General features: G+C 38.8%; 5 protein-coding genes and 1 long non-coding RNA gene across 6 annotated transcripts; 1 reads left to right on the forward strand and 5 right to left on the reverse strand.

Moving 5' to 3' along the window:
- Window positions 1–1,891: 1,891 nt before the first annotated feature.
- On the reverse strand, window positions 1,892–4,972 carry LOC136709845 (extracellular calcium-sensing receptor-like). Its single transcript, XM_066685377.1, has 6 exons — window positions 4,869–4,972; window positions 4,400–4,682; window positions 3,480–4,295; window positions 3,159–3,386; window positions 2,889–3,012; window positions 1,892–2,799 (listed from the first exon to the last, which is right to left on the reverse strand). The coding sequence occupies exons 1-6, from the start codon at window positions 4,955–4,957 to the stop codon at window positions 1,892–1,894; spliced, it is 2,448 nt and encodes an 815-aa protein (XP_066541474.1). The 5' UTR covers window positions 4,958–4,972.
- Window positions 4,973–7,626: 2,654 nt separating this feature from the next.
- On the reverse strand, window positions 7,627–10,607 carry LOC136709331 (extracellular calcium-sensing receptor-like). The gene is made up of 6 exons (XM_066684474.1): window positions 10,556–10,607; window positions 10,141–10,439; window positions 9,177–9,983; window positions 8,845–9,072; window positions 8,630–8,753; window positions 7,627–8,528 (listed from the first exon to the last, which is right to left on the reverse strand). Exons 1-6 carry the CDS (start codon window positions 10,605–10,607, stop codon window positions 7,627–7,629), a joined length of 2,412 nt encoding a protein of 803 aa, XP_066540571.1.
- A 4,719-nt stretch (window positions 10,608–15,326) lies between these two features.
- On the forward strand, window positions 15,327–45,666 carry LOC136709228 (uncharacterized). The gene is made up of 3 exons (XR_010804465.1): window positions 15,327–15,412; window positions 18,569–18,653; window positions 45,582–45,666. It is a non-coding gene; the product is annotated as an uncharacterized lncRNA (long non-coding RNA).
- On the reverse strand, window positions 18,008–21,337 carry LOC136709226 (extracellular calcium-sensing receptor-like). The gene is made up of 6 exons (XM_066684311.1): window positions 21,123–21,337; window positions 20,684–20,975; window positions 19,719–20,510; window positions 19,409–19,636; window positions 19,142–19,265; window positions 18,008–18,921 (listed from the first exon to the last, which is right to left on the reverse strand). The coding sequence occupies exons 1-6, from the start codon at window positions 21,335–21,337 to the stop codon at window positions 18,008–18,010; spliced, it is 2,565 nt and encodes an 854-aa protein (XP_066540408.1).
- Window positions 45,027–48,330, reverse strand: LOC136709227 (extracellular calcium-sensing receptor-like). Its single transcript, XM_066684312.1, has 6 exons — window positions 48,119–48,330; window positions 47,689–47,980; window positions 46,747–47,538; window positions 46,352–46,579; window positions 46,141–46,264; window positions 45,027–45,934 (listed from the first exon to the last, which is right to left on the reverse strand). Exons 1-6 carry the CDS (start codon window positions 48,328–48,330, stop codon window positions 45,027–45,029), a joined length of 2,556 nt encoding a protein of 851 aa, XP_066540409.1.
- A 2,249-nt stretch (window positions 48,331–50,579) lies between these two features.
- Window positions 50,580–53,834, reverse strand: LOC136709378 (extracellular calcium-sensing receptor-like). The gene is made up of 6 exons (XM_066684546.1): window positions 53,623–53,834; window positions 53,225–53,516; window positions 52,217–53,008; window positions 51,852–52,079; window positions 51,645–51,768; window positions 50,580–51,484 (listed from the first exon to the last, which is right to left on the reverse strand). Exons 1-6 carry the CDS (start codon window positions 53,832–53,834, stop codon window positions 50,580–50,582), a joined length of 2,553 nt encoding a protein of 850 aa, XP_066540643.1.
- Window positions 53,835–72,089: the final 18,255 nt, after the last annotated feature.

Genomic DNA, 72,089 nt, shown 5'->3' on the forward strand with positions numbered 1-72,089 from the left:
ATTGTAGATTATAATGTTGTGTTGATTACATACACCCCATTTAATCTCTAGGACATATGTCCTTTTATTTGAAACAGTACTATAATGAAAGCTTAAAAATATTCAAGTCTTCATCTGGAAAAGTGAGGGTAATGTACCTTTAGAAAATACAAATTGACCCTAAAACTGCTGTTATACCTTTAAAGGTATATTTATTCATTCATTCATTGTCTGTAACCACTAGTCCAATTCAGGGTGGGTACAGAGCCTACACTGAATCACTGGGCACAAGGCAGGAACACACCCTGGATGGGGCAGGTACATTTATATTGTTTATAAATTTAGTGAACAATAATATACATGTACAGTGAGAGGGTATAATAATTTTATTTTGAACATTAACAAGAAAAAAATAAGCCAATTGCTTTTTCATATGCATTCCTTCCTCATCCATTTTTGGCAGTGGAATTTAATATTTTCCAGGTGAGCCCATATGCTTAAATATAAGCATATATATTTAAACAGTTTAGTCCCAACTTTATCTTAATTAAATAGAGGACAATAAACAATGTTATTGTATGTTTAAATTATTTTTACAAATAAATGGGAGTTTAGTATGGCTACAACTAAACTAAAGCATTTAACACTGTGAGCCTACAGATAAAACTCAGGGATCTTCCTTGCATTCTGAACATTCTTTAATATTTTTCAGCTACAAACAAAAGCAACAGGTTAACAGATGTGAGTTTTAAGTTACATTCAAACAGCATGAATATGTGGCCCATATCAGAATTTTTGGAGTCATATATATACATATACAAGCCCTTTTGAAACCTAAGACTTATTCAGATCAGATTCGGTACAATTTCATATGTGGTACTATTTTAATACCATCTTAAATCAGGTTCCTGTCGTTCATGAGAAAGTAAACCTTATGGATATTGGTATTTAAATTTTAGAATAAATAAATAAATAAAATAATAAAAACTTGAGGAGTGTACGCCTTCATTTTTTTTCATGTCTGTATGCTGTCAGAAAAATAAGTACATTACATGTAATTTATTGTTCACTACAGTTACAAATAATATAAATGTACCTTTAAAGGTACAACAGTGGTTTTAGAGTGCAGTTGTGTTCATTTACATTCCCTTCTCCAGAAGAATAGGTGGAAAATGTGTAATCTTTCATCATAGAACTGTGTAAAATGAAAGAACCCTGAAAATCCTGGAGATTAATATAGGCAAATGAAATCTACAATTATAGTAGAATAAGGTACAATTATTTTCCCTAACTAAATGTACTAAATCCCCCTGAGGGGAAAACAACATAGAGACAAATTTTCTGACAATTCATGAATAAAACTGAATGTGCATCACAAAAATATTAAACTCGTTGTGCTGGCCTTCTTGTCCTCCTCTTTGGGGACCTAATGTTTGCAAGAGAGCCCCTACAAGTTCAGGCTTAAAATGAAAGAAATATTCATAGACCCAGGCTTTAGCCAGTCATTAACTTTTCCTGTAGTCTGTTCATTTTTTAATTATCTGTTTAGTTCTTCATTGTATACTTGTTATGAACCATTTGGAAACAGAAAATTGTCATTGTGGGATGCAGTGCTGGAGTAAAACATGGAATGTATGGACCTGTCCCTCTGGTCAGAGGCTGAAGGACTGCCCTTTTGCTCATGCGGGTTAGCTTAGGAGCATCTGTACAGACTGATGTCAGACACGAGTCACATTAAACATATAGCTTGAATAGCCTAACAAAAGTTCAGATTTTGTCACAAAATCATGCAGAAAGCTTGCCTTTAATGTTCAAGTGACTGCATATTCCTGTAAAGTTATACATTTTACCATTTATTTGCTTTAATCAGGCTATATATAGTACACTTGTAGTAAATGTGTTAACATCTAATTTACTTATTGGTTTCTTTATGCATTATTTGCTTTTTAGTGTTCTTCTCTGGTCTTAGTATGATTATGTAACACTTTGGGAGAAATATGCAGAATAGCAAACCAAAGCTTGAAGCTAAAATTGCGAATATTTCCACAGCTACAGTGAACTTTCCAGGAGAGCTGACATAACCTGGGATAAATGTGATCCAAACGGCACAGAATATGAGCATACTGAATGTGATGAACTTGGCTTCATTAAAGTTATCTGGTAACTTCCGACCCAGAAAAGCCAAAACAAAACATAGAATTGCCAGAAATCCTACATAACCCAGCACAGCCCAGAAACCTACTGCTGAACCAAAATTACACTCTAAAATGATTTTTTCTTTATAGTAGTTCATGTTTTTGTCAGGAAATGGGGGAGATAATATTAACCAAAGTGCACAAATAATGACCTGTATGAGAGTGAAGAAAAGGACACTGAGTCTCTGCTGTGGAGGCCCAAACCACTTCATGACATTACTGCCTGGAAGTGTAGCCCTGAAGGCCATTAACACCACTATAGTTTTCCCCAGAACACAGGAGATGCAGAGGACGAAGGTGATGCCGAAAGCTGTGTGGCGAAGCATGCAGGACCACTCAGAGGGTCTCCCAATGAAAGTAAGTGAACAGAAGAAACACAGAGTTAATGAGAATAGCAGCAGGAAGCTGAGCTCTGAGTTATTTGCTCTAACAATAGGTGTGTCCTTGTGTGTATAAAAAACTACTGCAATGCCTGTGGTAATACATACTCCTAACAAAGAAAATAGCACTAGAATGAGTCCCAATATTTCCTCAAATGCTAGAAATTCAATTAGTTTTAAGATGCACTTATCTTTCTCGTCATTAGACCAAAGCTCAGCTGGACACTTGGTGCAAGTTACCGAATCTGAAAAAGCGAAAGTTTGAACCATTGTATTTTAATATACATATGACTATATAAATAGTTCTAGTTTATTGTCGTACTCCTCTTTATACCTGTCATGTTACTGATCTCGCCTTCGCCGCAAGGTATACAGTCATAGCAGCAAATAGGCTTTCCCTTTTGTACAGTCTTCCTGGTGCCTGTGGGACAGCTCTCACTACATATAGAAACAGGCACCTAGAGAACACAGATAACTGAGCTATGACTTTATTTTAATATGTCATAGTAATTGTTCATTTGTTCTTATATTGCACTAGAATGCCTTGCACACACATATAGAGTAGTAAAAAAGTAATAAACAGCCTGTGATTTATATGGATTACCTGATGTGTGTTGTTGGCCCAGGTTATACTCATGTTGTTAAAAGAAAGCTGAAGATGTGCTTGCAAAGAGGCATCATAGAAACCCACTTTAACAAACACTATTTTACCAGTCGTGCCCTGCTGCCAGTTCAAGAGGTCATACCTCGCAGTGGGGTCTCCATTTTCATCAAAGTATACTTCCTCACTGGTTGTAGTAGAGAAATGAATTTTCTTTAATTCACTGAGTACCTAAATTAATCATTGGGAAATATCAAAATATAATTGTCAAAACATAAACCATTACTTGATTTTTCCCCTACTATTCTACATCATCAGACTCACCTGCCAATGTTGAGGGTTGTTTGTTGTGTTTGTACAAACAGCAAACCCTTCTTGTTCACTCCCACTTATTGAACAGTTATAACTTTTATCCAGGGAATGAGCAATAGCATACACAGCCTTATAAACATTATTTGCAATTTGTAACTCTGAAATGTCTGTATACTGGTTCTGCACTTTACTAAGGCTTTCATTGCCTTTACACATATCTTTCAACTTAGCATTTTCTGTTGTGGAAAGTTTACATTCAAATATCGCCTCCCACAACTCTTTATAAAGGTCAGTATCATAGGATGGGTATAGCTTGGTCAGAAATTCCCCTAAGCCATTGATTTTTGCCTTTGGAATAGCAAAACCCATCGACCCTCTTAGAATATGCTGCCATTCAACAGTTGCAATGTTCATATCAGAGATCCAGGATTCACTTCCAATCCACTGTAGGCCAGTGACGTTCTGCAGGGCCATTTCTGTTAGAAGAACTTCCATGTCAGAATATGAGACAAAGGCTATGATCACTTTGGAGGTTGAACTCTTGATAATCCCAATTATTCGTAATATGTTTTGTTTAGGGCCATTCCTTAAAAATGCTTCAGAATACTCAACACAAACTCCCTCTTCTTTGGCCGCACTGATAAATGTATTCATTCCATTATTTCCATAGTCATTGTCACTACACAGAGCCCCTACCCATGTCCAGCCAAAATGACTGACCAGTTTGGCCAAAGCTCGGCTCTGGTAGTAATCACTAGGAATTGTTCTAAAGAAAGATGGGTGCTTTTTTCTGTCACTTAGACATGCACAGGTTGCAAAGTGACTGATCTTTAAAACATTGAATATGTACATTTTTAGCAAGAGGATATATTTTTCTACATAATAAATAATAAATTCCAATTTTGCTAAGTAGAAAAATGTAAAGGGTTTACCATAGGTATGTGCAAAGGTCCCACTGTTGAACTGATAGCAATAGTCGGGGTCGATGATGTTTCTGCAATAATTGCTTGTACTGTTTCAGGTCTAGAGCAGGATAATTTTTCTGTGTAGCCATTAACTAAAGACAAGGAAGCTCTTATGGCCATTTCTACTGATCCACAAGAGTCATAGATTTTATAACCCAAATTGACTTTAGGAAGGATATCAGTTCTGTTATTTATTTCATCAATGGCAAATACCATTGTTTGTGCATTCTGAAATTCTCTGAGGCTCAAACTAGAAGATAGAAGAGAAAAACACTTTCATTAGACACAGTAAATTTCAATACCAAACACACATTTCTGGCTGATATTTTTGATTTTCTTCAGTTAATGCGGGAAGCAACAAATATGTTAGTGTTGTTCCTTTCCACCCAACAATTAATAATTGATTTAATTAATGAAGTCTTTAATATCCCCTCACCTTTTGCATTTTGGTTTCTGTGGTCCTGATGTGAATTGTGGTGTTGTCTGCTCCAAGCTGTTGTGAAAGGAAAAGATTCCACCTATCATCACATCCCCATCTTTACTAAGCTGAGGGGGATTCGGCAGCCCTCTTAAGCTGCAGGGAGGGTCAGGAGCTTTCACAAGTGTGAAGAGAAGCCATATGTGTAGGAAAGTCATTCTCACCATTAAAACATCTTTTGCTCTTTTTAGGCTATTATATAAGCTGCCTGGGTTCTCACATTGACAGCACTGTGGGGTGTGGACTTCAACTGCGCAGTCGCTTGACTGTATTTACTCAGAAGGCACACATTTGTATTGGGCTGCACTTTTGTGCAGATTTATGTGCAGCTTGAAAGCATTAGGACTCTGATGCATTTTATTGATTGTCTTTGATGTCTGTTCTACTGAATTCAAATTGATACAAAGACTATGAATTGATAGAGATCTGAGACAAACTATAGATTGATGGCATTAAGAACAATATACGTAATAATACTTCTAATTAAGATTTACTAAAAGGAAAGAGCTGAGTTAATAAAGTATTCATAATATCATTTGGTATTTTGTTATGTTTCTTTACTTGTTTTCATTATTTAAGTGTCTATCCAGTAGGTGCCTCGAGACTCAGTGGATGTCAGTTCAGGCTCAATACAAATTACTCAGTACATATCACACATGCAAGCAAAGTGTTGTTCAGTGCAAAAGTGTTGAATGATATTTCTCTGTAGACTTACAGATTTACATATACCTTTAAATATGCGATAGGCAGTTTCACAAGAGTACATGTATCTATGTTAGTATAGTTCACCTATCTAACATCCATAGGTAGTGCATTCTGAATTCTGAACAATGCATTAGTTCTTTGTTCAAGGTAACATCCAGAAGCCAAGCAGACTGCCCCAGAGTGTAGTGACCCAAAACAGTCTCAGGCACTTTATGGTTTATTTGTACTGGTTAGAAACCGAAATACTTTTGCAAAGAACATTTTTTTCGCTTTTTATTGTACCCATCCATCCATTATCTGTAACCGCTTATCCAATTTAGGGTCGCGGGGGGTCCAGAGCCTACCTGGAATCATCGGGCGCAAGGCGGGAATACACCCTGGAGGGGACGCCAGTCCTTCACAGGGCAACACAGACACACACACACATTCACTCACACATTCACACCTACGGACACTTTCGAGTCGCCAATCCACCTGCAACGTGTGTTTTTGGACTGTGGGAGGAAACCGGAGCACCCGGAGGAAACCCATGCGGACACGGGGAGAACACACCAACTCCTCACAGACAGTCACCCGGAGCGGGAATCGAACCCACAACCTCCAGGCCCCTGGAGCTGTGTGACTGCGACACTACCTGCTGCGCCACCGTGCCGCCCTTTATTGTACCCATTGTTCCTTTATATTCTTCTTCTTTATATAGTTCTTTTATACTTATTACGCCATATTCTATTCATGTTCAGTTTATATTAGTGTATTTTGTATACAAATTGCAAGTGGCATTCACAGTGCACTGATAAATTAGGCAAAAGCAGCATTCCAATCTCCATTAACCACCTGTATGTGCCTACGTCGTTCCATCCAAACAACATGGAAGAAACAGTAATGGTTGTGTCTGTGTTCCCCATTCTGTATGACTCAAAATGACAATAATAGAGAGATATAAATAAAAGAAAAGAGGCATGGAGGAAGGTTTCCATGGTATGGACTGAGCCTAGAAAGCCTAGGAATATTTCCAACACATATAGAGCACAGTAGCATGGTGTAGCTCATTTCACTGAGTTAATTTCCATGTTTAGAGATAAGAAAAGTAAAAAAAAAATTAATCTGCACATTTGAGTGGGGAAAAGAATGAATAAATATTGTATACGTAAACTATAGTTTTGTCCTGTAAACAAAATGAGTTTTGCATAATATCAACAGTAATGGGAACTAACAATATATAACTCATTTTTCATTTTTGTGTAATGTATGGAAACATGTATTGGCTTCATATTTTGGATTTCTTTGTAACATGCTCATTAATTATCATATTTAAATTATCATTTATTTCAAAAGTACAGGTTCATTACCTAAAATGGTAATGATGCCTCTAAAAAGTAATTTAACTATACAACATTACACTTATTGTGGAAGGTATCAGTAGTGTAATGTTCTGCATCACCATATGTAATGTATAGTTCTGAGCATAATTTTAGTTGTATGTTGACTTATTATTATTATTATATTTAATCATTGATCAACGTAATACAATGAAATGTATCTTCTGCATTTAACCGATCCGTGGCAGTGAATATACACAGACACAGACACACACATACACACGCACTAGAGCCAGTGAACACACTCAGAGCAACAGCTTGCCATTACTGGCTTCTAGGGAGCTGTTGGAGGTTATGTGCCTTGCCCAGGTTCACCTCCACTGTGGATTGAGTGAGGAGTATGGGGCTGCTCCCTCACTCGTACTGCGCTCAATTTTCCTGTCAGTCTTAAAAATAAAACCTGTGCCATTTCAGTCCCAAACTCGCTTCTCTGATCATTAGGCCGCATTTAATGTTATTTTTAAATCTGGACAGCACTACATAGTCTGGATTTCAAATGTATTGTGTTATAAACATCTTGTGTTATTCAAAATGTTTTGAAATCCCATCTGCACCCACTTATCAAAGAAAGACATGAGCATTTGTAGCTGTGTGAAAAATATTTATTTGGATACATAGGACCTACAATCAAATCATTTGGTTTTTCCCATTATTTGCTTTTTAGTGTTCATTTCAGGTTTCAGCAAAATCACATAGCATTTGGGCATAAAAATGCAAAATAACAAACCATAACTTGAAGCTAAAATAGCAAATATTTCCACAGCTACAGTGAACTTTCCAGGAGAGCTGACATAAGCTGGGATAAAAGTGATCCAAACGGCACAGAATATGAGCATACTGAATGTGATAAATTTGGCTTCATTAAAGTTATCAGGCAGCTTTCGAGCCAGAAAAGCCAGAACAAAACACAGACTAGCCAGCAGTCCTATATAACCCAGCACAGCCCAGAATCCTACTGCTGAACCTAAATTACATTCTAGAATGATCCTTTCTTTGTAGTAGTTCATGTTACTGTAGGAGAAAGGAGGGGATATTGTTAACCAAAGCACACAAATAATGACCTGTATAAGAGTGAAGACAAGGACACTGAGTCTCTGTTGTGGAGGCCCAAACCACTTCATGACATTGCTGCCTGGAAGTGTAGCCCTGAAGGCCATTAACACTACTATAGTTTTCCCCAAAACACAGGAGATGCAGAGGACAAAGGTGATGCCAAACGTTGTGTGGCGAAGCATGCAGGACCACTCAGAGGGCTGACCAATGAATGTAAGTGAACAGAGGAAACAGAGGGTCAGTGAGAAAAGCAACAGGAAGCTTAGCTCAGAGTTATTAGCCTTAACAATTGGAGTATTCCTATTGCAATAAAAAATTAAAGTGATCAGAATAGTGAAAAAGACTCCAACCAAAGAAAATATTGCAAGCATTATCCCCATAATTTCACTGTATGATAGGAATTCAACTACTTTTGCGATACAGCCATCTCCTCTTGTGTTTGACCAGTATTGTACTGGACATTTCAAACAGTTTAGGGAATCTGAAATAGAAGAAAAACTGTGACATTCATTAATTCATTAATTACAGATTCAATGTTTTTTTTTTTTAATTATTCCATGTATCTTGTTTTCATTAAATTACCTGTAATATTACTAATTTCTCCTGGTGGACATGGTATACAGTCATAACAGCAGACAGGCCTTCCTGTCTGTACAGCCTTCCTGGTGCCTGTGGGGCAACTCTTACTGCACACAGACACTGGCATCTACAGGACATTTAAAAACAAATATGTTTTTCATCTACATAAACAATTAAATATGCAAATAAACATAATTTGTATGCAAACGAAAACTAACCATTTGACGCTCTCCATTCCAGACAATTTGAGCACTATTCAGAGTAAATTGTCTGCCTTTAGGCAAAGATGCATCATAGTAACCGATTGTGGCAACTTTCATGGTACCCTCAGGGACTCGTTGCAGATTGATGAGCTCATACCTTGCAGGTGAATCTCCATTTTTGTCAAAAAATACATTTTCCCCTTCAGAAGCAATAAAATTTACATTCTGCAGGGATTTTACTACCTTTAACATAAAAACCGTGTTGAACATAGTAAAGATTAGTTATTGGGTAATTACATTAAATTTTTTAATTTATATTTCTAATAAATTGCATTACTCTGCCTCACCTCCCAAGGCTGTATTTGGGTAGGTTTAGTACAACTTGAATTCAGAAATGTTGAATTGCTTTGCTCACATGAGAGTAGATTGTGCAGTGCATGGGCCACTGCATAAACAGCCTTGTAGACATTGTTGGTGAACCTCAGGTCAGATACATCTGTAAATGCATTTCTCACATCCTTTATATGTTCAAAACCATTACATGTTCTCTGCCCTGCTCCTGGAGTTAACGAACAATTGAACACACTTTCCCAGAATTCTTTAAGAAATATGCTGTTTGGAAATTGTGAGGGGTTGACTTTCTCTAGAAAAGGACCCAGCCCAGGGATTTGAGCCTTGGGCACAGTGAAACCTATGGAGCCAATCAGAGATGTTTGTCCTAGGCTTTCTGTCAGAGAGCTGTCTGTGATCCAAGCATCACTGCCAATCCATTGCAGTCCTGTAATGTTTTGCTTGTATAACTCTTCCACCAGTACCTTAATCTCTCTGTGAGACATGAAGGCCATTATCACTTTTGATGTTGAATGTTTTATAATATCCACTATTCGAAGTATCTCATGGTATGGTCTTGTGCTTTCAAAAGCTGCAGAATATTCTATACACACACCCTCCTCTTGGGCAGCTGTAATAAACATTGCTATGCCGTTCAGTCCATAATCATTTGCATTACTTATGGCTCCCACCCATGTCCAACCAAAGTGTTTGACCAGCTGAGCCAATGCTCTGCTCTGGTAATAATCACTGGGAATTGTTCTGAAGAAGGAAGGGAACTCTTTTCTTTTGCTCAGGCAAGCACAGGTGGCAAAGTGACTTATCTGTGTAACATAGAGCACAGCATGATACAACTTGATAGGACAATTGAAACATATAAATTTATAAATAGTATTTATAGTAAATTTAGTCTTAATATGGCTTAATTAATAATTAATTCATAATTCTTAAGCATTAAAGCAAATGTTCTTTTAATCTTACCACTGGTATATTGAACTGTCCAACAGTCCTTGCAAGACCTATAGTTGGTGTGGACCCAGAATGTCCAATAATGGCTTGGACTGTTTGAGATGTGCACATTCTGGTGGTTGTTGAGCTTTCATGACCGCTTACCAAAGACATTGCAGCTCTCAGTATATCCATGGAGCCACAATTATTGTATATTTTGTATCCCAGAGTAACTCCAGGCAGAATATTAGCATTTTTGTTTATTTCTTCCACAGCAAATACCAGGGTCTGTGCAAACTGGAATTCTCTGAAACTTAAACTTAAGACAGTTTCTGATTATAATGAAGGTTGTTCACATCAAATAACACAAGCTAATAAAACATGCACACAAAGGATTGAAAGTGTTATATAAATATACAAAATCAAATGTTGAATAGAGTATACATACTCCCAGCATGGGCGGACTCCTGGCATTGTACGAAATGAGTCTGTGTAACCATCTTGCCCAGTACGAAATGAGAAAATGCCTCCAATGATAAGATCACCATCTGTCTGAAATTCAGGATGCTCCACATTAGTCTGTAGCCTGCAGGCAGGCTCTTCTGCCTCAGTAAGTAAAAACATTAAGACTAACTGTAACACAAGCATGGCAGCTCAGACTGTTGTTATTCATCCTAGATACTCCAGCATTTATGTACTCTGAGAAGGCCAGCTTCTGCCTCGGTTCTAGCTGACAAACAGCATCAAAAGCCTCAGGGGACTGAGGCTATTTAATGAAATTGATGCAGATTCATGTGGGTTTCTCTGTGGTGTGTGTGTATGTTTTAAACAAATTAAGGAGTAAGAATTGTGTTTGAAAAGCCTTGCATGTTTACCTAGTTAAGGTGGAATGTAGAAATCAAGCTTGGTAGTACACAGCAAATATAAGCGTTTCAAAGTAGGTAGATGTTTTAGTGACATGATGTACACTTGGTCGTGTGTTTTAAATGGATAAAATGGGAAACAAAACGAGTTTTGTTTATAAATCCTAGTGCTAGATTTAGCTTCACATATCTGTTTAAGGTGGAAATAAGTATTTAATAGCTAGAGAACAAAGCAAATAAGACCCAAAAAGACCCATTTAAGGTGAACTAAATGCTTAAAAACAAAAATTGTTAATAATTGGTTGAATAATAAAATTGGTTTGTGTGATTTGAATGAATAAAGTGGAATAACAGTTGCTTCAAAAACTTTCAAAAGCTGTAGTGCTAGCTTCAGCTCTTAAGGTGGAACAGAGAATTCAAGAACTTGGCCAATAACTGACACATGTAAGGTGGAAAGAAATGTTTGACTACGAAAATTGTGGATAAGATCTGCCTCCTAAACGACAATTATGGTGGAAGGGAAAATTGATAAGAAACACCAGCCTTGTCTAGTTAAAATATTTCAGGTGGATTTGGACAGTAAAGGATTGTAAATGCAGGGAAATGGCGACCCTAGTCACTGTCCAGTTGATATATGCAGTTCAGTTTAGCAGCTAGGCCTGCTAGTTAGAAAACTCATATTACCAGTTTGCTAGTTATAATAGGCAGATGAAGTGGTGTCACCTACCAGGGCTACAAAAAAAAAAAAAACAAACAAAAAAAAAAACATATAACTTTAGTGAAATCTGTAGTTTAATCCATGCGTTTTTGAAACTAGTTTATTAAGTATTAGACTGGAAAGCTAGTGTATACTGGCATAATATAATGTTTTAACTTACAAAAATGGACTAGAATTTAAGCTACCTTGTCAGTAATACAAAGGAATATTGTCTTTGTCTTATTTATTGTCATCTTTTCCGCTTATTCCATTTCAGGGTCATGGTGGCAAGAGGACAAGCAAAGAAGCAGAAAGGCACATCTGTCCCCCACAGGGGGTCACCAGTTTGGGGTGGCTGCAGGTTTTCATTCCAATCAAACAGGAGCACACCATCTTTAACTAACCAACAGTTCAAAGGAACACTAGGTAAGGTTTGGATTTTTATTTTTGTTCCTGAGGTTTCCCTTACTGTAATTCATATTTACAGCACTGTACTGAAATCAGTGGGGAGGGTTCAGGAGGATGGTGGTTTCCTACCCTCTTACAAAACTCATAGTGCATTTTCTGCAGTGCTGAGCCCAGAGTAGCAATGACAGATGCTCTGTCCTCCCTATAATGGTCAGTGGAGAATTTTAATGATTTTGAATCTGTAGTTTTATGGTAAAAATATTACATTTCTTTCAAGAATAAGACAACTTGATTAAAGAACACAGTGTAACATTTTGGCCTTAATTACAGATTCAGCATCATTACGATGCTCCACTGACCTGTAATAAGAAGAATATGGCCTCTGTCATTGCTACTCTAGGCCCAGCAATGCATAAACTGCATTGTGTATCTTTTAAAGGAGGGTAAGAATCCCTACATTGATTTTAGTACTGTTATAAACTTGAATTAGAGTAGGGGGAGCCCCAGGAGCAAAAAACCTAAATCTTACAATAAAAATTATCATTTAAAAAATAATCATTTTAAAAAAAAGTATCAGGTTTGCTTCTCCTTTACTGGAATGAAAACCTGCAGCCACACCATCCCTTTGTGGATAAGATTGGTGACCCTGCCCCACAGCTTCCACCAGCTCCTCCTTATTTAATATTAATATATTTTTATAAAATGTAATTGAGTTTGAATAAACAGTGTCTGTGAAATGGATGTTAAAATTGAAGTGTGGAGGGTACGGCTGAAGAAGTGTGGGTTCACTCAGCAAGGAGCAGGCAGGACTTAAAATAACTCTTTCTGTGAGAATTTATTCAAACGTTGCACACGTGATGATGTCACAATAAGAGAGGTACCCATAAAGACAAGTAAATAAAAACAGCGCGTTAGAACTAAACAGACCTAGTTTGTCTGTACTGCAGTTCCTTCTACCTTCACTGCCTACTGCAGCCAAATCCCCCTCATTTTAGGAACTTAGCCCCACCCCTCTCTTAATTGGACTAACCCAACTCTGGCAAAGGGGTAACAAAGTTGCTTACAGGAAGATATTGATTCCCTACAATATAACCAATAACTGATATCCCCAGCACATCTTATTCCAGCTTCACTGGTAAGTATTTATCTATGTACATAGTTTGTTAGTATTTTTACGTATTTGCTTTTTCCCTTTCACAGGTTCCTAAATCCAGCTCTTCCCTCCCCCTCTCTATACCTCACCGTGGGCCCTTCGGCTAGCACAAAGAGAGACAGGAAATTCGCCGCCCTTCCCCTAGGAACAGGACCTGAAACAAGGTAAGTAATAATACCGGCATGCATTCCTTAATGTATATTCCAGTCTTGGTGATGGGGCCAATTCACTGACCTCATCACAGTGTCATAATTCTGAAAATATTCACACTTCAGGTTTTTTTTTCTTCCCCCTTCTTTCTTTCTCCTGTGTCACTCTAACAGTGTTTCTCAACATTGATTCTGAATACACCTTGCCCTAAACATTTTAGTGGTTTCCATGCTCCTAACACACCTAATTGAACTATTCAGCATACCCTTTCAGAGTAGTAGTTGGTGCTATAACACGAAAACCACTCAAAGGTGCAGGGCAGGGTGTCTCCGGGATCGGGGTTGAGAAGCACTGTTCTAACAGGCTTACGTTACCAGTTCAATATGAATATTATTCAGTTTCCTAATATTTCATATGAACCGAGCACAGTGCATGTCAGTGTCAGCTTAATTTTACAGCTCGTTTTATTGAAGCCAAAATGTTTACAGTAATAAAAGATAATGTGACAATTTATTCACATTATTCAAACAAATGTGTGAAGGCCAAAGTGTCGTGACCAATCAGAGAGCTTGTTAATCCAAATAGCTTCTCCAGTAAGGAAGCTAGCTAGTTAAGTGAAATCTGGGCTTTGTGTTAGAAACGTTGATTAGAGTGATGTCGGTCCTTCCACGGTAAGAAAGGGAGGCACCTGTATATCTAATTATTTCTATGTATCTATAACTATTTTAAATTATTTTATGACTGTCTTTGAGGGGAAAAACATAGCTCACTAGGTAGATGACTAATAAACATGCTAACTGTCACGCCTATCTGAATGCCATACCCACAATTAAAAGGATAATTTTTTACACATGATTTTTAATACAGTCTCTGCTAGATGTGCGCGCCACTGGTTTCTTTCCTTCTGGCGCACAGCTGTTTCTGTCCTAGTGCCCTCGGTCGAAAAGTCTGTACACCCAATAAGTGCTTTTACTCTATAGAATTAGTTGTTGCATCCAGGGGCAATACAAAATGACTTTTGCCTCAACTTTTGCTTTTGTCTTGAATTTTTCATTGAGTTTACTATGGTAATGCACGCTAATGTAAACTAATGCAGCTTCCCCAGGACAAACAGCCTCAAGATGTCACATTCAACGATACAACAACATGGCGCAACACTTGTATAATGAGTGCCATTTGAATTGCCTGCTATTTTTAATTCAGTTTCACTGACAATGTTAAACCTATAAGATTTTAAGAATGATATTCGTCTTGTAAACAACATCTACTTTTTCATGTTCACGTTCTTCCTGTCATTATCTGAAGCTCATGACCATACGAGAGGGTAGGGTCATAGACTGACCAGTAAATGGAGAGCTTTGCTTCATAGCTCAGCTCCCACTTTACCATGATGGTTTGGTAAGCGTTGAAGTCCCCCAGCAAACCAGAGTCTGTGCAATTGAAATCCTGCCCAAGAATTATTTTTTCCACAGGGTTTATTAAACAAAAACCTGACCTAAATGAAGAAACGATTATTCAAACATCAAAATAATCCATAGATTACTTGATTATTCAAATGAACAGTTGTAATTGACTACATAAGTTGATTGATTAATTGTCATTTTTAACTTGTTTACATTTATTGATTTAGATGGAATGAAATGACAACAGTGATTTTTAATGCTATGCATCAGTTGCCATAAAATGACAAATGCATGTTTTATTTTTGTATTTATGGACACATCCATGCCTCCTTCTGTGCACACAGCAACCAACTCCACAGGTAAGGTGTTTTTTATATATCATCATTTTTAAAAACATAAAGGGAGTGCTGCCCTTTCTCACCTTAGTGCTCCTGTTTGTACTGAGGTAGAAATTCAGAAATCTACAATCCATCCAACATTCTTTTAAGCATCTTTAGAACTTCAGTCTGTCATCAGTCTTCTACTGACCTGGTTTCTGTCTCTCGCAGTGCTCTCTAAGAGGACGTGTAGGACTGTGGCAGTGTATGAGGAGACTGACCATGGATAAATCACAAAACGAATCCACTCAGAGGTGAGTGATATGTGGAGCGTTGTACAAGAGGTTATTTGTATTAAATTAATGCTCTTTCTGTAGTAATTTCTTCAGTACAGCTTTCTCAAGTGTATTAGCAAGAGAAAATAGTTTCAGTGAAAGGTGGCATTGGAGAAGGTTTACATGAATCTTGGTGCGTAAAGAATAAAGTTATGTTACAACCAAGCACACCATTGTTTTTCTTGTGAAATTCACAATAAGTTTGATGTGTTACATGACCCTATTCCCAGGGGAAAAAACAAAAGTTGGATCCAAATGACCGACTTGAAAATGGCCGCCATGGTCAGCACACATCTTGTAAAGTCCCACAACAGGAAGTTAATTTCGCCAACCATTCCCATTTTATTAAGGTGTATCCATATAAATGGCCCACCCTGTAGATCGAATATGCAGATTATTTTTTTTACCTATTACAGCCCAAGTTCCTAAACTCGTCTCTTGCTTGTTCGTTCAGTTTTCCTCAAACTAGCAACCTGCTCAATCTTCATGTCTGGGGACGAGGTGGAGGAGGCTGACAGTTCTCTCCACTGTTTTGAAACTGTATTATAGTTCCGAAATTAAACATGCCCCAAACTGCATAGCACTGCACTGAATAGTATGGAAAAAAACATAATATACCACACTTAGCAGTGCTTTCTGTAGTGTAGTATGTGAAGTTAACGTTAATGTTAATCAGATGCTGTTCCAAATCATTATTATAAATGTAGTAATTTGCTGCCATATCTACATAGGAATCAGCTTATAGCTAGCTAATATTTTGGGTATTGGGTGGGCAAAATTCTCAAAAAAAAACTCAGCAAAAATGTCCACCCCAATATTAAACTCACTCCTATGTCCTTGCATCCACATAATATCAAAGTGTTTTTTTTACATACATTGTCATATACAGGTCATTTTTGTTATTGTTTTTGACACCAACATGTATTTTTGGACCATGGGAGGAAAGCAGAGCACCCAGATACAGTGAGAACACACCAGAGGAGTCATTCGGCACGGGGCTTGAACCCATGACTCCAGGACCCTGGAGTTGTGTGACAGTGGCACTAATTGTTGTGCCACCAAATATAAAACCAAATATGCCATTGGGCTCTGTGAAGAAGGTCCAGAGTAGGGCTGTGAAAAGGACAGCACTTACACAAAGCACACAGCAAATTTGCCAGGGTTAAATCAGCATAGTTTTAAATTAACACTCTTAGGGGTGGTTTCCAAGACCAGGATTAAGCCTAGTCCTGGAATATATCATCCTTTCAATGGAATAATCACAAATCAAAATGTTGTGTAGTCCAGGATCTGGCTTAATCTCTGTCTGGGAAACCACGTCTGAGTGTTTAAATATAATTGTTAAAACAAATTCCAGTTGGTAACACATGTAAGCCTAAATATGATGGGATTACCTTAAATTAAGACATGTTAAAAAGTCTAAAAGCCCCATGGCTCTGCTCTCGTCGCTTCAGTCTGGTTGTATTCCTTCAGTAGCTCACAACTGCTAAGAGACTGGTCAGATGCTGTTGGTTTAAATGTAGACTAAAATGCAATGTACTGCCCACAAGATTCTCACAAGTGCATACTGGTCCTCCTCCCCTGCATTCCTTAATTTGATTTCTGAAATTTGGCAACCTTATGCACACAGTGTATGCAGGGAGAAGGTGTAGTGCTTTTCCTGATAGTGAGTGTCATTTCAAGACAAAAAAATAAAGAAAAAACATTAATTGAATGCCTGTTACAAACTTTAACTAAATTGAAAAGCCATTGATGCACTAGTTGAAATAGCATTATGCAGCAGAGGAAACCTGGTTATTGATAAACGTAAAGTAAGCCTGCTGAAAAAGCCAGTAAAAATGTTTGTGCAATGAACACTGCAGTATTTAGGGCAGACTGAATTGATGTTTATGACGTCATGACTGTATATCTTACAGATACCTGTATTTAATGAGTTAATAGTTGTTCACAACTGTTGTTTAGTTTTTCTATGTGTAGATGGATATTCAACATTTTTTTTCTTTTTTTGTAAAGGCAGCAGCTGCTTGTGACTTTGATTAATCTGTACCCCATCAGAGATATTTGCTGCTGAGGCAATTACCCCAGACCCTCCTGGTTAAAATTTACCCTCCCTAATCATTAATCTCTACTGATGGCCCTGCCTAATACTGTTTTATTGCTTAAAACTCTCTTAAGTACTGTTAATTAATGTTCCCTTATTGTAAAGTGTGACCAACTAAGCACTTGTATTGCCATTATTAATATATTTTTATTAAGACTTTGCAGTGTTACTTCAACATGCTTGTGCAAAATAAATGGAAATATATTTTCTATGATATTTAATTATTACGGTCTGAAACAAATACACATTTGAGGTAACTCTTAATTTAACATTTAAGCTATTTAAGGGTTTAGTTTTAAAATGCTCATTAAGATGTTTAAGTTTTAAAGATGCTTGTTGCTTTAAACTTAGCAGTGGTACCAGTTGTTATATGTATTAGTTCATTGTAAGTGTTTTTGTTTGATTAGGCAGAACAGAGCAAACATTTAGATGATGATCTAACAATTGAATGCTTATGCAAAGTCCAAAAAAGTTTATTTGGATTTTAAAGGAATCTTTCCCATCATATGTCTTTTAGAATTCTTCTCTGGTTTCAGTAAAATGACATAACATTTTGGTAGAAAAATGCAAAAGAGCAAAGCAAAGCTTGAAGCCAAAATTGCAAATATCTCCACAGCCACAGTGAATTTTCCAGGAGAGCTGACATAAGCTGGAATAAAGGTGATCCAAACTGCACAGAATATGAGCATACTGAATGTGATGAACTTGGCTTCATTGAAATTATCAGGCAGCTTTCGTGCCAAAAAAGCTAAAACAAAGCACAAAAGTGCCAAAAGTCCTATATAACCCAGCACAGCCCAGAAACCTATAGTGGATCCTAAATGACATTCTAGAATGATCTTTTCTTTGTAGTGCTTTAGGTTTTTGAAGGGGTAAGGAGGAGATTTTGTTAACCAAAGCACACAAATAATGACCTGTATTAGTGTGAAGACGAGGACACTGAGTCTCTGCTGTGGAAGCCCAAACCATTTCATGACATTACTGCCTGGAAGTGTAGCCCTGAAGGCCATTAACACCACTATTGTTTTCCCCAGAACACAGGAGATGCAGAGAACGAAGGTGATTCCAAATGCCGTGTGACGAAGCATGCAGGACCACTCAGAGGGCTGACCAATGAAAGTAAGTGAACAGAGGAAACACAGAGCCAGTGAGAAGAGCAGCAGGAAACTCAGTTCTGAGTTGTTGGCTTTGACTATTGGGGTATTTTTATATTTGAAGAAAATTATTGCTATTATTATTGTCATAAAGGCACCAGTTATAGAAATTGATGTTAACAAAATTCCCATTATTTCATTGTATGACAGATATTCAGTTTCTTTCTTTACACATCCATCTCTGTGAACATTTGACCAGTAGTCTTGATCACATTGTTCACATGCAATAGAATCTGTAATAGATGAAAAAAGAGTTAGTTTACACACGAGTAAAAGGTTTTCATAACAAATCAAAAATAATAATTATATATCAGATATAACACTCAAATTAAGCAAATGTATTACACAAAATCAGACATTTAGATCTGCCTAGGTATAAACCAATAGAAAAAAATAGGCCTCTAAATGTTAAGACCACATTATCACAAAAAAAAAAACAAATATTATTTGCACCTGTCATATTACTAATCTCTCCTTCAGCACATGGTATACAGTCAAAACAGCAGATAGGCTTTCCTTTCTGTACAGCTTTCCTGGTGCCTGGAGGACAGCTCTCACTGCACACAGACACCGGCACCTGAGATCATGAAAAATATTAATTTCCAAACAATGCTTCCTGACCTGTATATTTATTTAGTATTCAGTATTATATATAGTTATACACAAAACATACTGGTTTAATTTTCAAGAATCACACACAGTTCCTTATCTTACACTCACCTGACTGCTATTTTGTGTCCACATAATCGAGGCCAAATTTACTGCTAATCGATTATGAGGAGGAGAAGAGGAGTCATAATATCCAACCGTGGCAAATTCATATTGGTGTTCTTTACTTATCTGCCAATTAATTATCTCATATTTTGCTGCAGGGTCACCATTTTCATCAAAATGGACTTCTTCACCCTCTTTGGTTTGAAATTGCACCATTTTGAGGTGTTCTAGAAACTGACAAAGCAGACTATTATGTCATGTCCATACATTTCTGTGGCAAAACTCTAGGGCCAAATTGAATATAATTTTAACTCACAGTGAGAGGATCAGGCTGCCTTTTTGTTGGACATGTTTGTGTACAGCCAAGGAGGTTGTGTAGGGTGTGGGCAACAGCATATACACCTTTATACACATTACTAAATATGGGTAACAGTGACATATCTGTGAATGTATTTTCCACATCAGATAGATTCTCATTGCCTGTACACACTGGTGAATCCCCAGAGTCATTCTGAGAGGTGTATTTACACTTGAACAGAGCTTCCCAGAATTTAGTAAAAATGTCACTGCCTGCAGATTTCAGTGGATATATATCCAGAATGAACTCCTTTAAACCTGTGACTTTTGTTTTGGGGATAGCTAGCCCTATGGCTCCCAGCAGTATTTTGTGTTTATCCAGGGAAGCTACAGTTGAATCAGAAATCCAGCCTTCAGTTCCCACCCACTGGTATCCAGTGATGTTGTGTTCAAAAAACACATGCAACAATATCTCCAAGTCCCAATGAGCGAGAAATGCCACAATAACTCGAGAAGTGGAGGTTTTGATCAGTTCAACAGTTCTCAGCACTTTTTCTTGTGAATAGGTTCTGAAAAATGGAAGGGAATATTCTAAACAGACTCCCAACTGCTCTGCAACTTTAGTGAATGTGGCCATACCACTGTTTCCATAATCATCATCTGTTCTTAATGCACCCACCCAGGTCCATCCAAAGTGATTTACCATTTCAGCCAGTGCTCTGCTCTGGTGATAATCACTGGGGATTGTGCGCAGGAATGAAGGGTATTTCTTTTTGTCACTAAGACACTCACAGGTGGCATAGTGACTGATCTAAAAAAACATTTTGTATTATTTAGCAGTAGTCAATTTTGCATTTTTTGATAGTGCTATAACTTTTCAAAAACATTGAAATTAAACAAAATGTGTTATATTTATAATTATATTTCATGATGTGTAGAGATTACTAGATGCCCAACTCATAACATAACAGCTTAGATACTTACTATGGGAAAGCTGAAAGGGCCAATACTCTTGGCAATAGCCATGCAAGGTGATGAGGCCGTGTCACCTATTATAGCTTGTACTTGATCAGGTTTAGTGCAGACCTGCCCTTGGGCCATGTTGTCATTTCCATTAATTAGTGCCATGGCTACTTTAACTCCCCTTGCCATTGAACTGCAGGTATCATAGATCTTGTAGCCCAGAGAGATACCAGGCAGTAAAGAGGAACTGTTGTTTATCTCCTCTGTTGCAAAGATCAACGACTGTGAATACTGGAAGGCTCTAAAGTCAAGACTAAGTTAGGAAAAACATATACATTATTATGAAACACCATCATTGTCACTTAAACCCTGATCATTTAACTTAATATGATATAGTTATATTATATATTACACTATATTATATTATATTGTCAAAATTGGTTCACACTTTGTTGCTTACCTCATGCACTTCAGTGGAGGTGGCTGTGCCACATAGGACAAGTCTCTGATCTCCCAACTGCTATGGAAAGGGAAAATCCCTCCAACTATGATATCACCTTCCTTGGACAGTTGTGGGTATACAGGCTCTCCTTGCAGGCTACAAGCAGTCTCATTTGCTGCAGAAAAAGTAATAATAGCCATCATAATATATAGTATTGCAAAGAGAGACTCCATCCACCTACTCTTAAATGTTGCTTAAGAGAGTGTGTGCTAGATTTAATGTCTCAACCAGGAACAGGAAGGGTTTGTGGTATTTATATACTGTAGATGCAAATACAAAGCCTCTATGCTATGGTCAAAGGAGGTGTGACCTTGCAGTGTAATATCACTGTTCTGGAAAAAAAAACAGCCTCAATGTCTCAGGGTTAATCTAAGGTCTAAGGATTTTAATGGTTTTAATAGGCTTCCTTTTCTATTTTGTTTATTCTGTGTAATTTGACAATATATTGCCTTTGTTTTAGGATTGTGCCTGTGCATGTTTGTACAGTCAGAAATACTGAATAACTTTTAGGACCTTTAATTGTAGAACATAACTGCACCATTTTCTATATTATTGATAGATTTTGAAATTGGTAGAAATTGCTTTGATTTTATATGCCCCATTTCATCTCCTGGACTTATATTATGTTCTTCTGCTTTACACAGTTCCATAGTCTCCTTTTGGAGAGGAGAATATAATGTAATTTTAAGGGAAAAATGGACTTTAATGCTACTGCTGTACTACTTAAGGCACATTTACACCGTTTGTACATTTAGGAACAATAATGTACCACTACCATTTTTTTCTGAGAGTGTATGACACAATAAAATACAAAGCAGTGTTCCTTTAAAAGGATCAGAATCAAAGTATTCACAAAGACCTCTGTAAAAAATTGAATGACATGTCTTTAGAAGATGTAAGATAATTATATTCTTTTGTCATATTTATCAGTGTAGTAATTTTATTCAAGTTTTTAAGACATTTATATCCAGATACATATTGCCACTGGTTAAAGCAAAAAAAAAAAAAAAAAAAAAAGATCAGTGCCCACAGTGAAAATATTTGAAATGTTTTTGATATTGACCTTTAAATCAAGGTTAAAAATAAATTAAAAAATGATGAATTCTTGTTTTCATTACATTTTGCATAATGTCTCCACTTTATGAAAAATGGTTATTTATTCTGTTTTGATTCTCCACTCTATGGGCCACACCAAATTATTTTAATTTTCTTGTAGTTAACACACTGCATGGGTTTCCACTCAGTGTTCCTGTTTCCTTTCCACAGTCCAAAACACACTTGGGTAGGTAGACTAGCTATTCAAATATTTCCATATTTGTAACGGTGTAAGTGAGGTTGTGATGCCCTGTTATGGACTCGTGCCCTGCCTGGCGCAAAGTGTTTCTGAATAGGCTCCAGACACACTGCATCCCTGAACAGGATGAATTAACACTTTCATTATCTCATGTGGTGTATATATATATATATATATATCAATCATCTGGAGTCAACAGTTCATTACATTTCCAGAGCCTATTTAATGGATATTAACTGCAGACTTGTCTTTCAAATATGTACTAAATTTCATGAAATTAACTGGACAGATGTTCTGATATGTGATGTTAATTTGTCATCCATATAAAATGTAAAGTTGTGCCTAAAATGAATTTGCTGATTAAAAAACATTTGCTGAGTACCACTCTCTACTGGAATAATAATGTTGTTGCATGTAATAGTTAATAACGAGATATCTCTTTCATCAGTTGTGCTTTATTGCATGTACACTATCATACCTTATCTTCATAATCAATTCTACGGGTCAAAACAAGAATTTAAGTCATTGCATCTTTAACTTGTATTACATCTAGACATGTCATTTGTCTAATATTAATAATATAATGTGTTCTAAAAATATTATTTTTATTTATCATAATTTAACATTTGTGAAATTTGAGTGTATTTGATTTTATATGCTTATATGTACTGTACACACACACACAGACTCACACACACACACACACACACACACAACATTCTAAAAGAATATTAACCAGATTTGAGCCTTTTCAAAAGCTGCCAACAGGACTTTCTGGCTAAATCAAACTAGATCAATGTAGGAAATGTTAAATATTCTGTATGAAATGGTCAGATCAGAGCACCAGCATCTCAGTCCAAAATAAATGCTTTGTATTCAGTTACAAAGCCTCAATTAGGCAGGTGCAACGGGTAAGAGTGCATGATGGCGGCCTTGGGAGAGCAGTGGTGGTGCTCAAAGGGTTACACCCACAGTGTAGGAAGGAGAGATACTGAAGGACATTCATACCTACTGCTGTTAGACTATACAATACTCACAATATGTAATATACACCCATTATCTTGCATATATTTTGCACTGTTTATCTGCACTGTTATCTGTTTATCACTACCAGTATTATTACCTCCAGCTTTTTCCCAACAATGTGAATAATCATGTGCAATAATTTAAATCCCTGATCGCTGTGTATGTGCGTGGGTATATATGTTTGTACATATGTAAGTTTTTAAGTCTTTATATCAGTACTCTATTGTTTGTGTTATTGTTTACACATTACATTGTCCAATGCTCAAGATCGTGTGCTGCTGTAACAAGTGAATTTCCCCGATGTAGGATAAATAAAGTCAAAGTCAGACAGCAGTGGTGGACCACAAATTGTGCCTAAGGAAAGAAAGGATTACCAATCTAGCCTGCACATGTGGCACTCACACTATACCTGGTGTCTATATACAGAGTTTCTCCTATCATGAGATGTAAAGGCGCTTGTACTTGCCTGTACTGTAGTGGTGGTAAAACATGGAGCGCTTTAAGGTGCAATCTGTAAGATGTATACTGTACTTAGTCATAAAACGACCAGAGTGTGTGATCTTAAATTAAGGAAACAGTCAAAGCTAAAACTCTGCTGCCTCTCATAGCATTGCTGAAGCAATATATTCTGTTTGAGAAGTGCCCAGGCCGGAGCAGAGCTCCTGTGATCCCACCCTCTGAGGTCCTGCCTGTGATCCTGCCCTCTGTGCAATCACAAATAGTCCAAACCCACCACATTGCCAGGTCTACAAACAGTGTCTTGCAGCCATGAAATGACAAGGTGAACAGAGTTAATGTTAAATATTACCTGACCCAAAAAGTCCCATTGCCCTCTAAAAATCTCCCTGACCAGAGACAGAGTAAAATGAAAAATTGGCCTTGTGTTTGAAAGGTGGAGGCGGTTTAGAAGCAGCAACACTAGAGAACAGAGCCAGAGCTGGCTAATTTTCTCCTGAGCAGGTAACAGCAAATAATTTCTGAAAAAAATATTGATGCCTATGTATAGATTAAAAGGAGTAAATGCCATAGGTTGTGTTTTATATAAAGAGAGGCATAGCAACGTTTGAAAGGTGTCAGGACTGTGTTTTGTATGAAGAAGGTGAATAACAACATGATTGAAAGGTCTAAATACCATTGTGTGTTTGTTTTAAAGAAATTGAGGAAGGTTAATGTGGGCTTCTGTGGTGTGTGTGTGTGTTTTAAAAAAGAGGGTGGAACAAAAAAATCAAGCTTGGTAGTACACAGCAAATATACACGTTTCATAGTAGGTAGATGTTTTAGTGAGATGTACAATTGGTCGTGTGTTAAATGGATAAAATGGGAAATAAAATGAGTTTGAAAATGAGTTTTCTTTACAAAACCTAGCTCTAGCTTTCTGTGCTTAGCTGTTTAAGGTGGAAATGATTATTCAATAAAAAGCTGGAGAATAACGCAAATAAGACTCTTAAGCGGACCCATTTAAGCTAGAACTAAATGCTTGAATAAGAAAATTATGAAGAAGCAAGGATAAGCCTCCTAAAATTACATTTATGGTTGAAGAGAAAATAACACCAGTATTACAAATAACATAGACTCGTTGTTGTTAGTTGTTGTTTTATTGCCCTCTGGTTATACACAGCTTAGAGATCACTGGTTAAACTATAAATAAAATAAAAATGCAATATTTAGAATCATAGAACAAAAAAAACAACAAATTTAGACTCTTTCCTTATAAACCTTTGAATAAGTCACACTTAAGGTCATGCTAAATTACTCACATTTAACTCTGAGATTCAAATTCAGCATTTAAACACATTACAATCTTCAACATTAAATTTTTAGATGGATAAAAACCGTCAATAAACAACCTGGTAAATCTTTAGTTTACCCTCTGAACATATGCAAAATACATCAGATTACACATTATGAGGATCTTATGGATCTAAACACAGAATTAAACCGAGTTTGTAGATTTACAGACATTCTGACTGAACAGTGAGTAATCTCAATGGAAAACCTGTGCAGGAAAATGTATTGCACTTTTATGCAAAATGAACGATAGTTTACTTCTTCAAACAACACAACGTCCGTTTACACATTTAAACAGATTTCTAACATTAAATTAGAACAACTTACCACGTTGGGGCAATGTGATTTAGATTCTTAAGTGACAGGTTTAATCATTGTTGCATCTGCTTAGCTTGCCTGGCTCTCATTAAGCTGAAAAAGCCACTTGCACCTTTTTTCCTCACCAGTCAGAAGACACAAAACCGTAAACAAAGAGTGAAGCCCTCTAGAGGAAGGGAGTGATAACAACATCCCGGCCCGATGACCTCAACAGAGGGTCATCCAAGTAAAATTGGTGAACGACTACAGAATAATATGGTAATAAATGCTCTTTAGAGAAAGCAGTTAAACTTGAACACCAGATTAACAACAATTGTAACAGTGTCATGGAAACACAAGCTGAAAATCTGTAGAGCTTACTTGTCCATATTTCTTTCCAGCAAACATAGTTTGTGGATGGGAGGGGTATAAATACCTGTTTGTGTCTTTACTTGTACTGAACGTACCAGTCCATCAGCTCCAGCATTAACATCAATGAACAATCCAAGGGGCCACTGACTGCGAGGTTTTGATTCATGCAGGACTAATACAAGATCACCTACTTGATAATTTCTGGAATGGTGGGTCCACTTCTGCCTCTGCTGTAGGCTAGGTAGATACTACGCGCACCAACGAAATTTGTCCCATTGTCTGAACGTATCAATTGAGGTGTTCCTTGACGAGCTATGAAACGCTGAAGAGCATTTATGAAAGAATCCATGTCCAAGCTGTGCGTTACCTCTAAATGAATGGCCCTGGTTGTTAAGCAAGTGAACAGGCAACCATACTGCTTCAACTTACTGCGTCCCCTTCTGATGTCAATGGGACCAAAATAATCAGCTCCAACATTGGTGAAAGGTGGTTGACTTGGAGTTACACGATCAGCTGGTAGGTCAGCCATGAACTGAGTACTGATTGGAGCTCTGTGCCTTTTGCATGGTATAAACTGTTCTATAACTCGTTTCACTCTGACGCGTCCTCTGACTATCCAGAAGGATTGTCTAATCTCAGAGAGGACCCGTTCAGCTCCAGAATGACCTGTGAGTTTGTGGAAGTGCCATATGATCAGCTCACTTACATGATGCTTCTGTGGCAAGATCACTGGGTGTTTCGCTGCTTAAGGTATCGGAACATCAGTGAGTCTGCCTCCAACTTAGAGTAGTCCATTACTGAGGCGTACTGGCGTTAACTTTCTGAAGTAATCCACCCTCAGTGGATTGGTGATCTGGGAGCGTTGAACATAGTCAGTGATGGAAATCTCTGCCTGCTTCAGGCCATTGAACATTATAGGTGCACATAGTTTGGTTTTTGTCTTCTTCAAAAGAATATATTTTGCTCATAAGATCAATGCAATAGCTTTCTTGAGTTTGTACCAAGAGGAATACTTATGGATGAAACAATCAACCGCTGGAAGACTGGTGACATTGGATGAGATTGTGTATGTCTGGCTTGATTTCTTTACCTCTGCTTTTGGAGGTAAGCTTCCTAGCTCAGGATGGAGAGGCCAAAACTCTTCCTTCTGCCAAAGGAAAGCAGGTCCTTTAAGCCAGCGCTCACTGCTTGTAAGTTTTTCAGCTGATAATCCTCTAGAAACATCAACGGTGGGGTTAAGTTCTGTTCAGGCATACTTCCATTGTGAGGCTGATGAGACTTCACGGATCTGTGAGATTCTATTTGCAACCAAGGTTTGATACCTTTTATCTTCGTTTCTGATGTAATGCAGCACAATGGTGGTATCAGTCCAGAAGACAGAGTCCAGCAGGTGTAGCTTGAAATTTTGGTGGATTTTCTGGTCGAGCTGCACTGCTACCACTGCAGCCGCCAATTCTAGTCTTGGAATGGTGGTTGTTTTGACTGGAGTCCAGGTCCAATGATGGTGAGCGATTTGCATGTTCCTGCTCTGGGATAGACTTCAGGACCTCTGCAGCATTGCTTGTCCATTTGGTCAAGTGAAACCCTCCTTGCTTGAGCAGGTCTGTCAGCTGTGCTGCTAGATGGATAGCTTGCTGAGGTGAGTCAGACGATTTCAGACAATCATCCGCGTAGAAGTTTCTTTCAACAGTGGAGACGGTGTCTGCATCATACAGATGTGCATGATCAGATGCACATTTCCTTAAGGCAAAACTTGCTGCACCTAGACACCACACTCCGCCAAAAAGTTTAGATGTCATACGGTAGGAAAGTACCTCATTATTTTGATCATGGTCTTTCCACTACAGGAACCGCAGGACGTCTCTGTGGACTGGTGTTACATAAATCTGGTTGAACATGGCTTCAATGTCTGCCATCATAGCAACAGGACCTTAATACTCTGTCATACTTAGCTGCACAGTCAAAGATGACCCGTACCTTTCCTGGCTTGCGAGGGTGTACCACTGGATGATGCAGGAGGTACCATACCTTGCCATAATTGCGGTCAGTCAGTGAAGTAGGGACTCCTTCTGCGTAGTCATTGTTGATAGTCGATTTCATTGCTTCCACATACTTCATTTGCAAGTCTGCATTTTTTGTCAGTCTACGCTCCAGGAGTTGTATTCTGTGTGCTGCCAAGTTGATTGGTAGTGCCACTGCCTTGTTCTTAAAAGGTTTGTCTAAGATTTAGTGTGAGCCATCTTTAGAGACTGAATTCTCCCACTCTTTAATCACTTTATAGTAGTTGACTGACAGATTGCCCTTTTGGGTGGAGTCATCAAGTTTCCAAAACCTTTCTACCTGCATTTGCAGACTGTGATCAGACTTGAGGAAATTTTTGACCTTGACCTTCTTGCCACTTTGTTTGTAATGAATCGGTCAATTTATGGCCCAACCAAACATTGTTCTTGTGCCGTATGGATCATTATCGCCACCTACACGATATTCTTCAGCTCTGAGAAGGCATGGGGCATCCTGTCCAATAACAAGGTGCACATCATCTGAGTTGACTCTGGGAATAGGGATATCTGCTAAGTGATCTCATCTGGCAACCTCATCAGGTGTGGCGAGGCAACTGAGACCTATATTTAACTTATTTAGTGTTCTCACACCATTGAGTATATACATGTTGCCATCATGCAGAGAGTCTATCTCAAGGTTAACACTTTGAGTAAATATGCCTTCTTGGCTACCTCCTACCGTATCAAGATCCAGCCTTGCAGCTTTGCCTTTGACCTCGAGTTTCCTTGTGAGTTCTTCTGACACTAAACTTGTGTAGGCTCCAGGATCAAGTAATGCGTAAGTGACAGAGCTGATGTTGCTAGCCTTCCCTCTAACAGCCACGGGAACAATAGGTAAGCAAACTATACCATTTCCAGCACCAGCAAATCCACAAGTAACGTTTGGTGATTGAGTAGGTTGTATTTGTTGAGTCATTTTATTGTTACCAGTGGCATTTTGACTTGTTGCTGCTTTTTGCTTGTTAATGTGGTTTGGGTGTACATTGCATATCAATTGCGTGTGCATACCTCAGCACTATGTTCCATCATGAAGCAATTTTGGCACAGTCGTTTCTCCTGAACAAACGTGAGGCTTTCTGACACAGTTGGTGATCGGAAAGATGGGCACTGGTTCAAGAAGTGGGGCTCTGAACACTTCAGAAATTTTGAATTAGCTAGTCTTGTAGGTAGGTGTAGACTTGCTCTCTTGAAATGCAGCTGCCTTAACATTTGCAGAGTAATTTAACATCCTGAGCTTTTCCTTCAGTGTACTGGTGTAAAAGACTTAGCTTCTCTTCTGCAGCAACAGACTCTTTGTCCACCATCATGGTGAAAAGCCTCATGAATTTCCAGTACTGAAGGGGGTCACCATTGAACTTTTGTCTCGGCTCTTCTGGCTCCTAAACGGCTCTTTGTTTTACCACTTATTTCCACTGGTACAGAACAATATTACCTACATTTTACATTTTTATGGACAAAATATTATTGTTCAATATTAAAAATAATAAATAGTGTTGCAATGGCCAATTGTTTTTATGGCTGTCTTGTAATAACTCACTGATTGCACTCACACATTCAATTGTATAAATAACTGGATTTTTATTTAAACACCTTAATAAAAAATCACTTGTGAACTCTGAAATATAGCCAATGGAACCCAAAATGTAGGTATTACAAAATAGCTTATTAAATTAAATAATCATCCATTTCTGGGTAATAAAATAAACAAATACAATGTAAATTGCAAAACAGCAGCATTCAACGGTAGTGATTAAAACAACCACAACTGTCAACAAACATTTAACTGATTTAACATTTTCTTCAACTATTTTTTGGAAGGCAGATTGGCATTCAGGAAAACCAAGTGTAACCCACCTAGCTTTATCATATAAATATATAAGGGTTACTGTTTTTCTTTTTTTGTTTTTTGTTGTTGTTTTGTCAGTGATATTTGTGTGCACTAATGATGAGTGACGTTGACATTTGGGATTTCTGCTCCGTCATCAGGGAGAGACGCGTTAAGAACTGCGACGCGCCTCGTGTCTCCAGACTGCAGAAAAAAAAAAAAAAAACTTCGCGCATATATTCCTTGGTTGGACATTTTATTCAGTGTCCACCTTATAGCCACGCAGTGTAAAAGAGGTTAAAGAAAGTCAGATATCGTTTTTTTGGAGACTAGATTTTGAGTTCTGTTGTCTAAACTGGATACAGGCGGTGCTGGAGAAAAAGATTTGTCCAGTTCTTTTCGCCGAATTCTCTGGTGAGTATTTGAAATGACTCATGTATTGCCATGCTAACGCGAATTATAGCTAAATGTGTATTACTATGGGTTGGGTTTATGCTATGAAGTTCAATGTGATATAACTTTATTTTCAGTACAGTACTGTAGACTTATAAATTAAAACCAATCAGAGAAACTGTGAAACTATTTACAAAGTGAACTATATTACCGAAATGACGGCAATTACACTGCCATGTGCGTGGTTAAGGCCCTGTAAGAAAAAAGATGTGAAGTGTAAATGCCTATGAGCTATTGTGAAGTTCAAAACGTGGCTATGAATGACTTACACCAGATCTGGTTAATTTCATTTTATGTAAGAGTGATTAATATTTCCCCTGCTTATGCAGGTTGGTTTTAAGTTGACCTGGATTAAAGCGGACCGTTTGGATGTGAAGCTGCTTCTGGATCGGGGAGCCAGTGATGAGTTGGATGCCATAACCTCGTTCCATGGTGTATCAGGACCTCATCACAACAGCTAAGCCCAGTGTACCAAAAAATATACTACCCGGGTAGTTGCGCAAATTTTTACCTCCGAGTTTTTTTTTGGACAACTTTTGTACCCTCTGTGGGAAATTTTGAGTTTGGGCTGAACGTAAACATTTAATGGGATTTGAAATACATTAAGACTCAAAGGACTGACGGACTAAAAGAAAAAAAAAGGGGACAATTGTTAAGTAACTAATAGTACCAGTAATAGCAAGTGTTATGTTCAAATTTTGTTTAATAAATGCCGGCTCTGTTTATTCTGTTATTAACAAGTTGTGATTGGGATTTATTTTCACCTTTACTCCTCCTTCGGAACTTAGATTAAGGTGTGCGTGTATTAACCCTCAGTGATCCAGTAAATCATATTACACTTCATACACGTTACATCAACCAATTTCGTGGCGAGCCAGCCAGGAGGAGTAGGTGGAAAGAAAACGTATTATTATTTTTTGTCAGTTATCACTGCCACTGTCATTTTTTTCCTCACTACAAACTGCACTTAAACATGGATGTTGAAACAGACTATGGCACTGACATGAAGAGGTGTGTGTATGTTGAGGGTATTGTTACATCTGACATGGATGAACAGATAGCTACATTTTGTTCAAAATTTGGGCCTGTGAACAAAGTATTAAGAGTAAGACAAACGGGGCAGAGTTCTGGGGTTAAAGCTTTAGTTGAGTTTCAGTCTGACGAAGCTGTTGCAAACCTAGCTCCTACCCTCCGACAGACTTACCCTAGCATTGACAATCCCAATATTATGTGGCGTGTAGATGTAGCTTGCAGTGTCACCCAGATCACTAAGAAAGCCACCCTTATTGACCTCTCAGCTGTATCTGATCATGGAGATCACCCTGGCTCAGAAAGTGATGCAGATTCTGATGACAGTAGAACACCCTTAATACCAAGAACACGTTCTAAGATTAACCTTTTTGAAAGAGACTCCTCAAATTCAGGCACAAAAGCAAAAGTCTGGGGAAAGATGATTCAACCAGCAACATTTAGCAGCCCAAAATCTCCAGATAACAGCATTATCAATCCCCCTGAAGTGCAGAAAATCATTGTAGAGCATTTAATTAAAAATGATGGCTCTAATGCACCAAGCCACAACTCCAAATGGCTTCGCCCGTTTTCAGGAAGGGTTCCTAAACCTCCAAATGAGGTTGATTTTGAAACATGGTCTCTCCATGTCGAACTTGTGATGCAAGACAACCCCAATGTCGACATGCAACGGAGAAAGATATTAGAGAGCCTACTCCCACCCGCATCTGACTTAGTGAGGCAGCTAGGCCCTTATGCAGCTCCTAATGATTACGTCAAACTTCTTGAATCAGCTTATGGACTAGTTGAAGATGGGGAAGAGATTTTTGCACGCTTTCTAAGTACCCATCAAAATACAGGTGAAAAAGCTTCTGAGTTCTTACAACGATTGCAAGTGCTGCTGACCACAGCTGTACAAAGGGGAGGAGTGACAGACAAAGATGCAAACAAACACTTAATAAGGCAATTTCGACGTGGATGCTGGGATCAGTCCCTTCTTCTTACATTGCAGTTAGAGCTCAACTCAGGTACACCCCCTAAATTCGCTGATTTCTTGTTGCAATTACGAATAGAAGAAGACAGGAGAGCAGCGAAGCTGGATCGCATGCAACGGCATCTAGGGGGCACAAAGACTAAACCGTGTGTAAGCATGCAGCTCCTACCCAAGATATCTCCTCAATATGAGCCAGTCACCGAGGTACTTCAGGCGTGTATTACACAAACGGAGGATTTGAAAAAACAAATAGCTGAACTTAAAATGCAGCTTACGAAAAAGAAGGAACAACGAAAGCAGAATAGTTCTAAAAAGTCACACTCAAAAACCGACACACCCTCAGTTGAGGCTTCTGAGGCTCAAGTCCAGCAAATCACACCAAAACCTCGACCAAAAGCTTGGTTCTGTTTCAAGTGTGGCAACGATGGGCACCTTGCTCGAGAATGCCCGAACCCCCCAAATAAGTTTCTAGTAGATCAAAAATACAAGGAGTTAAAGGAACGACAAAATGAGTGGCAGAGCAAATATGGGCATTTAAACTGGAAAGGGCCGCAGTGGAGGGACTAACTGCACCCAGAGAAACAGAACGTCCCAAACAAACTCAGCGAGTCACTTGCAAGAACCATTCCACAATAGAGCCCAGTAGCACCAAACTTCCAAAAGGCTTAATAGGACCAAAGTGCACAGCTACAGTAACAATTGAGGGAATTCAGTGTGACAGTCTTATTGATTCAGGGTCTCAGGTGACCACAATTTCAAAGACTTTTTATGAAACTCACCTGTCACATCTGCCTATTTTTCCTATTCAAGACCTTTTAGATCTTGAGGGTGCAGGTGGTCAGGAAGTTCCCTATCTGGGATACACACAAGTCTCAATCGATCTCCCAGAGAATTTAGTGGGGACACTTGAGAGTGTTGACACCCTAGCACTTGTAGTCCCTGATCACCGGTCAAATGTTCAAGTTCCCCTGCTTATAGGCACAAATTTGCTTGATCCTCTTTATGAAAGACTTGCACTTAGCATGGATGATTGCTTAGCACGCAAACCAAAAAATGGCAGAATTGGAGCTGTTAAACTACAAAGTAAAACCTGTGTCACTATTCCTGCTGGAGAAAAATTAGTTTTGAGTGGTTATACAAGAAACGTCCCATTTACAACAGACACTACCCTCTTAGTAGAGCCCCCTCAGTCAAACTTACCTGCTGGTCTTTTGTTTTGCAGTTACATCATGACAAGTCCTTTACGTTCGTCTTTCAAACTATCTGTGCTTGTAAAAAATGAAACTGCACGTGACATCAAAATACCTGCTGGTCGTATGATAGCTGAGGTCTCTATCCCTAAGACTGTACAACTACTCCCAGTAAGTGACACTAAAACCATGCCAGTTGAGTCAGCCCACACTGCACCATGTGCTGCCGCATGCAGTGCTGTTCAAGCCTCTGAGTCTCGTAAGCTTCCCTTTGACTTCACAGATTCACCCCTGTCAGAAGAGTGGAAAGAGAGAGTTACAAAGAAACTCGGTGCAATGTCAGATGTTTTTGCTTTAAATGACCTTGACTATGGCCACACCACAAAAGTTAAACACAATATCCGCTTGTCTGACCCCACTCCCTTTAAACAAAGGCCTCGACCCATCCATCTATCTGACTATGAAGCTGTCAGACTTCACTTAAAGGAGCTCCAAGACGCAAACATAATTCGTGAATCAGAAAGCCCCTTTGCATCCCCCATTGTCGTGGTAAAGAAAAAGAATGGCACAATCAGGCTATGCGTGGATTACCGCAAGCTTAATAACCAAACAATAAAAGATGCCTATGCATTGCCCAACATTGAAGAGGCTTTCTCAGCCTTATCAGGTTCAAAGTGGTTCTCCATTATGGACCTTAAGTCCGGATATTATCAGGTGGAGGTGGAGGAACAAGATAAGTGCAAGACAGCGTTTGTGACACCCATGGGATTTTGGGAGTTTAATAGAATGCCACAAGGAGTAACGAATGCTCCAAGTACTTTTCAAAGAGTCATGGAAAAGTGCATGGGTGGCATGAATCTGAGCGAGGTATTAGTGTTTCTCGATGACCTCATAGTATTTTCAGCTACACTTGAAGAACACGAGGAACGGCTTTTAAAGGTGCTTAGTAAGCTCAGGGAGTTTGGCCTAAAACTCTCGCCTGAAAAATGTCAGTTCTTCAGAAAATCTGTCAAATACCTCGGCCATGTTGTGTCAGAGAATGGGGTTGAGACAGATCCGTCTAAGATAGCGGCCCTTACCACCTGGCCCCGACCAAATAACATCAAAGAGTTAAAGTCTCTTCTTGGATTTGCGGGGTATTATAGGAGGTTCATAAAGGACTACTCCAAAATTGCGAGACCCCTCAATGACCTAACCGCTGGTTGCATACCCCCAAAGAAAAGGCCTATTAATGCCAGGACCTCACTGAGTCCAGACTTTAAAAAGCCTTTCAATGAGAAATGGACCACAACTTGTGAGGATGCCTTTAAAAATCTCATTCAAAAACTAACAACAGCTCCTATCCTTGGATTTGCCGACCCCAAAAAACCATACGTAGTTCACACAGATGCTAGCCTCCACGGCCTTGGTGCTGCAGTTTATCAGGAGCAGGAGGGCAATCTAAGAGTGATAGCCTATGCGAGTAGGGGACTCTCGCGCTGTGAGCGGAGATATCCTGCACATAAATTAGAGTTCTTGTCCCTCAAATGGGCTATAACTGAAAAGTTTTTTGACTACCTATATGGGGCAAAATTTACAGTGGTGACAGATAATAACCCGCTGACATATATTTTAACGTCCGCGAAACTTGATGCAGCAGGGCACCGCTGGTTGGCTGCTCTATCCAGCTTTAACTTTAACATCCAATATAGAGCTGGCAAAAAGAACCAAGACGCTGATGGTCTTTCGAGGCATCCACACTTCCAAGACAATGACACACATGATATCAGTTCTCAAGAGGAAGATGACAGGATCAAAAAGTTCATTGCCCAGTTTTTGCAAAGTGACAAAGAGCCCAATTTTCCAACTGAAGCTGTAAAAGCAGTGTGTCAAAGACATGAACTGACCCCAACACCTAATGCAGAGTCGGAGCATTTACATCCACTGGTTCCAGTAGAATGCGTAGCCATTGAAGCATCCGCATTACCTGATGTATTTTGTCAAACAGATATGTTTGGGTCAAGTACATTGCCAAAAATGTCCCTTCAAGATTGGGCACGAGAACAAAGACAAGACCCAGTCATAAACCGAGTAATTGATATTGTCAAAGCAGGCAAAAACCTTACATACCGACAAAGACGACGGGAAAGTCGTGATGTTCAGCTAATGTTAAGAACAATGAACCAGTTAATGCTAACCAATGAGGTCTTATACAGGAAACGTTTGGATCAAGGCAAGCCCTGCTACCAACTAGTACTGCCAGCCAGCTACAGATCTCAAGCACTCGAAAACCTTCATGATGCTGTCGGACACATGGGTATTGATAGGACTTTAGATCTTGTACGTGCCCGCTTCTTTTGGCCCCGAATGGCCTTAGATGTGAATGACAAGATTCGAACATGTGAAAGGTGTGTGCGCAGGAAGAAAAGAGCTGAAAAGAGTGCTCCATTAGTACATATCCAAACGAGCCGTCCATTGGAATTAGTTTGTATGGACTACCTTTCGCTCGAGCCGGATGGTAAAGGGACAAAGAACATTTTGGTCATAAAAGACCATTTCACTAAATATGCAGTAGCTGTCCCTACGGCAGATCAAAAGGCTAGGACAGTTGCCAAGGCCCTTTGGAGCAATTTTTTCATTCACTATGGATTCCCTGAGCGTTTACATAGCGACCAAGGTCGTGATTTTGAATCAGCCCTGATCAAAGACTTGTGTTCTCTGCTTGGCATAAAAAAGACAAGAACAACACAGTATCATCCACGTGGCAATCCCGTGGAGAGGTTTAATAGGACTCTCCTTGAAATGTTGGGAACACTTGAAGAGGGAGACAAAAACAGGTGGAGAGACTTTGTACAACCTCTTGTACATGCGTACAATTGCACTAAAAACGATACAACTGAGTTCTCTCCCTACCAGCTCATGTTCGGCCGCCAGCCACATCTCCCAATAGACATAGTTTTGGCCTAAACCCAGAGCGATGTAGTAAAGTGTCCCATTCTGAATATGTCAAAAAGCTTACAGAAAGCCTATCAGAAAGCTATCGACTAGCCACGGAACACAGTAAAAAACAGGCACTGCAAAACAAGCGGAGGTTCGACAACAAAGTGAGGGAGTCCATTCTAGCCACAGGGGATCGAGTTCTTGTGAGAAATGTTGGCATCAGAGGCAAACATAAAATTGCAGACCGCTGGAGTAAGATTGTTTACACAGTTGTTAAGCAAATACCAGACTTACCTGTCTATGTTGTTGTTCCAGAGAATGCAAATGGGCCTGAGAGAGTCCTTCATCGAGACTTACTGTTACCTTGCGGATATTTACCATCTGCCCTTGAGGAATTGAGCCCTTCCAACTCAAAATCAGAAATTGTAACGGAAACACCGCTACCAAATGATCCTCTGGAAATTGAGGAGGAAACAGAGTCACCTGAATTGGAGGATGGAGTTCACTACTATTCTTCTTTTGACCAACCTTTGTGTGAGACAAACGATACACAAACAGCCAATGAGCAAGGAAATACAGTCTTGCAGGACACTGAATGTGCAGAGAGTCCTCATCCTAAAGGGTCACCTCAGTGTGATTCACAAGGAGAAAACATACATGAACAATCTGAAAGTGAAGGTTCAAGTCAGTTCCTATTGGACCCTGATGCTGAAATATTTCACCCAATGTCTGCACAAACAGGTGAACGAAATGAACATATACCTAACCGAAATGTCAGTTTGGACATTAATCCAACTGTGGACGGTAATCCAAGTGAACCCTGTGATCTTAACAATGGACAAACAAATGAACTAGAGGCCCCACATGAAACTGAAATTAGAAATGAGCAAATTGAAAGTAACCCTGACAAGGAAACTGGACCAAGGAGATCTACAAGAGAAAGGGTGCCTCCAAGAAAATTCACTTACCCCACTTTGGGGAGCCCATTAGTAACTGTGATGCAATCCCTCTTACAGGGGTTAGACAAAGCCCTATCTGAGACTTTTACATTTGACCCAACAGCTATTAACAGCTTTACTATTTAGAATAGTACATCATGCAAGGATGCATGCCGATTTAGGAGGGGAGGATGTAACCCACCTAGCTTTATCATATAAATATATAAGGGTTACTGTTTTTCTTTTTTTGTTTTTTGTTGTTGTTTTGTCAGTGATATTTGTGTGCACTAATGATGAGTGACGTTGACATTTGGGATTTCTGCTCCGTCATCAGGGAGAGACGCGTTAAGAACTGCGACGCGCCTCGTGTCTCCAGACTGCAGAAAAAAAAAAAAAACTTCGCGCATATATTCCTTGGTTGGACATTTTATTCAGTGTCCACCTTATAGCCACGCAGTGTAAAAGAGGTTAAAGAAAGTCAGATATCGTTTTTTTGGAGACTAGATTTTGAGTTCTGTTGTCTAAACTGGATACAGGCGGTGCTGGAGAAAAAGATTTGTCCAGTTCTTTTCGCCGAATTCTCTGGTGAGTATTTGAAATGACTCATGTATTGCCATGCTAACGCGAATTATAGCTAAATGTGTATTTTCAGTACAGTACTGTAGACTTATAAATTAAAACCAATCAGAGAAACTGAAACTATTTACAAAGTGAACTATATTACCGAAATGACGGCAATTACACTGCCATGTGCGTGGTTAAGGCCCTGTAAGAAAAAAGATGTGAAGTGTAAATGCCTATGAGCTATTGTGAAGTTCAAAACGTGGCTATGAATGACTTACACCAGATCTGGTTAATTTCATTTTATGTAAGAGTGATTAATATTTCCCCTGCTTATGCAGGTTGGTTTTAAGTTGACCTGGATTAAAGCGGACCGTTTGGATGTGAAGCTGCTTCTGGATCGGGGAGCCAGTGATGAGTTGGATGCCATAACCTCGTTCCATGGTGTATCAGGACCTCATCACAACAGCTAAGCCCAGTGTACCAAAAAATATACTACCCGGGTAGTTGCGCAAATTTTTACCTCCGAGTTTTTTTTTGGACAACTTTTGTACCCTCTGTGGGAAATTTTGAGTTTGGGCTGAACGTAAACATTTAATGGGATTTGAAATACATTAAGACTCAAAGGACTGACGGACTAAAAGAAAAAAAAAAGGGGACAATTGTTAAGTAACTAATAGTACCAGTAATAGCAAGTGTTATGTTCAAATTTTGTTTAATAAATGCCGGCTCTGTTTATTCTGTTATTAACAAGTTGTGATTGGGATTTATTTTCACCTTTACTCCTCCTTCGGAACTTAGATTAAGGTGTGCGTGTATTAACCCTCAGTGATCCAGTAAATCATATTACACTTCATACACGTTACACAAGTGTCTCAGCTTTGCTTGTTGTTCTCTGATTGGTTGAATGACAAGCCTTAGAAAAAATGGCTCGGTCTTAGACGAGAACCGGCTCTCATCGTTCACTTACAAGAGCTGGCTCTTTGAACTGGTTCGTTCGCGACCGACACATCACTAAATCAGATCAGTTGGTGGGAGCCTCAGTGAGTCTACTTGGGCTTGATACTGCTGCCTTGAGAATTCAAGCAGTTGTGAGATTGAATCTTCTGCTATTGGTGACAGTGACGGTCATGTTATTGACAGGCTCTTGCCAGCCTTAGGTGTAGAATCAAGATCTGTTGTTGCAGCTTGTATCCTTTGTTGATTGTGTAACATCTGTGCATCTAGCTCAGCCTTGTGATGCATTCACTGGAGTTCCAGTTCAAGCTCCTCTTTGTTGCATTAAAGTAACAGTTCAAAGTTTTCTTGTTCCTTCTTTCGTAATGCACGTAGGTTTTCTAGCTCGGCTGACACGGGGTTATCATCATCTGTGCCATCTGGAGCTTCTTCAACTGGAACATTTTGATTTATGTTGTCTAGTTCATCAACATTTAGCTGATCATCAACCTCACCAGAGGTTTTCACTTCTCTAGCCACAGGCTAGAGCATTGTGACACACATCGTGAACACTCATCAAGTGACCTTTTCATAGGCTTCTGACTATTCTTTGTCTGTTTCATCAGTGAGCATATCATGATAAAGTCTGTGTGCTTCCTGGAGTTGAGTTACAGCTAGGTCGAGGCTCTCCAGTACTTCACTCAACCCTTCAGGCTCATTATCTCTGATTTTCACATTGGCAGCTGTTATCATCCTAGTTACGGCTGCTTTAGCTTGTCCTCGCCTGCCTCCTCAGCGTCACGAGGTCAACTTCTCCCTCAGACTTGTCCGGGTTGGACATGTTGCCGGCGTGTTTAACTTTGTTACGAATAACATAGACTCGTTGTTGTTAGTTTTTGTTGTTTTATTGCCCTCTGGCTATACACAGCTTGCACTTACACAAGACAAAAAACAAAGAATGGAGCCCTCTAGAGGAAGGGAGTGATACCAACAATCAGCCTTGCCTCTAATATTAAGGTGGTTTAGTCAGTACATTCTTGTAAATGCAGTGAAAAGGGTAGAGGCTCTTTTGATTTTTGCCTTTCACTTAAGTAGCACTAGGTAATCAAAAGCAGGCAGCAACATAGAGCATTACACAACTAAATGGCCCCTCCCTCCCATTGTTCTGTTAGATTTAAATCAAGAACCATATAGAGGGAGTGTTGCACCAAAATGTTGGTCACATGATTCATACAGGTTCCAAATAGTTCCAGGAAGCTCTAAGAAGCCAATTTAAATGCAGAGTCAGGGAGAGAAATTGCACATTTTTGGTCATTAGTCTTTAATAAATGATTTAAACTATTTCTACAGCACGTGGACCTGTGTATGAGGTTATATATATGCTTAAAATAAAAAAAAATGCAGCTTTTTCAGGATTAGTGTGAAAATCTGCATTACTTGCCTCATATGTATATTTTAGACAATATTATCTCAGTTACAAACATATCCATTATTTTTTTGAGTAATATTTACTGCTTTTTAAACTTGTATTGTAGCTTCTATGAAATATACCCTATGGTTTCTGATAAGTTAGAGGAAGGTGAAGAAATGTTCATAAACCAATTAAGATTTGTATCTAACACATCATGATGGTTTAAGTAATCCTATATCTTAAAGACCTAATCTTAAAGACTAATGTAAAAAACTATATCAGATTGGACAGGAGGTTTAGCCTTCGTGTAGATATCTAAAAACATGCTAAATAAGTGCATGACAATATCACATCCAGCCAGGACAATAAATTAAATTTGTTTTAAAAACAAAAAAATATATTTTACAATGCACTTATTAACACAATTGATAAATCTAAAGCAAAAAAAAAAAAAAACAGTAACACAATTTAAAATGGCTGTTTCAATTCAGTATAGTGAAGATCTTTTACTAAAGATTACAGCAACAAATAAAATATGTTAAGTAATGTTCAAACACATACACATTTCAAGCACACACCATTGGGAAGATTATTTGCTTTATTAAAAATGAACAAGGCCAAATCCTGGGTGTTGAGACTCAAGGTGCAGGATGAAGGTGCTCTTTCTTTACTGTTTAAAAGTCTCAGATACGCATTACATCAAATTCTACATAATCACAAAAACAATTCAGTTCCTTTCTGTTGTGTAATCTTAGCTTACATTCTATTTCAAAATAAACCCTCATCTCAACCTCTCCACTCACAACTCTACAATCACTCACCCAGTTACATTTAACAAATACTTCCCCACATCACGATAGAATATTTGTTCTCTACTTTCCCAACAGAATAAATCAAAATTACATTATGAAACGGTCACTTCCAGGCTGTTCGTTGTTATGTATATACTTTACTCAAAGTGCTATAGCCTAATTAACTATAATTTCCCCCAAATATACTAATTTAATGGGGAAATCCGCTGGCATGGTTTAACACACTTGTTAATTGCATATCGGTGTGCTGATAGTATAACATTAAACGTCTTAAACTCGAAAAACATGCATCACACTCGCCTCTGTTCTGTTGTAACTATACAGCGCTGCTGGTGTCTGCCGCTAACTTCCAGGTACTACTGAGAGGTCCATGATCCGCCAGTGCAGTCTCTCTATACAGCTCTGGTTTAAATCTGAAAAGTCCTGCCTGTTCCAGGTAAACAGCTCATCCTATTGGAGGGCCAAGACAGCAGTTTGGTGGCAGCTCTCCCACTGGCTGAATAGACAACAAGTTAAGCACTGCCAAAAACTGTGAGTAGCACACCAGAAGACTGGGAGTCTACATCAGTCCAGCTGAAGTAAATTACCAAAGACTGCATCAACTTGAAGGGATGGAAATTCCTTATTGTTCTCCTCAATGCTGGGGCTTGCTTCAAAAAGTCAGCCTCAGCAGTGCAGTGCTCAGAGAAGGTGCTCACAGTCAAGGATGGGCAGGATGGACAAATTGAGGCAGTGGCTTGAGGTCAGTAGAGAAAGGGACTAGCAATCCCAGTAGTGCACAGAGGCAGTAAAACTTCAAAACAGAGTAGAATGTGTGGTGCAATTTTTGACAGTGAAACTGGACTAGTCATTGCACAAAACCATTCTAGACTGACAAGACAATTCTGAGTATATTCTACTCTGAAAGTAATGCAGATTTCAGGAGCATGAACTGGTTTTGATCTTCCCAAGTTCACTCTTGCCACTCTGCTGCTGCGCTCACTTCACTGGCTTTGTGTAGCTGCCCACGTTAGATTTAAAACGTTGGTGCTTGTCTACAAACCTACCTCCTACCTATCTTATGGCAATGGCTTACAGCCTGACCTGACCCATCATCCTTCAAAACCCATGGAAGACAAGCATCAAGACTCTTCTGTCCTGGCACCCAGGTAGTGAAATGAACTCCCACTGGTTGTCCAGACAGCAGACATTCTTGCAATCTTTAAATGGCTACTTAAGATCCATATCTTTCTAAATGACTGTGAGCAGTATGTATGTGTAGAAATGCACTGTATTTGCAGTCATTCTGTACTTAACACTATCTTTCTTCTAGGTGAGAACACATAGGTATTGTTTGATATTGCACATATGCTGTGTAAATTCTCTTTTCCCTAAGTGTCAGCAATGATCCTGCTCTGGCATTGTCTGAGCTCAAGAAGTGTTTCAGACAATCACCTATTTGTACCAGCTGGAATACAACTTCAACCAAACAAATCTTATTATCCTGATATCTTTTCCTTTGTGTTCTGCTGCCAGAAGACTTGAAGTGCCATGTGCAGCTCACCAGACACCAAGGACAAACACACACACATCCAAAAAACACTCAAACCCCCAAAAACAACAACTTTAAACAACTGAAAGGGAGGGTGCCAGGCATGTTTCGAGCTCACCAGTGAGGTTTCATAGACACTCTAATACTCTGCTGCACTCTTAGGCATCACCAGCTATCAAGTTCACAATCCCGGCCTGGTAAAGCAGTCGGTAGTCTGTCAAACCCTGCATAAAAATCCTTAGCGAGTGGCTTGTGGGGCACAGTGTTTGTCCAGGTTGCACCCACTTCAGGGCCAAAACCAGCTCCCGGTCAGACTCCTGAGTGTCACAAAACTCCACTGTTCAAGCTCTCCAGCCCCATGTTGCTCGGCCTCAAAACAGAAGCCACCTTTCCTCTGCCTCAGTTTTTCCCCCAGCCCTTCAAAATAATGGAATTCCACAGCAGTAACTGGTGGTGAACCAAGCTGTCAGCGCTGTTGTGGAAAGTGCTGGATGGTGAACTGGTATTCCTAGAGCACCACTATCCACCAAGCCACCTACCCTTCTGGCTATTCGAAGCACAAGCCAGGCGAGTGGAGCATGGTTACTTTGTAGATTAAACAGGACTCTGTAATTTGTGGGCATTCACTGTCCTGAAAAAGGGAGTGATGAGGATTCAAAACATGAGCTCTCTTCCCAAAGTGCATTTAATTAATTCATTTAAGCAGTAAATTAGTAGCAATGGGAATTTTGTCTGATTTCCATGTATCGAATAACATCTAAATATTAAAATGCAACATATAAATCTTCAAAAATCTTCACTGCAGCTACACACTATATTCTCATTTCTTTCACCAAACAAATTGTGAACTTAGTGTTAATGTTCATAAAACATAAAAAAGCATGTTTTTTCTTTATCTCTTAGCTAAAATGGCTGCTTGGTAGTTACAACTCCATTAAACATTCACTGCTAGTACATGTAAGCTGGTACAAAGCATAGAGAAATTCATCTATAAAATAGCAACTTTTTTGATGCACTTAGTTTGAATATAAAGCTGTATCGACAGAGAAACTACTATTAACTTTAATTTTAAACTACTTTTAAACAGATATTCCCACCTACAAATGAAGGTATGTGTCAGGGAATGCGAAGGGCGGACTGGCAGAGGCGGACGCACACGCTAAAACACAAACTTTATTTACAAAAGAATATAACGAAACAGATGCATGGAGTGAACTAATCAGATACAGATACAGACACACCTGGACTGAGATGACTAAACAGACAGAGAAAGATAAGCAAACTAACCTTGACACAGAGAGCTAAACAGAGATCTAAACCTGAACACGGAGAGCTAAACAGACTGAAGGGTATTGACAACGAGAGACACAAGGAAGGAAACAGACAGAGAACAAACTGAAGCGAGGGACAGACAGACTGGACTGAGCAACATGACAATAGAAGCAAAACAGCATGACTAGGGAGAATAAAACGAATGACTGACAAGAGGAAGTGAGAAAAGGGGACTTAAATACATAACACAGACAAAACACACCTGGAACAGATAACGAGGGTAATAAGACATGGACAAGGAGGAGGAACAAAGGCAGGACATGGGCGGAGACATGGACAATAACAAACAGAGCCATGTGCTAAGAGAGCACATGGCGGGGAAAACAGACATGACAGGATGAGGGCGTGACAGTATGTGAGTAGAGGATTCACAACACAAGCTCTTGGCAGTGTACATTTTCATTGATGGCCTTGTATCAGCCTTTGTTGATAATATTCCTCTGGTGGATTTAGGGCCTTTGTCCTGTCCTGCTTCAGAGTCCTACTGTTCCCATAACAATATCCATGCCATTATTTTCAACTCTTTGCCACTTAGCTACTTTCCTGATCCAATGGAAAAAGAGCATTCTATCTGTTTTGTCCATCCTTATTATTATCTGCAGTTGGGGAACATATATTTCTGTTGTTATTTCTTAATTGATTTATTGGTTTATTTTAATTGTGTATACATCTGTTTAATTGATTGCATATTACTTCAGACATGTCACAACATTGACTTTATTGTTTATATTTGTGCTAGAAACACAAATTAAGCATTTAACATGAACTTAGTATTTTTTACATTAAATAAAACATCATTCTGTTAAATACATGCAGAGCCCTTTTGTTTTATACATAAATTCTCAGATATCATCTACCCAAACAGTCAGTGGAAAGGGATAGCCATGGTAGTGCATTTAGCACTGAAGACAATGTTCACCTTTTTATAATTTTATAAAATATATACCATAAGAAAGAAACGCCAAATTTCGCATATATTATGGTTTTACTTATTACATATCAACTGTAAGATTGCTCTGAAATATAAGACTAAAATGACATTTTTTATCAGATGTTTTAAACAATTAAGGATATGCTCCTAATATGTGAAATGGCAAATTACTTGCTTTTTTGGCTCACTTAACTGGCAGTTTTCCCATAATTTGCTTTTTATTGTTCTTTTCTGGTCTCAGTATGATTATGTAGCACTTTGGAAAAAAGATGCAGAATAACAAACCAAAACTTGAGGCCAAAATTGCAAATATCTCTACAGCTACAGTGAATTTTCCAGGAGAGCTGACATATGCTGGAATAAATGTGATCCAAAGAGCACAGAATATGAGCATACTAAATGTGATGAACTTGGCTTCATTAAAGTTATCAGGCAGCTTTCGAGCCAGAAAAGCCAGAACAAAACACAATAAAGCCAGGAGTCCTATATAACCCAGCACAGCCCAGAAACCTACTGCTGAACCTAAATGACATTCTAATATGATCTTTTCTTTGTAACGCTTTGGGTTTTGGAAGGGGAAAGGAGGGGATGTTGTTAACCATATAATACAAATAATGACCTGTATAAAAGTTAATGCAAGGACACTGAGTCTCTGCTGTGGAGGCCCAAACCACTTCATGACATTACTGCTTGGAAGTGTAGCCCTGAAGGCCATTAATACCACTATTGTTTTCCCCAGAACGCAGGAGATGCAGAGGACAAATGTGATTCCAAATGCAGTGTGACGGAGTACACAGGACCATCCAGAGGGCTGACCAATGAAAGTAAGTGAACAAAGGAAACACAGTGTCAGAGAAAATAGCAAAAGGAAACTAAGCTCTGAGTTATTGGCTTTGACAATTGGGGTATTTTTATGCCTAAAGAATATGATTGCTATTATTATTGTCATGAAAGCACCAGTCATAGAAACAGCTGTCAGCAAAATTCCCATTGTTTCTTCATAGGAAAGATATTCAATTTCCTTCTTTACACATTCATCCCTGTGTGGATTTGACCAGTATTCTTCATCGCATTGTTCACACTTAATGGAATCTGTCAGAGAGTGAAACAAAAACAGTAAAATGAGAATTGGATATACAAGGACAATAAAATAAAACGACTCCTATATATATTGAAGTGCTCAATTACTGCTACATGAACCATTCTACATATTTGGTAGACTCATGGGAGATTTAAACTTTTGATATAGGCCATGAAGACAGTGTTTCATGTTTGTTTCTCTTCTTTTATTTCTGTACCTGTCATATTACTGATTTGTCCATCTGCGCATTGTATGCAGTCAAAGCAGCAGACAGGCTTTCCTTTTAGTACAGCTTTCCTGGTGCCTGGAGGACAGCTCTCACTGCACACTGACACTGGCACCTGCAAGCAAAGAATATTTGATTCCTTAAATATGTTAAGGGAACATGTTTTCTGTGACCAAGATGCAGCTTTCCTTGTTATACTCACTTGATTGCTATTTTGTGCCCACAAAATAGAGGCCATGTTTACCATTAATCTTTTGTGTTCAGGGAAAGAGGAGTCATAAAACCCAACCGTAACAAATTCATGCTGATATTCTTTACTCGTCTGCCAGTTTATTATCTCATATTTTGCAGCAGGATCACCATTTTTATCAAAAAATACAAGTTCAACCTCCTTGGTTTTGAAATGCACCCTTTTAAGGTGTTCTAGGAACTTAAAATAAAACAAAATAAAACACCCACAAATAAAGTCTTTATGTTTAATACATTATTTTGATATTTAAAAGTTTAATTAAAAGCAAATACATTTTGTGACTTTTTGAATTAGTGTAATATATGCATTCCAATCACAAACTTTTCTTAACAAGACTTCAAACTCACAGTGAGAGGATCAGGCTGCTTATTTGTTGGACATGTCTGTGTGCAGCCAAGGAGGTCATGTAGAGTGTGGGCAACTGCATACACTCCTTTATACACATTACTGAATATGGGCATCAGGGACATGTCTGTAAAAGTGTTTTTCAGGTCAGACACATTCTCCTTGCCTGTGCACACTTGCAAGTTGTCACTTTCATTCTGTATTATATATTTACACTTAAACAGAGCCTCCCAGAATTCAGTAAAAATGGCACTGCCTGCTGTTTTTAATGGATGTATATCCAGAATGAAGTCTTTCAGACCTGTAACTGTTGTTTTGGGAATGGATAGCCCTATGGCTCCTTGCAGTATGTTATGCTCATCTTGTGTGGCCAATACTGGATCAAAGATCCAGGCCTCAGATCCTACCCACTGGTATCCAGTTATGTTGTGCTCATAAAAAACATGCAGCAAACTTTCCAGGTCCCAGTTGTCAAGAAATCCCACTATCACTCTAGAAGTGGAGCTTTTAATCTGCTGAATTATTCTTAACACTTTTTCTTGTGAGTAGGTTCTGAAAAATGGAAGGGAGTATTCTAGACATATTCCCAGTTGTTCTGCAGCTTCAATAAATGCAGCCATTCCACTGTTACCATAATCATCATCTCTTCTTATTGCCCCTACCCAGGTCCAGCCAAAGTGCTTGACCATTTCTGCCAGTGCTCTGCTCTGGTAATAATCACTGGGGATGGTGCGCAGGAATGATGGGTATTTCTGTTTGTCACTGAGACAGTTGCAGGTGGAATAGTGGCTGATCTAAAAACAGATTCACACAGGTCATTATGCCCAGTCATTTGTTTTTCATGCATTATAAACTGGGAAAAAACACACAATATTTATGTGAATTATAAGAGTTTTTAGAAATTCTTGAAGTCAGTTTTGATTAATAAAAAATTGAATCCTTACTAAGGGAATGCTGAAAGGACCCACACTCATTGCAATAGCCATTGACACTGATGAGTATGTCTCTCCGATTATGGCCTGCACCTGGGCTGGCTTTGTGCAGGGTCCATCCAAGACTGTCTGTTCATTTCCATTAACAAGTGCCATTGCCATTCTAACTCCCATTGCTGTAGAACTGCAGGAGTCAAATATCTTGTATCCCAGTGAGACTCCAGGCAGTAATGTGGAACTGTTGTTGATCTCCTCTATTGCAAATATCAAGGACTGTGAATACTGGAATGCTCTGAAATCAAGACTGCACAGTAACAAATTATTGTAAGAAGATTATTTTATGATGCATTCATTACTGATGTGTAAATGCAGTGTTGCAACAATAGATTAATATAATACAATCTTAATTCATATTTGAATACATTTTTCTCTTGCTACTTACCCCTTGCATTTTATTAACACTGGCTTGACCATATAGGACAAGTCTGTGATCTCCCAATTATTATGGAAAGGGAAAATTCCTCCTATGATAATATCACCATCCTTTAAAAGTTGTGGGTATGCAGATATTCCTTGGAGGCTACAGGTCTCATTAGCCCCAGAAAAATTAATGATTGCAATTATCACATGCAAAATAGTAAAAAGAGACTCCATTCATCTAAGCTAATTTCAGCACATACAAAAACTGACAGTGTTCTAGGTCTTATTTTTTCTTCTTGTTTTACAGGAGGAAACTCTGGTATTTATATATTTAGAAAGACAGAATCTTTGATGTCAGATTACACTGGCTGACCTCAGTCTAAGGAGGTGTGGCCTGAAAGAAAGCCTCAGTGTTTTAATGCAACTTAGCTTAGTGGCTGTTTTGTGAAGTAAACAAAAAAATAAAAATAAAACACAACAAGCAGAAACTCACACACACACACAGTCTGTTTATAAAAATGTTGGGACACTGCAAAACCATCAATAAAATGTGGTTTCCTGTATAGGGATTAATCCTAGTTTTGGACTATATACAATTTTGAATTGTGAGTTTCCACTGAAAGGAGGATATAGTACATGACTAGGCTTAATCCCTGTATGGGAAACTATCCTGAGATTTAACTGAAATTTAACTGAAACTGAGGCAGGAAAACACTGTGGAGGGGGAGCCAGTCCTTCACAGAGTGACACTCATACACACATTCACTCACACCTATGAACACTTTTTTTAAAATTGCAAATCCACCTACCAATGTGTGTTTTTAGACTGTGGGGGGTAACTGGGGCACTTGAGTCCCCATCTTGGGTTAGTTTTTCTACAAGTTGTCTACCAAACTTTGCCTACCAAAATTTTCTCATGAGCATCCAGGCAGTCACAAGGCATTGTAATCCACACTCACCTCAGATAAAATCAGCCATTTAAGACCTTCCCTTTAGAAAGAGGCTAGGCATAAATTAAAAATATGTGATGTTTAAGAAAAAAATAATTCTGGAACTTAAACTTGTTTTACAAGTAAAAAAAAATTCTGGAATATTGCCTTGTGGACTGAAGGATCTGCAATAAACATTATCCCAGTAGTTATGGTTAGGGGTTAGGTTATTGAGTGTTTTAGTTATTTTGTTATAACTGATGTCTTCTGTGATATTTAATTTTCCCAGATTTTTCCCAAAATGTACCATTTAAATAAAAAATGTGATTAATATTTTAAGTGTCCAGAACAAATTAAAAAACATGCAAAATAAATAAATAAATAAAGGTATGGAGTGGTGCTGTTGAGTGTCATTTGGTCAGCTGGGCTATATTGAGAAATCTATAAAGTTGGTGTTTGTGGTGCTCCCAATTCATAGTTCAATTTATTCTTGGGTGCCCACCAATAATAGTGGCACTATTATATCCACTGGTAGGTGCATTGGCTACTCAAACCTGTCCCTAGGTGTGAGTGTGTGAGTGAATGTGTGAATGTGTTGCCTGTGAAGGACCGCATGGCAGGGACTCCATGTCTGCAGTTAGAATCTATTGTTCAGGACCCCCACAAAGCAGGTATGATTTGGGTGATGGATCTTTCACAGTGCTGCAGTGACACTGATGTAGTGGTGATTTGTTAATTTGTGTTGTGCTGGTACAAGCGGATCAGACACAACCATAACGCTGGAGTTTTTAAGCAGTGTCCACTCTGTTAGACACACCTGTCTTGTTAGTCTACCTTGTAGATGTAAAATCAGAGAGAGTAGCTTATTCATTGCTGCACAGTTTGTGTTGGCCTAGTCCTTCATCAATGCACACAGGACTCGGTGGACTATTCTCAGTCCAGCAGTGTCACTGAGGGTTTTAAAAACTCCAGCAGCACTTCTGTGTCTGATCCTCTAGTTATTAGTCTATGTTTTCTTATTTCAATACACCATCACACTGAAAAATAATTTATTTTGCCAACTGGACAAAGAAGCAGTGTTGGAAATGGCTGATATATGGATCTTGGATGCAAAGGCTCAAATGCCAAAAATATTGTATTATGCTATTCTTTTGTGCATTTATCTAGCTACGACTCTTATGTGTTTATTTTGTCATTATTTGTTTTACATCTCAGTATCACTGCTGGGTTAAGAATGGTCTGCTAAAATATTAAACCACATGGTCTTGTGATTACAATATAGAGGATACAAACAACAAATTATATGAAGTGTACCTCTTCGATAAAGTGACCTGTTATTAGGTCAAATAAAACAGATTTTCTTAAAAATGGTTTATGTTTGTTGAGAATAAAGCTTATTGTTAAACAAGATGAGGGATATTTTTCTTTACATTCTTTAAAAAAATCTTTCTTTAGTAATGAAATACAATAAGGGTATTTTTACACAGATTTTAATGAAAGCTGATTCATATGAAAGAATCTGAATATTTGTTGAGTTTGATATTTTGTTTTCAGCTAAACAATTATTTTTCCCATAATTTGCTTTTTAGTGTTCTTTTCTGGTCTCAATATGATTATGTAACACTTTGGAAAAAAGATGCAGAATAGCAAACCAAAGCTTGAGGCCAAAATGGCAAATATCTCCACAGCTACAGTGAACTTTCCAGGAGAGCTGACATACGCTGGAATGAAGGTAATCCAAACAGCACAGAATATGAGCATACTGAATGTGATGAACTTGGCTTCATTAAAATTATCAGGCAGCTTCCGAGCCAGAAAAGCCAAAACAAAGCACAAAAGTGCCAAGAGTCCTATATAACCCAGTACAGCCCAGAATCCTACTGCTGAACCTAAATGACATTCTAGAATGATCTTTTCTTTGTAACGCTTTAGGTTTTTGAAGGGGAAAGGAGGGGACATTATTAACCAAAAAATACAAATTACAACCTGTATGAGAGTGAAGGCAAGGACACTGAGTCTCTGCTGTGGAGGCCCAAACCACTTCATGACATTACTGCCTGGAAGTGTAGCCCTGAAGGCCATTAACACCACTATAGTTTTCCCCAGAACACAGGAGATGCAGAGGACGAAGGTGATTCCAAACACTGTGTGACGCAGTACACAGGACCATCCAGAGGGCTGACCAATGAAAGTAAGTGAACAGAGGAAACACAGACCCAGTGAGAAGAGCAGCAGGAAGCTCAGCTCTGAGTTGTTGGCTTTGACTATTGGTGTATATTTATGTATAAAAAATATGATTGCTATTATTACTGTCATGAAAGCACCAATAATGGAAACAGACATCAGCAAAATTCCCATGGTTTCTTCATAAGAGAGATATTCAATTTCCTTCTTTACACATTCATCTCTGTGTGGATTTGACCAGTAGTCTTCATCGCATTGTTCACACTTAATGGAATCTGACAGAAAGTGAAGCATGAAACAAAACAAATAAAAAAGAACAAAACAAGAAGTTAGCGATAATTAATAGCCACATTAACATAGATCTTTTAGATTTATTGTGTGGAGGCAGTAATAAGAATGAATTCATGTTTCTTTTTGAATTCTTATATCTGATACCTGTCACATTACTAATTTCTCCTTCAGCACACGGTATACAGTCAAAGCAGCAGGCAGGCTTTCCTTTCTGTACAGCTTTCCTGGTGCCTGGAGGACAGCTCTCACTGCACACAGACACCGGCACCTGCATTAAGGATAATAATTAATTCCAAATAAATGTTTTTAAGACAAAGCTTGTGAAGATTCACCTTCTTCCCGTTTACTCACCTGATTGCTATTTTGTGCCCACACGAAAGAGGCCATGTTTATTGTTAATCGATTTTGAGCAGGGAATGTGGAGTCATAAAATCCAACAGTGACAAATTCATGTTTTTGTTCCCGACTTGTCTGCCAGTTTATTATCTCATACTTTGCAGCAGGATCGCCGTTATTATCAAAATAAACCTCTTCACCGTCTTTGGTTTTAAAATGTACTCTTTTGAGGTGCTCTAGAAACTGATGAAATGAAAGTACATTAAGTTTGTAAAAATATTGTATCATTCTGTAAACACTGTAAACATGCTCCAAAAAGACCAGCATATTTACTGTTTGTACAAATTGTAGATGTATATGTAAGCTTTGCTTAAACTTACAGTGAGAGGATCAGGCTGCTTCTTTGTTGGACATGTCTGTGTGCAGCCAAGGACGTTGTGTAGGGTGTGAGCAACAGCATATACACCTTTATACACATTGGCAAAAATAGGCATCTGGGACATGTCAGTGAATGTGTTTTTTATGTCAGACAGTTTCTCTTTACCTGTGCACACTTGCACGTCTTCAGTGTCATTTTGTGTTTTGTATTTACACGTAAAGAGAGCCTCCCAAAATTCTGTAAAAATGGCACTACCTGCTTTTTTCAGTGGATATATATCCATTATGAAGTCCTTCAGACCTGTCACTGTATTTTGGGGGATAGATAACCCTATGGCTCCTTGCAGTATGTTATGCTCATCTTGTGCGACCAATACTGGATCAGAGATCCAGGCTTCAGTTCCCACCCACTGGTATCCAGTGACATTGTGTTCAGAAAACATGGGCAGCAAAACTTCCAGGTCCCAGTCATCGAGAAATCCCACTATCACTCGTGAAGTGGAGCTTTTGATCTCCTGAATTATTCTCAAAATTTTTTCTTGTGAGTAGGTTTTATAAAATGGAAGGGAGTATTCTAGACATATTCCCAACTGTTCTGCAACTTCAGTGAATGCAGCCATCCCACTGTTACCATAATCATCATCTCTTCTTATTGCACCTATCCAAGTCCATCCAAAGTATTTTACCATTTCTGCCAGTGCTCTGCTCTGGTAGTAATCACTGGGGATAGTACGAAGAAATGATGGGTATTTTTGTTTGTCACTTAGACAGGTGCAGGTGGAATAGTGGCTGATCTAAAAACATATTCACATAGTGGTCTCAGTTATTATGTCCATCCTTTTTGATTCACTGTGATAAAGCCACATTATGTTAAAGTAAATCATAATGGTATTTTGAAGATTCTTATAAAATTAAAAACGTTGTCATAGTTATAGATATATTAATATTATATGTAATATACAATAATAAAATTGTCATAGTTATGATTATTTTAAAAATGTTATTCTTACAATGGGAATGCTGAATGGTCCAACACTCTTTGCAACAGCCATGGATGCTGATGAGTATGTCTCACCCATTATAGCTTGCACCTGGGCTGGCTTTGAGCAGCTCTTACTGAAGTCTGTCTGCTCATTTCCATTAATAAGTGCCATGGCCACTTTAATACCCATCAATATAGAACTGCAGGTGTCATAGATTGTGTAGCCCAGTGAGACGCCAGGCAGTAACAAGGAGCTGTTGTTGATCTCCTCTATTGCAAATATCAAGGACTGTGAATACTGGAATGCTCTGAAGTCAAGACTGAGAGAAAAAAATATGTAGAAAAAAATACAGTTCATGTAATAGTACAATAATACAATACAGTCCATAAAAATCTATAAAATGCTTCCTTTCTTCTACAGCTTACCTCCAACATTTCAGTAGGTGTGGTTTGTCCAAATAGGACAAGTCTGGGCTCTCCCAAGCACTATGAAAGGGGAAAATCCCTCCAACTATAATATCACCCTCCTTAAAAAGTTGTGGGTATGCAGACTCTCCTTGAAGGGTACATGTCTCATTAGCTCCAGAAAAATTCATGATTGCCATTATCACATGCAGAATAGTAAAAAGAGACTCCATTCACCAATTCAAGTATTGAAAGCAGATAATAATTACATGTGATTGCCTGGTCTAATATTTTAGATGCTTGGATAGGAAGTGTTTGTGATATTTATACAAAGTGCAAATCCTCTGCGGTAAGATTACACTGGTGGGTCGAGGTCAGAGGAGGTGTGACTTTCAAAGTAGGAGGCCTTAGTGTCTTACATTGATTTCTGAGGAGCTGTATTTTTCTGCTTGGAGATGTCCTGTTTCTTTTTGCTCTATTTCAAAAATAAATAAATAAAGGTGTATTTGCTTTTTTGTGTATTTTCCATATATTTGTAGCCTACTAAAATATCATATCTTAAAGAGCATGTTACACAATTATTATAAGATTTTGTGAAAGTGACACATTTTTTATTCTACACTGCAGTCATTTCACAATAAAACATTACATAGAACAGAAACAGATATTCAGAATTAATAATCAAGATTTATATTTTCCTTTTCCTTGTCTTTTCTACCTCAGGATTACTATACAAAGAAATAAACCAGAACAAGACTTCCCACATAAATATTTCCACACTAAACCTTCCAGGTGCACACATATTATCCCCATTTTCTACACAAATAACTCTAAATTACTGTGATTTTAGTATACTGGATAATAATGATAAATGGTCATATCCATCAGCACCCAATGTTGTATATTACAAAATTTTGAACATGGGTTAAGCAGTCAAAGCCATTGGCTAAATGTATGTGAACATCTATTTTAAATAAAATGTCCTGACTAAGGACAATAACTTAGTTAATGGTTGTATTGGATTACTTTACTGACTTCACTATGTGGCCAGGCAGTGCTGTTCATCGCACACATTCATTTGTTCATCGATTCATTGCTTGTAATGACTTATCCAGTTCAGGGCCACGGTGGGGCCAGAGCCAACCCGGATTCACTGGGCGCAAGGCAGGAGCACAGGCTGGAAGGGGCACCAGTCTTCATATAGCTACACACACTCACACATTTACACCTATGGACAGTTTTGAGTAGCCAGTCCACTTGCCAACATGTGGTTTTGGACCGTGGGAGGAAACCGGAGCACCCGGACACGGGGAGAACTATGGAGAGAGATTAGTCTCAAAATACTTTACAAATGTGTAAATGTTAATCCACAAATTAAACACAATTCACAGATATGTTTCACTATTCACACATGAATACATCCTAATCTGTGTCTTACAGTCTGCAATTTGTACAAATAATTACATTCATAAATACATGTTTTTGGTTTTCATAGATATATCACAATTTTATCTGAAAATAAATACATTTGTTTAAATTTACATTGCAAATATGTGTAAAGTCGAAGTTTCAAATAAAAAAATTATTTTTAAAATGTAGAATGTAAGCAGTATCACTAGGACAGCTTTTTTACATCTTCGCAATATTGCTAAGATTAGAAATGCCTTATCCCTGCAGGACGCAGAAACATTAGTACATGCATTTATTACTTCAAGGCTTGACTACTGTAACGCACTACTGTCAGGATGCACCAGCAGCAATTTAAGAAAACTTCAACAAGTTCAAAATGCTGCAGCCAGGGTCCTCACTAAAACTAGAAAATTTGAACATATTAGCCCAGTTCTATCATCACTTGATTGGCTGCCTGTTAAATTCCACATTAACTACAAAATTCTGTTATTAACATATAAAGCTCTACATGGGCTTGCTCCTGAATACCTTCAAGATACAATTTCCTATTATGAGCCTCCACGTTTACTCAGATCACAGAATTCTGGATTTTTAATTGTTCCCAGAATTCAGAAGGCCTCAGCTGGGGGAAGAGCCTTTTCTTATAAAGCCCCCAAACTCTGGAATGATCTTCCAGAAAATGTTCGGGACTCAGACACAGTGGCAATCTTCAAATCTAGGCTAAAAACTCATTTGTTTAGTTTATCTTTTGGTAGCTAATGCTCCCCCATAGATAAAGGCGGCAGATCCGGGGGGTCCATGGACACAGGGAATTACAGTAAACTGAGACGCTGGTGCTGTCGTCCCGCCGCTTCACGCGATCACTCAGGTTTGTTGACGGTGGAGCTGAGGGATGCCAGTGTTTCAGGATGCTCCCGTGTCTGTGTGTTCTCCTGGTTCTCTCCTTTTAGTTAAAGCTGTCATAGTCAGATCTGCCGGAGTCATTAGCCACACTCTGGAAATTTTCATATTTTCTACTTTACAAACACCAAACTGTTCAAAATTAATTCCATCCCTTTACATCTTTCCGAGTAAACAACTGCCCACCTGTCTGTCTGGACACTGATGGATGACTGTTGATATCCTCCTCCACGCTTCAGATCAGCTGCCCATGCTCCAGCAACCACCAAGTGCCTTGAAGCTGCCCCTACACTGAAGTTCTCATGGACTACTAACCATTATTACCAGTAGATTGACCAGAGGAGGATGGGTCACCCCTTGTGAGCCTTGGTTCCTCCCAAGGTTTCTTCCTCAGCTGGGGGAGTTTTTCCTTGCCACTGTCGCCCCTGGCTTGCTTACTTGAGGGTTTTACATTTTGTTTTTTTACATTTCATGTCAAATCTTTGTCTTACTGGAATTCTGTGAAGCTTCTTTATGACAACATCAGTTGTGAAAAGCGCTATATAAATAAATTTGATTTGATTTGATTTGATTTAGAAGACCATGCAAGTCGATTGCAATAAATAATGGCTGCGTCAGTATCACATTTAAGTTACTATAGTTGTGTCATTCTGTGTCCGCAGTGGTTTGCAAGCTAGTGCTAGCAGGGACATATAACATCGCGGTCACATAGGGATTGTGTCCGCAAATATTACACGCAAATTTGCCTCTCTGACCCGTACTACTACTCTGTACTGTCTCTGCCCCAAGGCAACACAGCGGCAGTGCTGATGATTTATTACAAAATTGGGAATATTATACAAATATTTAATGCTGATGTCATGCCCTGGCCCTGCCTGTCTGCTGTTTCCACCATGTGCTTACTTAGCACATGGCTCTGTTTATCATTGTTCATATCTCTGCCCTAGTCCCATCTTAGCTCCACGTCCTCATCAGTGTCTCTGCTTGTGATTGTTGTTCCCAGGTGTTTTGTATTGTCCTCTTAGTTATAAGCCCTGTCTTGAATCTCAGTGTTGGTCAACATTTGCATTCCATGATTTGCATTCCATGTATCCCTCTGTGTCTCTGTATCGCTGTCATTCCTGGTCCCTCTGTTTCTTTGTATCTCTGTGTAGGTTTTTAAGTATCTCTGTCTATGTATCTATGTATGTCATTTAGCATTAGCTCTGTGATTTAGGTTTAGCATTAGCTCTGTGATTTAGGTTTAGCATTAGCTCTGTGATTTAGGTTTAGCATTACCTCTGTGTTTTAGGGTTAGCATTAGCTCTGTGTTTAGGTTTAGCATTAGCTCTGTGTTTAGGTTTAGCATTAGTTATGTGATTAGGTTTAGCTTTAGCTTTCTATTTAGTTTTCTGGGTCTTTCTATGTTGGTCTGTTCAGGTTACCGTTTAGTGTTTTGTCTTTAAGTTTTTCTGTATGTTGATTACTTGTTTTCTATTTGTAGTATTCTTTTGTTCCTTTATGTCCTTTTCATTAATTAAAAGTATCCTCCCTGTGTTTACCTCTGCCTCCCAGAGTGCATACCTTGACAGATGATTACAAATTACAAGTCACACGACAAACTGCCTAAAACAGTAGGTTGGATATTTTAATAGATTTGCACAGCCTAAATCCTTGTATGAGGGCAAAGATAAAGTATTTAATAATAAATCGTTTAGCGCTATATATTACTTTTTTTATATATATATATATATATATACTTTTTTGCACATTTGATTCAGCATGTACATTTCTGGAATGCTAAAACAAATAAAAGTAAGAGATTGTAAAATGCACCAAAGGAAAAAAAGATTCACCATGAAAAACAATTAAAACATTCAAAATTATGGGTTTGAGACAGTGTACAGCTTCAAGCACTGAGTACCACCACAGCCAACACTCTGTGTTGAACAGGGTGGGCGATTTATATGGATACACCTTAATAAAATGGGAATGGTTGGTGATATTAACTTCCTGTTTGTGGTACATTAGTATATGGGAGGGGGAAAACTTTTCAAGATGAGTGGTGACCATGGTGGCCATTTTGAAGTCAGCCATTTTGGATCCAACTTTTGTTTTTTGTTTTTTCAATGGGAAGAGGGTCAAGTGACACATCAAATTTATTGGGAATTTCATAAGAAAAACAATGGTGTGTTTGGTTTTAACATAACTGAAATTTAAATTTCACTGAGTCACTGAGAACTTTACATCAATGTTAGTCTCCACCACAGACGCTCCGCCAACATATACTTTCAGTGTGTTAATCTAGCCTCACTGTCAGGATTCTGCTGGCTGCATTCAGAATGGCTCTCTTTATATCCACATATATGCATTAGTAGTATATATCCTACACCTTCTGTCAAACACCTCTGTGAATGATTTATGACCCCTTGATTTATGACCCCTGATTTATGACCCAGGTGACAGGTCAGTACAGGATGTCCTTATATGGGCTTCCCCTCACACCTACACCCCACCCCTGACACCCTCACCCCCCAACATATTGGGGGTGTGTTGTGTTTGCATGTGTTATTTAAAATGACCCTGTGGATTTCTATGGCTAAACGCTTTTTAAAATGTCTACAGTGTGTGTAAATCAGTCTCTTTTAAGAGAATCTGCAGTTACACCAACTATTAGTTCTGAAACCAACGTTGCTTTTGCGCCAAGGAAGAAACGGCGTGGTAAAGCATTTGGTAGCAGCCCTCGCGAATATTTTAGGGATGTTAAAATTAACCTGTTTGATTCTCGGGCTTATGACTGACAGGTCAGTACAGGATGCCCTTATACGGGTTTCCCCTCACACCCACACCACACCCCTGACACACCCACAGCCCCCCATGTATATATAGTTAGCTTGAATCCTGTGTTTGTGAGAAAGCCTATACCGACACTATTTGGAAGTCGCAATGGAGTCCTACATTTTCGGTAAGTGTTTAAACTACAGATTTCTACCTAATTTTTTGTCAGAATTTCGGTGATATAATATTTTCTTACCCACTTAACAGGGTTTATCTTGTCTAGGTACATCTGAGTTAGAAACCATCCGTGCCATTAGGAGCATTGAAGGTTTATCACAACTTTGTGAAGGTATGACTCTGCTCTTTATTATTTTATGTGTCTTTTTTGATTTTAGTTGTTATTCATGAGATTATTTTTTCATTTCTTCAGAAACTGTGGATGCTACGGGGTATTTAAATCCTCTTGGTAGGTTGTCTGATACATCTTATAACTCATGGTGTTATATTTTGATTGTGTGTCGCAATAGTGTGTAATTTATATGTTCTCTGTAGTAGGGTTGACACGTTTGGTTGAAGAAACAAATCTCTTAACACCGCCAGGGTTTGAAGTTGTTCCCGGCACCTCTGCCGTTGTTGAACCATTGGATGCTACGTACGCCAACAACGACCAAGCGCCGCAAACATTTACGCCGTGTTTAACAAGCAGTCCTACCCGATCCAATCAAAGCATCCCAAGGGACATCAGGGTGCCTGTTCCACAAGGAAAACGTGGTAGTTTTGGATCTGGTGGTGCTCAAACATCGCGCTCAAGTAGTGGTAAACGTCTTAGATTGGACGATATCCACAAAACAAACGGTAATAAAAACACAATTAAATATTATTTGTATTATTTATAACATGAGGTTTGTGTGTTAACGAGTGTTTCATTATTTGATCTGTTCATAGATTTGGACATTTTCGATCTGTCGGTGTATGAGGACTGTGTTGATCCTGGTCTGTGCGCCGCTGGATGGTCTGATGAGTTATTTAAAACATGGAATGATAACAGCTTTACAGTAAAGGAGGACAACGGTGCTGCTGTTGTGCCGAATGATGTGTTAAATGATGCTCTGATCGAACCTGGGGACTCTGTTACGGATGAAATAAAATTCAATCAAGATCACGAACAACAACAACAACAACAACAACAACAACAACAAAACCAGGTGGGGGGTTGTAATTGTGCTAACAACCCTGTTGAGCTAATAACGTTGATGAGACAGATGTCACAGGAGATCGCTAAAATCTCTATTGAACAGCGTAGGCAGGCTGCTTTAAACCGCAGGCGTGACAATATTATTCAGAAACAGGTTGAACGTATTGAAGCCTTGTGTAAAGAACAAACAGCTAATGCCAATTTAGTTAAGGATATTCATGGTTTGTGTAAGAAACAGGTTGCGCACAGTGAAACAGCGTTAGAATTGTTGTATAAATTAAACAGACTTTTGCAGTTAAAAAAATCAACACGGATCCCTGTTGCAGGGCCGTCTTGTAGATAATAATAGTTAATATTATAATTGTTATTATTATTATTATTGTGTTAATAATATACTGTGGTTTTTTTTGTTTTTTTTTTCAAGTATGTGTTAAATAAATCAAATCATTAACGTACATTCAAAAGTAATAGCATTATTTTAAACCATTGACATTTAAAAACCAACAATTTGTGTATCGAAAACCAAATAGGTCTAAACAGTCATGGCATCTACAGATTTTGCGCGTGATGACCCAATATATGAAGCGTGGAAACAGTTGTCTCCGAGTGAAAAAATGCTTTGTCTTATGGACGAATATGATATGGGTATTGAATCGCTTAGCAACCAACAAGACGTAGACATACAAGACAGCGATAACAGTAACGCACATGGCTTATCACAAATTACACTGGACGAATGGTTGACAAACACTAGTCAAACATCACATACACAACCGGTTAAGCGTTGTAGATATGATAGTAGTGGCGAACAATCAACAGATTTTGCATGTGATGACGCAACATATGATGCTTGGGGGCGGTTGTCTCCATGTGAAAAACTACACTGTCTTATCGAAGAATGCGACATGGCTATAGCAGACCTAGAAAATGATATTCAAAATAATACACAACACATAAACAATGAACAAACAGGTAGTGCTGTGACAACACCTAGACATTCAGCATTTGACCCAACAGCTCCTAACTTTGGTTTATCTGACGGTAATATAGCAGAATTGGTGAGAAATGGTGGTGTTGTAGACGATTATACCATAGTGTCTAGGAATCGGTTTAACAGCGTTGTGCTTCACCGGATGCTGAATTTACATGATGCGCCATCCACAGACATAGCTTCATACACGTCCTATATACATGATGTGTTGTCAGAAATTGTGTCATTCTCCAGGGTCTTGGCTGGTGATGGCGGTGTTGTCGACATCACCCTAAGAGGTAGTAGTTTAACATCTGATGTAAACACGGTGTTGTCTTCAAGGGATGGTTACAGTGTAGACAGATTTTCAGACGCTATTGAAAGGGTTATGCAGAGCAACAACAGTATTAAAACGGATGAGAGTTTGGCGCTGACTGTCTCGATAGTCGTGGGTAAAAATGGTGGTGTTCGTCGTAAGGTGCGTGACCTAGCACACGATCAGGTGATCAAAAGGAACAGACTGAATCTTTTCTGCCCAACAAACATCTCAAACAATCTGTGTTTTGCAATCTGCATTGCTCTTTTTCTGAATCCGCATGTACCACATAACACGTTAGAACCTATAGCCGAACAGATACAGATAAACATTGGCTACACACGTGACCATAGAGTAGGTTTTAATGATATTGGTCGTTTTGAATATAAGTATGGTATTAAAATAGTTGTGTTCCACAAGAGTCGTTCGGGTAAATTAGAAAAGTACCAAACCAAAGACAAACCACATACCAAGACTGCGTTTCTGTACCTCCATGACGGTCATTATTATTTGGTAAAAAATTTGAAAGCGTTCATGGGGGTGCCGCATGTTTGCACGTTTTGTTATACGGGCTACACTAACGCCAGAGATCATAGCTGTAAATATAGTTGCGATGTGTGTCAAGATGCGATGTGTCACAAACACCCCAGGCGTGTGAAATATTGTGATGACTGTTCGCGTTACTGCAAGTCTGTCTATTGCTATGAGCAGCATAAGAAACAAAAACAACAGTCTATTACAGGGGTGATAGCATCCTCATGCAATCTAACTAAGTATTGCAAAAAATGTGGCCATCGTTATCACGTAAGTTTAATAAAACCAAAACCCCACAAGTGTATGTCGGGTCGTTGTGTTCATTGTGGTGAAGATTTAATATCGGACACCACACATGAATGTTACATACAGCCGATCAAAATAAAAGAACCCAGTAATTCCTACATCTTTTTCGACTTTGAGACACGCTTTGAAAATGGAAAGCATGAAGCTAATTTTGTCTGCGCTATTACATATGATGGTACAGAATTCACTGCAGAAGGGTCTGACTGCATAGAAAGGCTTATGAGAAAGTTTAGACAGCTCAAATATCAAGGGTACACATGGTTAGCACACAATGCGGCCGGTTTTGACAATTTTCTATTATTGGAATATTTTTCTAGTGTGGGTGTCGCTGTCAAAATCACCATGATGGGGTGTAGACTGATCTCCATGTATGATGAAACATACAAACAACGTTACATAGACTCATATTCATTCATTCCAATGCGTTTGGCTAAAACAACATCAGCCTTAAATCTAACATGCTCCGAGAAAGGACATTTCCCACACAAATTCAATTTAAAACAAAATGAGAACTATGTGGGGCCATACCCTGAAAAGGGTTTTTATGGTTATGACACTATGAACGACAAAGACAAAAAAGAGTTTGACGAATGGTACGACACAGTCTCAAACGGTGTTTTTGACTTCCAAAAGGAGTTGTATGTTTACGGCAGGAACGACGTTGTTTTACTGCGCGAAGCATGTATCAAGTATCGCGAAGAATTCATTCAGTGCACAAAGCTAGACCCGTTTAATTATACGACATTAGCATCATGTTGTATGGCAGTATACAAAACACATTTTCTACCAAAAGACACGCTGGCGCTGACACACAACAACGCATACATTAACCAGCACAAGACATTCTCTAACGTCTCTATTGAATGGCTTGAGTATGTTAAGCATGTAAGAGATGTTGATGTGCACCACGCTTTAACTCACGGGGAAATGAAGTTTGGCGCATATTATGTGGATGGTTATTATGAAAAAGATGGTGTGCGAAAAGCTTTAGAATTTAATGGTTGCATGCATCATGGTCATGAATGTCGTTACAACCCGAACCAGTGCCATCCTATGTCAAAGGTCTTGTATGGTGATTTGCGAATGCGGTTTGATACCAAGGTGGAGACGCTTGTTCGTGCATATGGTCTAGAAGTTGAAGTGATGTGGGAATGTCAGTGGGCATCTGCTAAGAGGGATGATTTGGATGTTGCCACGTTCATTTCTAATTACACAGCTCCTGAAAGGCTCAAACCAAGAGACGCACTTTTTGGTGGTCGAACAAATGCGTATAATTTGTATTACAAAGCAAAGGAGGGTGAGAAGATTAGATATTTGGACTTCACTAGCTTGTACCCATTCTGCCAGGCCCGGAAGAAATACCCGGTAGGGCACCCCCAAATATTTTTCAAAGACTTTCAACCTCTTGAGGATTACTATGGTCTAGTCAAGGCAACAGTATATCCGCCAAGAAAACTCCTCCACCCTGTTTTACCATATCGTTGTAATGGAAAGTTAATGTTCCCGCTGTGCCGCACATGTGCCGGGCACGAAAACCAGTTGCGTTCGTGTATGCATAGTGATGAAGAGAGATCTATAACGGGGTCATGGGTCAGTATTGAACTAGTGAAGGCTGTTGAGAAAGGGTATGTAGTTGCAAAAATCCACGAAGTTTGGCATTTCCCAGACAGTTCAGAGACGTTGTTCTGCGAGTATGTAAAGACGTTTTTACAGTACAAGCAGGAGGCCAGTGGTTATCCAGCACATGCTGTCACAGAGGAAGAGAGGGCCGAATACATCAGGGATTATTTTGAAAAGGAAAATATCCAACTGAATCCTGACAAGATATGCCTTAACCAGGCGCGTCGTTCTATTAACAAATTGTTGTTAAACAGTTTGTGGGGGCGTTTTTCAATGAGGGAAAACCTGCCCGTGTCTGAAGTGTTAACGGACCCTGAACAGTTTTCACAACACATCTTTGGTGACGGCTATGAGGTTAAACACTTTTCATTTGTGTCCGACACCGCAGCATTGATTCAGTGGTGCTATTCGGCTGGAGACAGCTGTCCAACACGCGATATTAATGTATTCCTCGGCGCATTTACAACAGCTCACGCTCGTTTAGAATTGTATAATCTAATGGATAAATTGGGAGACAGGTTGTTGTATAGCGACACTGACAGTGTTATTTTTGTTTCTCGTGAAGGTGATTGGGAACCCCCTCTGGGGCCTTATTTAGGCGATTTGACAGACGAGATTGGTGGTGGTGATTACATTACAGAGTTCTGCTCGGGAGGTCCTAAGACGTACGGTTATCTTACAGCTGGCGGTAAAACATGCATGAAAGCAAAGGGCATTACGCTAAATTCTGAAAACTCAAAAGTTATTAGACTCGACACACTTATTGACCTTGTTGATAATTATGTGACAAATCGCGATACTAGCCGACACATACTTGCTCGCGCTGACGGCATTGTGAGAAATAAAAAGAACCTCACGCTGAAAAACAAATCAGTAGTGAAGCGGTTTAAAGTTGTGTACAACAAACGTGTCCTGTTGCCTGATTTTTCAACACTTCCTTATGGGTACTAAAGACGGTCGAGGTGTGATAGATGTTGACGGGTTTGATTTTAGATTACAACACCCATTTTCGTGTGTAATAAGCGGACCATCAAATTCCGGAAAAACTTTTTTTGTAAAACAGTTGATTGAGCGTTCTGATGAGTTGATTTCAAATAAAATAGAAAATATAGTATACATTTATGACTGCTGGCAACCCCTTTATGATGAAATGTTAAAGATAAGAAATATTATTTTTGTTCAAGGGATACCAACGTCGCTATGTGACGACACACTTTTACCGCTTAACAGAAATAATTTGTTAATAATTGATGATGTTATGAAAGATGCCAGCAATAATGCCGAAGTGGAAAAGGTGTTTACACAGTATGTACATCACAGAAATTTAAGTGCCATTTACTTAATGCAAAATTTGTTTTTTCAAGGAAAGTCTAGTAGGACAATTAGTTTGAACACAAACTATCTCATATTATTTAAAAATCCTAGAGACAACAATCAGGTTTGTGTATTAGGTAGACAGATGTACCCCGGCAACACCAAATTTTTCATGGAATGTTTTCAAAACGCTGTTAGCAAGCCCTTCGGTCACCTTTTAATTGATTATAAAGCTAAGACTCCTGAAAATTTTCGTCTCAGAACAGATCTGCTTTCAAACACGCCTGTTGTTTACATTCCGAAAATACGCAGATAGATCAGTATGTCGGACAGACTATATAGAAACCTGCCGCTTCTTAAACTTTTATTTAAAGCCACACCAGCACAGAGACGTGTTATTTTACAAACGGCGTCTAATGAACTTATCTTAACTCTGTGCGAGGTTGCCCTTAATGTTCTTAATGGCACCGTGCCTCTCACATCAACACAATATCGTGAGTTAAAGAAGAAGAAGTCTGAAATTAAATTTATCGCAAATAAAAAGGTTGGTGTTTCACGGAAAAAGAAAATAATTAATCAGAAAGGCGGCTTTCTTTTACCATTGTTAAGCGTTGCTTTACCATTTATAGCAAGCTTGATAGCAGGGAGATAAACTGAAGACATGGAGTACGCTGAAAAATTATTTTTGGTACCTCAGCACCAGTTGGATAAGTTAAAGAGTGATAACAGTCGGGGCGCTGTCAGACAAATTGTAGAAAATGATTTGGACGTGTCGATCAGAGATATTTTGGCCAGGAGGGATCTCGACCCCCACGAGAAGGCCAAACTTTATACATCCGTGTTACAGAGATATTTAACCATCGCTAAACATGGTGATATGGAGACCAATACTTTAACATTGTCATTGCCGCCTGCGGATACTGTTAATAAGGAAATAAATGTTGTCGATCAGACTGGTAACAAACATTCCATAACCGATGATGTTCTTAGAAATGTATCTTCGCGAAGCAGACAGAATGTTCAGTATGTTTTAGATACAATGTCTAAATCAAAAGATGTGTCTTCCTGGAATGAATTAGGAGAATTTGTCTTAAATGGACGTACGATCCCAGGGTCACATATTCTGGACTTGGTGAAAAGCATCACCACCGCACACCGTGTTAGCGATGATCGTAGACCTCGGGGGTGGAGCGAGTTTCTAGAGGCTTTTGCTGTTTTAAACATACCTCTTTCTACCATACCAAATAAGTTTGTCAGACAAAAAATTAATTTGTTAAAAAATAAAAAGTCTGCTGATTATGCTACACCAGTGAAAGACACTTTGCAATCGTCTGTTAAGAGTGTTGAACACCCCAGATTTCTCTCCCCCGTTTTAGACAGAAGTGTTTGGTTAAACTTCTAACTGTTATATATTTTATTTTTATTTTATCTGATGTGTGATTGTTTTGTTTACTTGATTGTTTTGAATATTTTTCACAATGTTTGAAAAACTGTCATTTGTTGTTTTATTATTGTTACATGTATATTTGTAAATAAACGAACCAGAGTTGAAAATCTTTTTGAAAATCAGTGTTTTTATTCGTCAGCTTTACACTACACAGGGTTATACAATAAACATCTCTCCTTTTTGAACATGTTGTATACAAATAAACGACCTGTTCTTACAAACACACGGATACAAATGTTTCACAAAGGTTGAAACCATATTGTCATTTTTAGTTAAATTAAAACCATATTTTGACATCACTTCTTCATAATTACACAGTCTAACCATGTGGTATAGAAAAAACACACAATGTTGACCGCATGTGGTTGATGTAAAATCTTGAACTTGTCTGGTAGAATACCTCAAAGTCGTGCATGTTGTTTTAAGGAAATCACTAATAATTTTAGGGAACTTGTCATAGGTAGGTGCATTTCCAAAACTGTCAAAAAAACACCCGACACGGTCTTCACTTATGTAGATAGCAAGCCAGTGTTCGCCAGGAAGATCAGATGAGTGTGTATTGACAATAGCCGTCACAGGTAATTTCCATATACCATTTGTTGGTAATTGGTCACATGCTAACACACCGAGAAAATGTGTGTTAACAGCCACTTTGTCCATTACAGCAGACAGCTCCAACGTATTCATTAGTAATAATCCACTAAAACTTGTCTTCGGTTAGAGATTTCAATGATGCTGTCAAAAACAGCATACACAACCAAATTTACAGTATGCGGGAGCGGCTGTCTGAAACGGACCTCCAGTCTAATATTACCTGATTTGACCAAAGACACGTGTTGACCGCATTCTTCATCAGGTGTGAGGTTAAACGCATACAGAGTGTAGCCCTGTAGGAAATCCTGCCTATCAATTGGCAATGCCTGGTTTTTCAGATGTCTTCCAGATGCAAGCGCTAACTGGAAGAATTCGCGCACGGCGGAACCAGTGTGGAAATCGGGTTGGTGTGGTTTGGCTGGAAATTGTTGGCCGTCTAAATAGACCGCAAGAAACTCCAAGTTGTAATGTTTAAACGCGAAGGGGTTTTTATTATAGGCGCCTGTGAATGCATCATTATCAACCATGGCTATTATCATAGACTTAGGTAGAGTCCCCAAGAACAAATTTTCTTGGTTAGAAACACGTGTTCCAGCAGGTATGGAAAAATTTTTTAGACACACTCGGTCAATGGGGTATTTAGCCGTTGTTGACAACAATGTCTGGGCATGACCCAACCTTACAGCTGGTGACACAGATACTTTTTTGACAAATAACGATGCAGAGAGAATATTCACTTTGTATGCTAACGCGTCATGCCGCATTAGACAGAAATCATCCTTATTACGTGTCATGCGAATTTTTATATCAACACCGTTAAGCATCAATTTCTCCTGAAAAAATATGTCGCTATGAATCGGGGTCAGCAGTTCTACCACATTACTAGCGTTTGTAAATGCGGCCCTCTTTGCCAAACCGCGATTGTTCCTTGCGGGGTTTGTTTCATCCATATGCCCTGCAGTGTCCAGATAAAAGAGGCCTGCAGAGAAGACAGTTTCCAGGGTGTCCCGACCATAGTTGGCGAGACATTCTATCATGCTACGGTATGGGTAGGTACTTGAACTCTGTGATACCAGCCTGTCTCCTAGGGACACGTCGACCTGTGAAAATATTGTAGCTCCAGGATAGTTTATCAACCCCACAGCGGCTCCGTCATCAATGTCGCTTCCGTCAGGTTTTGTGATTTTAAGACGAAGGTATAATAGTGTGTTATTTAGATCCATATAATCTTCACCATGGCCGGCTATGAAAAACTCCAGTGGGGCAGTGTCGGATATTGCTGACAGCGGCGGAATTTCGACATAAGTGTTTTTCTCAATAGCGGTTTGTGTTAAAGGTACTGTAAACAAGTCCAGTTCTGATTTAATACACTCCTCAGACATGCGATGAAGTAGAGCCATGATCAGAAAATGGTTTTAACAGGTTTCCTACAGGTCGATGTTGTTGTCTGCTTCCCCTTACGCTTTCTTTTTGACACTATGTGTTTTTTCATCTCAAGCTTGGTTTTCTTAGCAGGACGGCCACGCCTCTTACCAGGGGGTCGTTTCACAGATTTTCGAGCCATCACCAACATACCCGACCCATCTTGATTGTGTGCCATCATACGCGTCAGACCGTTACTGACAACATCGCTTACAATGTTTTTAGCAGCTGTTTTTAGATGTGGTTTGGCTATATTAAAACCCTTCTTGAACAACGGTATAGCCATTCTGAATAAATTTCTAAAAATCCCACCAAATCCCGCGCCATACATTGTTGGGCTACCTGTATAGCCGGGCATGTGGCCTCCGGCCTGACTTTGATAGTAAGAAACGTAACGTTCAGGATCCATGGCCAGTCTGTTGAAAGATTCCATTTTCAAAACCTAATTCCTTGTTTTACAGGTCTAAAGTGTAGCTTTACAACCACTTTCCCATAAGAAAAATTTACGTGCTGGTTCTGATCGGTTTTCACTTCTATAGCGATATCGTTTATCTGTGATTTTGTTGTCGACACGTAGTGTGGCTTACTGTATCTAACTGTGACAATATCATGGTTGTTCCCTGATATATGTACACATCTCAACAGAGGTACAAAACTGTCACCAATTAATTGGTAATCAACAATGTCTGTGTAAACAAACATTGAGTAGAAACCACCATAGATGTCGACAGGGTGTGGCGCGTACTCTTTCTGTACGACATCCGGGTCATTTGTTTTAACTACACACTCTAGTATCACACCCGGTTTAAAACCCAAGATGATGGCTAGTTTACCATTAAATATCAAACCGATATCAGATAACGTCTTAATAAATAACCTGTGACTTATTTGGTCATAAACAAGACCTATTGAATGGTCTGCTAGATGGATATTAATCTCAGCAACTAATGCCGGTATATGGTTATAATACCCTGTAGGTAGTGTTATTTGTGTTGTTTTGCCCGATTTTTTATCAATGACGCTAAATGTGGCATCTATCTCACAAAAGGTTGTCCACGTTCGTGGGTATTGAAACTCTATCACCCCTACTTCCCAGTCACCTTTTAGATCGATTGGTTTCGCTAGTTTTGTTCTATAATTAGAAATTTGATTATCGGGGTATACCGACATAGACGAATTGCTCGGCAGTGTGACGCAAAAACCATTGTCCCCCATATTTGTCCTTTGATGTAAATGAACTAGTTCACAAAGTACAACACCTTTTAAGGCCTTTGTATGTCCACAACATCATTTTCAGGAACCCAGCTGTTAAATTTTGACGGCCAACCTAACCATTTCACTAAAACCATTGTTTTTTTACCCTGTTTTTTTTTATCCAAAATTTTTTCAACTTTGAATGCTTTTTCTGTAGACATGCGTATTTTTTGCAACTCTTCTTCATAGAAACGGCCGTGTATAATGTCACCGTCATAATCTTTCAATTTATAAACGGGTGGTTGTCGTCGGATACAGTCTGATATAGTGAAAAACTCCTGTGTATAGTTCTCCTCATACCCCTTTGTAAACGGACCCCTGACTTTAGAAATACGCACAACGTCACCAGTCTTGTACTTAAATATGGTTTTCTTGTCTAATTTGTTTCTCACACCATACAGCGTTTTAAACACGCTAGATTCGTTTTCTTTCGTCACATCAGCTGGCTTGGTTTTGATACTACGGTGGTAACTATTATTGTAACCGCTCATAATATCTTGTAAAACATCAATGTACCTTTTGGAGTTTACAGCTGTTAGATAACGCCACATACGACTTTTTAGCGTTCTATTAAACCGCTCTATGACACTGGCTTTTAGCTCACTACCTGTAGCAAAATGTGTGATTTTGTTTTTTGATACTAAATTTTGAAAATGTTTGTTGAAAAACTCTTTACCCCTGTCAGTCTGTAACTTTTGAGGAACTCTGCCTTCTTCTAATATGTTCGCAAATGCCTTTGAGACTTCTATACCAGACTTATTTTTTAACAGTCGAGCCCACGCATATTTGCTGAACACGTCAATACATGTCAACATATATTTATATCCGTCATTTTCCCTAGAATACGCACTCATATCAACAAGATCAGCTTGGAATTGAGCGTCAATGCCATATACTATAACCCGGTTTCTTTTGTAATTATGTCGTATGGGTTTGTGGAGTGTGTATGCATCCTCTCCAGATAACCAGTCTGAAACCTGTTGATCAGACAGACACAATCCTGTATTCTCTAAAACACCCCGTTTCAAACGATTTTTACCGCCTAATGAACCAGAATTAGACGGCGTGTAATATACCGTTCTCATAAGATTTGATGTGTCGATAGATGACATTGTTGAAAATAATGACCCCAGATTTGTTTGTTTGACTGTTTTATTCACAATGCATCGATGAAATCTAAAAAGTTTGCACACACATCTACATTTTTCTCAACTAGATATTCAACAAATGTTTCAATCACTTTACGAACATCAATTGGTTTCTTTGTTGAAAGTTTTATCACACAAATGTCTATTATATATGTACATAGACAAAGCACATAACCAATTTTTACCACATTTTCACTCTTAGGCATGAGAGACAGTAATTTACTAATAGTCACAAGGGTTGTTTCATCAGAATCTATACATAACTGTGTCAAATGACACCAATCATGCGATGTTGATTTAACAATATTCATTTGGTTCTTGAAATTTTGTAAACGTTTAACATTGACATCATACACACTATTAACGAGTGTAAAATCATCCACACTATCGTCAATACATTTATACAACAAACGTGTCAATTCGCAGTTCACACGGTGTTTCAGCACACGCTTTGACAGACTTTGGTGTCCGCAAACTATCCCCATTTTCACTTAAACAGCTCTGCAAGTCTTTGAATCACCTTCCCAACAGTCAACGGCATCGCTGACAAACCGTTCAGAGGTTTGATCAATCAGGCTTTCTCTTAGTTCCTGCAGCTTTTCCACAATGTACGGCTCGCATTGTAATTCACAGACGACTGTTTCAACACATCCTTGAATTTTTAGAAGGGGTAGTTCTATTCCAAAACACTTTAGAAGCCCAGCTATGGCCTGTTTTAAGGCAGGCGTGAACAATGTCCTTGTTATATCTTTATAGTATTTTTCAAAAAAGAAGATATCAGGTTCAAACAGACACGAATGTCGAAGTTGACTAGGGTGATCCACTTCACAACCAAGACATGTTTCCTTCAGCTTGTTGTTTATGATGTGTTGTAGGATTACAACGACAGTGGACTTTATCAGTTTTAGCGCCGTAGAGCTTACTTGCCCGTCCACCACATCAATCGGAGCAGATATAGCGTTGTCTTCAGGAGCTTCAGCGATTGTCAGTTGTCTAGCCATCAACGTTGCCAAATCATCCACCGGGTCTTGTCGAAAAACATGCGGGTTCGCAATGTCCACACAACTGAGATCATCACCATATTGACCCAACAAACTGTTGTCTGATACCGCTTTGGCAACCGCCGTCGATTCACCATAGCTGTAGTTTACAAGCCCATGACCCGTGTCAATCGGCGTATATTCAATGTCTGACAGTCGATAATTTCCACACCACATAGGTCCACGGGTGTCGGGATAGTCTGCTGGAAGAATGTCCTCAAACATGATGGCTTGCGTGTTGTTCGTTTCTTGACTTCGTGT

Source organism: Hoplias malabaricus, chromosome 11, assembly GCF_029633855.1.
Source record: "Hoplias malabaricus isolate fHopMal1 chromosome 11, fHopMal1.hap1, whole genome shotgun sequence".
Taxonomy (NCBI): Eukaryota; Metazoa; Chordata; class Actinopteri; order Characiformes; family Erythrinidae; genus Hoplias; species Hoplias malabaricus.

Coding starts and splice junctions, on each gene's coding strand:
- LOC136709845 (XM_066685377.1), bottom strand. CDS start 4,957: ATGATAGGTGGAATCTTTTCCTTTCACAACAGCTTGGAGCAGACAACA. Junction 4,683..4,868: donor CAGAAACCAAAATGCAAAAG/GTGAGGGGATAT, acceptor TCTATCTTCTAG/TTTGAGCCTCAGAGAATTTC. Junction 2,800..2,888: donor CGAGATCAGTAACATGACAG/GTATAAAGAGGA, acceptor TCGCTTTTTCAG/ATTCGGTAACTTGCACCAAG.
- LOC136709226 (XM_066684311.1), bottom strand. CDS start 21,337: ATGGAGTCTCTCTTTGCAATACTATATATTATGATGGCTATTATTACT. Junction 20,976..21,122: donor CCTCCACTGAAGTGCATGAG/GTAAGCAACAAA, acceptor TTCCTAACTTAG/TCTTGACTTTAGAGCCTTCC. Junction 19,637..19,718: donor GGCAGCCTGATCCTCTCACT/GTGAGTTAAAAT, acceptor CTGCTTTGTCAG/TTTCTAGAACACCTCAAAAT.
- LOC136709378 (XM_066684546.1), bottom strand. CDS start 53,834: ATGGAGTCTCTTTTTACTATTCTGCATGTGATAATGGCAATCATGAAT. Junction 53,517..53,622: donor CACCTACTGAAATGTTGGAG/GTAAGCTGTAGA, acceptor TTTTTCTCTCAG/TCTTGACTTCAGAGCATTCC. Junction 51,769..51,851: donor GGGCACAAAATAGCAATCAG/GTGAGTAAACGG, acceptor TCCTTAATGCAG/GTGCCGGTGTCTGTGTGCAG.
- LOC136709227 (XM_066684312.1), bottom strand. CDS start 48,330: ATGGAGTCTCTTTTTACTATTTTGCATGTGATAATTGCAATCATTAAT. Junction 47,981..48,118: donor GTGTTAATAAAATGCAAGGG/GTAAGTAGCAAG, acceptor GTTACTGTGCAG/TCTTGATTTCAGAGCATTCC. Junction 45,935..46,140: donor ACAAATCAGTAATATGACAG/GTACAGAAATAA, acceptor ACTCTCTGACAG/ATTCCATTAAGTGTGAACAA.
- LOC136709331 (XM_066684474.1), bottom strand. CDS start 10,607: ATGGTTACACAGACTCATTTCGTACAATGCCAGGAGTCCGCCCATGCT. Junction 10,440..10,555: donor GGAGTCCGCCCATGCTGGGA/GTATGTATACTC, acceptor CATTATAATCAG/AAACTGTCTTAAGTTTAAGT. Junction 8,754..8,844: donor GGAATGGAGAGCGTCAAATG/GTTAGTTTTCGT, acceptor AATGTCCTGTAG/ATGCCAGTGTCTGTGTGCAG.